The sequence below is a fragment of the Botrytis deweyae genome (genome assembly GCF_014898535.1).
Source record: "Botrytis deweyae strain B1 chromosome Unknown BDEW_002, whole genome shotgun sequence".
In the NCBI taxonomy this organism is placed as follows: domain Eukaryota; kingdom Fungi; phylum Ascomycota; class Leotiomycetes; order Helotiales; family Sclerotiniaceae; genus Botrytis; species Botrytis deweyae.
The window spans coordinates 4,317-70,471 of NW_024066209.1; the positions used below are offsets into that span (position 1 = coordinate 4,317).

Genomic DNA, 66,155 nt, shown 5'->3' on the forward strand with positions numbered 1-66,155 from the left:
GGATGAAGCCTGGTGATATGATGTGATTACATGAATTCTTTTTGACAAAATGGATTTTTGAGAAGATTGGGAAATTGGGATGAGAAGGATGGGGTACGTGATTTGTGTGGGTTGTGTGTGTGTTGTCTTGTGTGTTAATGTTGTGGGTTCGGTGGTGGCATCTTGTAAGATTACATCTTTCGAGGGGTGGATGGGATGGCACGGCGAGACTGTGTAGATATACTAGGTGGGTGGCAGAGAAGACATGACGGGATCAGAGGAATGGGAAAGGGAAGAATAAGAAGAGGTCATGATATATTCATAGGTGTCTGAAAATATACACTTGTGAATACGTGAATGTATAGAATGATAGATGCTCATAGATGATATATATGATATTGTATGCTAAGGTACGGTAGATGACTTGGATTGAATGTATGAGTTTCGCATTGGATTTGGCCATATTTCTGTTTTGTTCTGTTCCCATTCATTCATTCATCCATCCATCCGTCCATTCCAAATCCAAAACATTATCCAAATCGATATCAAGATATTATTTGATCCAAAGTCAACATCCCTACTCTTATCTTCGCTGAACACTCTCCGCCCGCTGAACACTCTCCGCTGATGGAGTATCAAACCCAAGATAAAGATATCCGGCACTCGTATGCAAAAGTCCTCCCTTTCGTAAAGAAACCATTCCCCCCTCTGGTTAACCTCCTCGTGCCAGCAATCCCCCTCGTCATGTATAATGCAATGCTGTCTATGTGATGAATATACCTGGTACCCTCAACCAACGCCCAACAACATGTTTCGTGACTTTTGATTCCCACTCCCTGATGAGTATTTAATCGCGTAATAATGTTGCGACGGGAGCGGAAAGTTTGTCACGTCCTTTCAAGAAATCCAATTCCAAAATAAATAAATATCCCATACAGTGTCCACCGATTTGTTGGACAAGCTTTCCGGCAGCTTGGGCACTTCCTCCTAGAATGAAATATTAGTATATATATTCATATTTATGTTCGTCAAGACCACTCATTCCACAAGCCTGCGTAAATTCTTGTGGATGAGTGATTGATCGATCGATCAGATAAATCTTACCAGTAGCAATGATATCATCTACAACCAAAACCGATTGTCCTGGTTTAATAGCATCCTTCTGAATTTGGAAGTAATCCTGACCATACTCCTTCTCGAAGCTTGCCTCTTCCGTTGGACCCGGCAACTTTCCTCTCTTTCTGACGGGAGCAAATCCAGCCCCTAATCTCAAAGCCAGCGAGGGACCAAACAAGAATCCTCTGGCATCCAAACCCACAACCACATCTGGCTTCTTTCCTCCATCCACCAACAAGACTTGCAATTCGAGGGCGCGGATTAAAGATTCGTGAAGATCGTGGTTGGCAAAGAGCGGCAAGATATCGACGAAATCGATGCCGGGGATGGGAAAGTCGGGGAAGTTTCGCAGGGCCTTGCGTAATTTTAAGGTGACGCTGGAGAGTTCGGTGGAACGGGTGGTGGACTCGGACTCTCGTCTCTGGGAGGCATCGTGGATTTCTTCAGTAGGATGGGCGTTGGGAAGTGGTTGATTTGACTCTGGGGATTGTGGGGAAGTCGACATGGTGAAGAGAGAAGAGAGAAAGCAAAAAAAGGGAAAAGGAAAAAAGAGGATGGTACGTGATGTATTTTGGTTGGGTATAATAGAATAATAATACGGACCTAGGTACCAAGCAAGAAATTGGATTTAACTCGAAAGGAAAAAAAAAAAAAATCAAAAAATCAAAAAATCTTTAATAGGAATATGCGAAAAATGCGAAATGCGGCGACGCTCGGGAAACTACTGGTTAGATTGATTTTTTGGAGGGGTAAGGTTGTGTGTGTGAACTAATCACATAAGACGACTAGGTACGGGAAGGACTAGGACTAGGGCATTTGGTGCAGGGACTAGGACACTCTTCATGCAAAAGATGGTGAAGTGATAGGTGACGGATGGCTGATGGATGGGCGAGGGATAGATGAATGATAGGTAATGGACATACATCTATCTTTCAATGATCCAACGCAATGCGGTAAAAGATGACTTGGTTGTTGGGTGGTTTATTCTGAATTATGTGTGTATACAGATTAGGCGAGCTAGGTTTGTTACATACCGTATATTGTGTATGTAGGTAGGTATATGTATGTATGTGTGTATGTGTGTATGTATATATGTATGTGTGTATATATGTGTATGTACCTATGCATGCTTACTGCAAAGTTATCTAGTCTGTCTGCTTGCTGCATTTATGAAGCGGTGGACGTTTTGATATTGGTATTGATATCGAATTAGAAGAGGGAGGGTCCAGTTTGAATGAGGCATGGGAGAGAATATGATACTACCGGTGGGCCATCGGGAATACTATTGGTGTATCTAGGTGAGAATAAGTGACCAGCTATTCTCGTCTTACTTTGTCTACCTAGGTAGACTTGTATACTTTGATTAACAAATACAATAGAGTGAGAAGAGGGAATCTATAATAGTAAATAAGAACATATAGGACTCGAAAGTTACAAGTTTCTTGGTCTAATTAGCTTAGAGTACATACTATTGTTAATTACTACCTATGTATCATCCATCACACATGAAAGCTTCTTCTTTTCTGTCCTCTCCTCCCCTTTCCTTTTCTCTCTCCAATAGAGCGAAGCGAAGAAGCCTCCACGGCAGTGGCCAAGCGGAGCGTCATGTAAGTACATATGTAGTATGGAGTATATACTTTCTATTCATATATAAAGAGTAACCTTGGAAATCATGTAACGATATACTATTATGCTGCATCTTTACTCACCCGCGCAGTAGGTCTGAGTGTTAGTTTATCATATACAAAACATAACATTCAGATTATATCGTATATGAAAGTATGTATTTGAATTCAAAATGACAATAACTAGGTAGCTATGGGATTACTTTGCTATGGGACTACTTTGAAAGGTCAATCAACCGTATGCATTCATTTGTTCATCCACTGCTCACAATTAACATACATATCATATCGAACTCTCTCCCTCACAAATGATTTTTCAATGATGGAGGGGTAATTTTCCCATATTGGCTGTAAGGTGGGGTGGGGTGGGATGAATAGGATTGAAATGATATCCGTCTCCGATTGGTTCATTCTACTCTTTAGATTACTCATCCAACTCATCCAAACCATCCAAACCATCCATACCTATCATCCATATCATCCATATCATCCACTCGAGCTATCAAATTAAAGGCCATTAGCTATCTGACTAGCTAGGTAGTCATTGACATATTATTAAATTTGACTTTGACTTTGACTTTGACAGCGCACCCCCTTTCGTTTCCTTTTCATCCAGCCAGACCGATACAAAGAGATCATTAGTGAACTTGGTATGGTTACATATCTTTCCCAGTATTTACCTGCATAGTAAGTCACCTTGCTCTATTTATATTTACGAATCAGAGTGGCATACGAAACAAAGCAAGTAGACCGTTGAACTGAAATCACAACAAACCTTTCCCCACGCATTCATTTGACATGATATGGGAGGTGATGTGATGTTACAACTCCCATCGAGATCGGTTGGGATTTGACATTTATCCCCTTCGATTCCGATAGATGGATATCAAGTTAGAGCTATCACATACTATCACATAACCCAGGCATGGCAACCATATTCGGTCTGACTCGAATCACTCGAGAGAATAGAGACTTGTGCCTTTTGCCTATTTTTATCATCAGATCTATCCCCAGGTAGGTAGCGAATGGCTATATGTATCAATCAATGTATTCGGACCTATCATTCATTCATACATGTTATCTCTCTAACCTGATCCGGATTTCTTGAGCCGCTTCATTCACATTCTTCCCTAGGTAGGTATGTAAGAAACCATCCATCATCCATCCATTCATCACCCTTTTCCCTCTCGTTTCCACAAGTCTCCAAGAAAATGACTGTGTTTGTGTTGGGGAAAGATTGGGTACAGAGAAGAGAAATGTATTGGTATTGGGTTTCCATCGCTAACAAAAACTTGATGAGGTGATATTAATACCCAATCATCCACCCAAAAGGAAGAAACTGAATGCACTTCGTCTTGATGTGCAACCATCCCTCAACATTCTCCCCCTCCTTCCCCGTTGTGGCTGAACGGGAAGAAAATATACACTACGCTGTAAGCAATAAGTTGTGGATGTCTTCACATGTTTTGATGATTAACCTTGAAGGGGAGAGAGGAGGCCATTGAAATTTGAAAAGCATTTCGATATGGAACTACCTATCCATGGCAACATCTTTGCTAACCAAAAACACAAACAGGTAAGATTAGAGTACATTATCACTAGTAGAATTTGGCACAACCTTTCAATCTTTCCATCTTGATGCATATGTTACCTAGATCATACATGCATTCTTCCTTCCAATTTGTTATATTTCGTTGTTAGAACCCCCGCATAAATCACAACTGATAATACAGAGAAACGAGTATGTGTCATGAAGTACTTAGTCCAGCAAACGTCTCTATGTCAAAAAATCTCCATACATGCAATCCTATGCTATCCACGTCAGGAAAAGAGTGACGACGTACTCATGATACATGGGTTTCCACAACACCACATGTGAAAGCGCGACATACTCCGGAGTGTGAGTGTGTATCATTTCATTCTCGGCTTAACCTTATCGATAAGATATTCCTCTATCTTTCTTGACCGCTCATATTACGCACTGGCACTGCACTGCACTGCACAAGAAGACTCGATTAATAACGGTTAGCATGTTGTTTTGTTATGTTAGAACTTATTAGCATGTTATCCGGAAGAACACGAACGACTCTTGGAACGAGGGGTACCTTACCTCGAATGAGAAAATTATTTTCACCGGAAATGGTAACGATGAGTCTAGATTGTGAGAACCACACTTTCTTCGGACTCTCAATCGGTCTTTCTTTTCTTTTCCTTTCCTTTAGAATTCAGATTCCACGTGTCTGTCTGTCTGGCTGGCTGGCTGGCTGGCTGGCTGGCTGTTCTTGTAGATGAAGTTTTCCGATGCTTGAAACAACCAGAGATATAATTCAACCATAGAGCAAACCACATCCCCCACCCATTACGCAGTGTCTCGTTTCTTCGGCAAGTCGGGTAATCAAATCACTACACAGAGGACCTACCGCACTTCCATAAATTATCCTCTCGATCTCTATACATAGACCGACAATATGTGTGTGTTAGAACTCTGGAACTCTTGTAACTTGTAAGACTCGAGACACGAAGATGCATGGGCTTCGGAAACCCAAATTCGGACCTTAAAATCCCCGGTTGGTAGATAGACAGGTAGGTAGGTAACCTTAAATTGCAAACCCGTCGAATCACATTCACAAATCAACATCCCATCCCATCACACAACCCCGAACTCGGCAAACGAAAAGTAGATAGCTACAGTACCTGGTACTTGAACGTTGGAATATGAATCGTCCAATAGCGGTGGAGATGAGACGAGACTCGATGCCTTACATACCTACCTACATACCTACATACGAGTAGTACAGTACCTGCAGAGGTGATCACGCTAGTGCTTTTTTTCCTCTGATGATTTGTCGTTATGGGCCCGAAGATGTTGAGTCCATCGTCTGGTGTGTGTGTAGCCAATACCTATCTCTCTATCTACCTCGTTGCAGTACGGAGACGGAAAGGTGCATGGCTTCGAGTGGGCAGTATTCCGAGTGGTTTGGTGTGTATGTCCTGGCGGTGTGAGGGCTTGCTTTGATTAGTGAGTGTGGTCGTGATAGGTCATGATACCTAGGTCATGATATCTGGGAAAGATTATTTGGGGTTGGAGATATTCACACGGTGCGTGAATGTTGAAGATGCAGATGCAGATGGAGATGGAATTGGAGATGATTTTTTGATTTTTGAGAACCGAGATTGATGTTTGCACTATATTCCTTCATATTCAGTCTTCATCATCTTTTCTTTTCGCCTGATTCGAGTGATTCTTCAGAATGAAATTACCTATCATACCAGTCTCCTTCTTTCTCTACGGAAAAGAGACGAAAGCTTAACTACTCATGCCTTGCGGGATAGATCATACTACTTGGGTATATGAAAATTCTCTGACTGTTGACTCCAATTACTTCCCACTCGTTTAATTACAACGACATTTCAATCAAGTGTCTGGATACCATGTACCTAGGTAGCTCTTACTACAAACATTCCATCGGAATAACATCCCACATCGTAATCCGTACTCAAGTACAGAAGTTGTTCGTAGGAACTTAGTATTCAAACATGATATCCTTCTCGCTATTTAATTGGAAACAGCCAGTTCAGGATTTAGCAATGCTCGATTTGGATAGGAGGAATTTTTCAGTAAATGTATAAGGAGTTCACTACTAGGTAGCTATATGGTCGGCGGTATTTTTTCGCAATCATGAGGTTAGATAGAGGAAAGAGAGCGAGGGGTAGGATTAGCTGTTTGTTTGTTTGTTTATACATACATACATATATTCACCAGCGAGCTATAGCTACCTAGCTAGCTAGGTACCTATATATTGATGTGATCTCAAAATATCTGGTTTGGGTTTGTGGTGTGGATCTGGAAATGAGACGGGATGATGATACACAAGTATCTACCTACCTACCTACCTACTCTCGCTAGGTACCTAGTGTCAATCACTGCTTACCTAGCTTAATGTTTTTCTTTTTTTGCATTTGTGTTCTTTTTTGCATTTTGAGATATGGACAAACGGATTGGGTGGGGTGGGTATACTCTTACTTCCACACCTGCTCGAAATGAAAGTTGAAATATCGAGCGTATGATTTCTATACATAGATACCTATATACCTCAAATTTAATTTAATAGTATATCTAGAAGCTGGAGATTTGGTGAAATTTTAATTGGTTTGAGTTGTGAGAAATACTGGGATTTTGAAATTTGAATTTTGGGAATGGGGATGGGAATGGGGATGGGGATGGGGATAAAGATGGGGATAGGGATGGGGATAGAGATAGAGATAGGAATAAGGATAAAAATAAGAATAGAAATAGGAATAAGGATAAGAATAAAAATAGGAATAGAAATAGGGATAGGAATAAAGATAGGAATAGGAATAGGGATAAGAATAAGGATAAAGATGGGAATGGGGATAGGGATAGGGATAGGGATGAGGATAGGAATGGGAATGGGGATGGGGATAGAGATGGGGATGGGGATAGGGATGGGGATAGGGATAGGGATGGGGATGGGGATGAGGATGGGGATGTGGAAGATGTGGTGTGGATTCGGGGGATATTAGATGCTTGTATGTGTTGTGTGTGAGATGGTAAGTTGAGGTGAATAGGAGGGAGTGGGTGGGTGAGTGAGTGAGTGAGTGAGCTTGATGGTGAAAAGAAAGAAAGAAAAAAAGAAAAAAAGAAATAAAAGTTGAAAAATGGAATATGGGAAGAGGAAAGGGGAAAGTGGAAAGTAGAAAGAAACATGTTATGAGATTAGATTAGATTAGATTAGATGGGGATGAGATGGTATGTAGAGGAGAGAATGGAGGATGGAGAATGGAGGATGGAGAATGGAGGATGGAGAATGGAGGATGGAGAATGGAGGATGGAGAATGGAGAATGGAAAGTAGATGGTGGGCGTGGGATGAAGATGCTTTTGGGTTGGGGGTGGTGATGGGTGAGGAGGATTTAGGAAGGATTTATGTAATGGTTTGTATGTCTAGATTGAGTAGATGAGGAGATGAGTGGTGATTGGGTTGGGGGTTTAAAGAGGAGGAGTATGAGTTCTGGGGACTTGGGAGTAAAACACATTATGTACTGTTTAATACGTGCACGAAGTGTTATGAATGAGGGATGTTGACCGGGTTTGGGAGATATATTGAGGTGTATCACAGGGTGGCCGAGTAGAAGATTTTTCTTTCTTTCTTTCTTTTTTCGAGAATATATCTTTCGTTGACTGAGACTGACTAACTTGTCTACTGTACACATCTTCCTATTTTCTACCTAGTTCACGGGATTCGCACAATATTCATTATTGAATCTACATCATGCTAGCATATGAGGGTATAAAATTCATCATTCTCTACTATATAAATGAAAGCCAGAAAGTACAGACAACATATTTCATACGAAAATTCTCCCCCCCTCCGCCCCAAGACGAATTTTCTTCTCCACATTAGTCTTGCATTCGATATTCGGGGGAATCTTTGACGTTAAACAGACGAATCTACTGTGTATAAGATTACGCTTGTGTATGTCTCTTTTTCTCTTTCTTGACCCTTTTCTCCTCGAGAATGGAAAGGAACGAAAACCTCTGCCTCTGAAATGACTGGGGCTTCCACAGGTTCTCCCGGCTTGGGGAGCTCTACTAATTTTCCCCAGTGACAGGAGTTGAAGCTTCGCTTGAGACCACTAGAAAGACGAACCGACTGCAAATACATATCCTGGAATGTTTGCCGGGGTAGGTGCTTTGTTTTTAAAAGCTGGATTGGGAAAAATAGTCAACCTATCATGTGTGTCGTGAATTTATTGTCGAGAAAGTCGGAAAGATGACTTGAAGATTGAATTGGATTGGAGATTCAAGACTTCGAAGTAAGCTGCACCGAAGTAACGATCGATGGTCAAGCCGAGATCAGCACAGACAATTGATCGCAAGTGACATGACGTAGATCGGCGAGTCTGCTGTGATGAGAAAGAAATAGAGTGTAGTCAAGGATCAGAAGAGTTCTGTGGTGTGAATAGCAGAGCACTTTTCTTCCTACTCCTCGTCAACGTCAGGTGGAGGACGGTCTTCATTGTCGTGGTCATCGTGATTCAAAGGAATGCCACGCTCCTCATTTTCATCAGATCGCTCGTTTATTGGGAGCATGTACAGCCTAGCAATTGGGCTGTTTTGCTTCCTGGAGATCGCATTCGCCGTTCTCCTCAGTACTTCATCTCTTCCCTCTTGTTTCACCAGTGGCATCTTCCCCACCTCTAATCTCCCCTCCTGACACTCTCTCTCGACTAGTGAAAGATACGAGATTTTTCTCTCTTGTTATGGATTGTAGGCTGAGAAGGAATGAAGTGCGAGGTGGAGGAATCCATCGACTCGGAACGGTTCATGGAGACCCGGCAATATAGCCTGGTACGGACCAATGGGCCCTGGGGAGCCGCCAACATTGATTCTGTCGGACGTTCTCCTCAGGGTACCCGCTGGAACCGCACCGCAACACGAAAGTTGCTGTTGGATACAGCATACTATAAAGACATTGAAGATGATAATTGAGAGCATATCAGCTCTGATGGGAGAACGGGAGTTGTGAGTTTCCTACCAAACAAGAGTTACAGTACGGCGCTGAAAGAGGATAGAATGAAGAGCATGATCTTGGACAATGTCCAACATAGCATCTAGTTTATCCCCCAGCAGAGTCCCGACTTTGAAAACTGGAAAGCGACCGGACAATATCCGCCTGGGCACTTCCGGCCTCATTCATCAAGGGTCCGAGCATGTTCCAAAGAAACATTGCTTCATGTGATTTGTGAGCAAATCCTTGCGGAATACTACGCAGTCAGGAGAACTGATGACGGACTTGACAAACGCGGATTGCTCGGCGACAAGTTTTTGTCGCTTCTTTGAAGATTTAACGGTTGGTGAAGATCGTGGTTTGAGAGTTCTACGAACGATTAAAAGGCAATTGCGGGAGCGTTTTTCTGCAGCTGGATTCACGAAGGAAGTGAGTTTATTGCATTTAGAACCCGAGGAACAACCATGTTGCTGTTGTTGGCGCAAATGGACTAAGATCGAATAGCAGACAGGACACAGCGAGGTTTCTGTGAGAGAAACCGACACAGACGAACTAGAATCGAATGGCAGACAGAGCAGCACCAGTCCTGCGAGAGCAGTCGACGAGGTGTATGCGGTCTCCAGAAAATCATATGAAGGCGTTGGGAACCTCGGTCAAAGGAGGCACAGCCGTCACCAGTCCTGCGAGAGCAGGTCGACGAGGCTCGCAACTTCGCTTCATTGCTTTGCTATATAGCCGCTCATCGCCGTTGATGAAATGCTTTTCCGCGGTATCCTCGCTATGTTAGAAGCTTGATGAAGGCGTTGGGAACCTGGACGAATAGGAACACAAGGGCCACCAGCTCTGCGAGAGCTGTCGCGAGGTGATTTCGGTAGTTATTAAAGACATTGAAGATGTGTTTTGAGGACCAGCAGGCAGAGCAAACACCTGCGAGAGCTGTCTCGAGGTGAAGTTGACTATCATGGAAACTTTTGGGATGAAGGCGTTGGGAACCTGAGAGAGAAAGCACAGCCACCAGTCCTGCGAGAGCAGTCGGCGAGGTGAGTTCGATAAATATTAAAAACATTGAAGATGTGTTGTGAGGACCAGCAGGCAGAGCACACACCTGCGAGAGCTGTCGCGAGGTGAGTTCGGTAGTTGTTAAAGACATTGAAGATGTGTTGTGAGACCACATGGAAAGTGGTAATCGCACTATCATTTGCATCTTGATGGTGTTTGTGCGAAAAAAAATTGATTCTGGACTCTGACAGGTATGTACCACGTTTCACAGCAGATAATGTAGTAGTATGATGGATCACTATTCATGATTAGTGATATGCCGAACATGGAAAGGGAAGAACAAACTTTGTAGTTCCAACGCATCAATTACGACGACGTGGTGATTCACCAAATTACTTCTTTGTATTGATTGCCTTTGAACTTGGTGCTCCAGACGTAAGTTGATGTTCGCTGCCCGGTGTGTATCTGCTTGCTAAGATTACTATTAGTCATGGTATCCAAAAATTGAAGTTTGTACTTGATTCACTGATGTAGGAAGTGAAGGTTTGATGTTACTTACTTACGACAATCGAACAACTGCTATTGCATCATCACTGAGTGGACACAGAGAGATGTCGCGGTTCTGATTCAGAAGACGACTATTTAATCAGTGATTGAAAGCAAAGAGTTGGAGCTGATTTCATACCATAACCACTGGCATTTCCAGTGTATTGATAAAAGTCGGGTTATGGCGAGCTCGCAATGTATCTTGGTAGACATCTCGAAGCTTTACATGAGAGGATGAAATTGCAGTAAAGGAATGTTCTCCGCAGTAAAATACCATTCGTTAATTATTGATATGCCGCTTTGAACAAAAAATCAGTGGGAGGCAGTTTTCAGTTGGGGTTGATGGGAGGAGGTATTTAGAGGGGGAAGAAAAACGCCAGTCAGGGCTGGCTTTTCTAGATGGAAGTTAAGGAGAAAGCCAAGAGGCCAATTCTTTGAAAGTAAAGAGATTTTAAACTTCAGTAAACAATTAATTAGAATTAGAAGTTTGTGGGATTATTTTGGAACTAATATTTCTGCTTAGTCGGCCATTCGAAGACTCTCACTGGATAAATCTTGTATACCCTCGAGGGTATCCTTAGCTCAGACAGAGTTTTCCTGGAATGATTTAGACCAACTTATTGAATCTTCTTTGAGCTTCTAATACTCTCCTCTTCCAAAAGCAAACTCATCCTCCTTCTTCATAGACACTTATTGTCAAGTCACAGTCTTTGGTAAGACTATTTCTGCCCCTTCCAAGATCTTCCCATCAATACTACTCCATCCCCAATTCGTAACAAAGCCTTCTTTTATAGATTGAGCGAATTTTATTCTAACTTCAGATCGAAATAGAAGCATTCTTTCCAGCACCTGGGCCATGGTCATGCGCCTTTACAAGCTGAAAGTAACTTCACTTGAGGAAATCGCCCTCGGTCTCTAGAACCTGCTCGACGCATTTAACTCCGTAGAGATCGAGGGTGATTGATATGGATTCAAAATTTCCTCATGGTTTTCAAATGTAAGTGCTAGAATTTGTTTTCGTTTTTCGTGCGCCATGGCGACAGTCCAGGTCATCATAAAGGTCATCAACACCCTTCTTCGATCTCGTCCAGGAGATACAATAGAGACACAAATGTATTCTCAAAGCGCCAGTGGACCACATACACCCCAGCTACAATATCTTGGATAAGTTCAAAGTCCATTGCTTCTGTATCTGGCCTTGATACTAGGGCTTCAGTGAAGTGTATTCCAAAGTTTTTGTTTACATATTTGGCCATCTCTCTCTCTTCCGCTCACTGCAGAAACCATGCTAACTTTGCTTTAGAAAATATCACCTACACCGGTGAACGCCATCAGCACATATATCCAAACGGTGAAACCTAGAAGCTACCACGTAAGTGTAAGCAGAAAATCTCGGCTTGAGAACAAACAACTAACAGAAGTATTGCAGATATTCCAGAAGGTCCCCATATTTGTTGCTTTGCGTGCTCTAAAATGTACGTACCCTGCCTCCGCTTTCTCTCTTCATTGCCAGCATAAGATCTTTGCTGTACACGTGCTTACTCCCCCAAGCTCCAAAAGAGATCTTTCCAGCAATTGGGCCAAGCTATGCGGCTTTGGAAGCGGGGATCCAGACTCTGGGTAACACCCAGAGCCTGGAGCTCCAATTACTTCACCATCCCAACAATAACCAGTCCATTCGCAACATGCACTGTTCCTGACCGTGAATGGGTCTCAAACGTTCTGAACGGCTATCTCAACGTTTCAGACGAGTGGATCGTCCATGACGAGGCTTTCACCTTCTCTTGGTCGTCCAGAGAGTGTCAGCAATTTCTCGGCTCTGATCAACCACGATCGTAAGTTTGTTGCTCCTCCTAACCTGCTGTTCAACAATATCTAATTCATTCTTCGCGGCTGCAGCGACGAAAGTATACTGTGGGCCACATGAAGCGGCATACAACGGGATATAAGCCTGCAGTGCCCTTGCTTCCCAACCTCTTTCGCTTTCGAGCCTAATACGCCGCAGACCTCGCAGCCCTGTTTACATCAGCTTGCAGGTGCTGTGCTGTGCTGTGTTGCTGGGTACTGAGAGGTAGCGCGAGAGATAGATATAATGGAAATAGTAGCGGTGGAATTAAGGGCACGAAAACTGAAGAGAGAGCGGGAAGTCTCTTGAGGACGTGCCTGGATTCTTAATCCAAATAAAAAGAAGTCTTTATACTTGCCTTTCGACTGTCAGCCCTCCATCTTTCGACAACTTCAGAGCAAAGGTATGTCTAATAAATCTTGAATCTGCAGAAACTTACTAATTTGTCTGCATAAAGCGAGCTTTCAGCTCCGAAAAGAGAATCTTATTTGATGCTGCCTGCTAGGCAGGATGAAGAAACTGGATTCGCGTCTTTTATTCTTGACACAGAGAACGATGACCTTTCAACCAAGCTTGAAGCATATGCCAAGCGCATGATGCTGCCGATGACAAGGTTTGAAGCCGGTCCCCCAGCGGGCAGAGATTTCTAAAGCGGCGTAGAAAATCACTGGACAAAAGGAACCAGGACTTATTCAGAACGGATGAGCCAAAAAATAACATGGCAACTCTGGATTCGCAATGGCTTGCGCTCAAGGCGCAGTGGCAGCAATGAATATTGGCACGACCAGAAGCAATCAATTGTGACGGAGACTGGTCTGAAGTACTTGTTAGCATAAATACCGAGTAAAGCTCTGAGCTAGACAATGTTGATCTGAGATAGCACAGTACGAAGGCAAAGGCACGAAAGGCTCCGAGACCAGTGAGGGTGGCAATGAATTATATATTAGCAGTATTTTTTAGTTTCTGTATCAATAAACTATGTTTACAGCAGCCGCTTCGGCGCGCCTTCTCGATTTTACCTTTCGTGAAGCTGGTACTGTTGGCACTTGCAGCATTCCATTTTAAAATATGTGAATGGTAACTAACCATTTTTTCCTCAAAATGCAATTCTTTCTCGTTCTCCAGACCACCACAAGAGAGATCGAGCAGACGTCTTTGAATACCTCGCAGTAATGAGTTATCCACTCCTCAATACCAGGAGTATGGCCTTGCTCACTTAAACTCAACTCGTCAACATGTGATCATTCAAAAATCTCACAGCATGCAGCAATGACGCCATCAAACTCCTCAGTAACAACAGAATTGCAACACGACCGAAATGTCAGTAAACTACATCTGGTCCTTGGTCGGCACTACCAACACATTCCTGAGTTCTAATTACTATTAGGATCCCCCAACAGTTTGATAAACAGCAGCTACTTCGCAAGCCTCCGCCATTGCCGAAACTGCTCACTACCACAACCAACCACTTGAAGGGACGTATAGTGATGACCGGAATCAACGAACTGACCTTTTGCATCCAAGCATTGTTCATCCCTTGCAAATGGAAGCTCGATGTGTCACCTTGATTGCACAATTACGAGTGGAGTTTGGAATCCCGTAAGCAAGTCAACGACCTGGATCGAGGACTCGTCTCCTCAACAATGTGAGTTTGTCTCAATCCTTCAAATTTTTCCGTACTGACGATCCTTCAGCGAGGCAATGACAAAGCACCCACCTCAGCAGTCTTCAACGGCTCTTAGCAAAGCTACAGCCCTCAGGCCGGAGCAACTCCTGGTAGATCCCCAGGTATACCTCTGCAATCTGCATTTCGAAGCATATAGGCCGCTTCATTTTTCGTGGTCAGCTTGACCTACATTGAATCCTACGGAAATTATCAAATCACAGGTTCAAATCTCCCAATAAGCATGGAATGGGTCGAAGACCAAAGCGATTGTTACCATTGGTCGCTGTTCTGGCCTCGGATGACACAAAGCTCCAGGTTTCTATCCCCGATCATCTTCAAAAACATCATCGGCGGAGTTATAATATCCTATTTTCACTCACCGTCTGTGAGCACGACGAAGACAGCTAAAACTGCACTGGCAGTGACTAGGCACACTCGATTTTGGTTTGTAATGAGACTAGATATTGGTTTTTTCTTTACGCATATCATGGCTCTTGAGACATTAGAGCAATACAACAGCAGTGTTGCTGCACATCTAAGCAGTATACGAGTGACTCACAGCTAAGCCAATCAGCGCTGACAAAACTCTTGAAAAGAGGGTGGACTCTTCATCGGTAGCTGCACGGAGGCTTTGAGCGACGAAAGTGAACAAGAGAGTCATGACTCCATCAATCACTATGCGCGATGATAATTCTATCACCAATCCTCTCGGTCTTCCGACTTTCAACGGTCGATCACAATCGCAACTTCGATTAGAAGCTCCTCTGTCATTCAACAACTCACGATTCGGTTATCGTAGTCCTCCTATCATACTAGCTATAAAAAGCTCGTGCGAAACGTCTTGCGAACATAATCGGCATTCCAGCTTCTCAAAATAAAATCCAGAAAACTCAAGTTACCAATGTAAGACTCCCTATACTACTTCAATAATTCAGTCGCTCATAATTCTTAGGTAAAAGAGAAGACCAAGGCAAAGAATGGCCAAGAATCAATGCTCCCAAGAAGTTAGCTGGTTCTTCACTGATATCCTCTCAGTAACGCAATTTGGCATACTATCACCCGCGGTGTGATTGCGGGCCACATATCTTGGCAAAATTGATGTGCCCCATCATCTGGTAGCCATGAAGACACTCTCAAAAATCCAACGGTCTATAACAAATACTGTCAGTCGCCATGGAATTCAATGTGCAGCGATCTGTCCATGGCTGGTTCTGCTGCAACCCTGTTGTACCAGGACTGAACGATGTCACCTCACAGATGTTCTCTGCTCGAAGACTTCTTTACATGACCGCTTACACATCTTACCTGCATACAGGTCATGGAAGAAGACTTGCCCTGGATTACCTGCCCTGGCTTGGTTGCAAGCTCCAGCCCAGGAAAAGTCGAAGGTGAGCTTACTGGGCGACGATTACGCTAGCCCATAGCGAGCTCCCACAGAGACTCTTGGGTGCCAACGTACATCCACCAACCCCACTTGGACCTACACCAGGTCGTTTTTCAATGAGAACCACACCACACTAAGTCTCAAAACCTCTTTATATGACCGCTTACATGTCTTATCCCGTAAGTCAAAAAAAATCAAAATCGATACGGATCAAGGTCTCTCAAAGCTTTTCTTTTCCTTTCGATCGCTACCAATACTTTTTTGGGTCTTGAGACTCTGCCCTTTGAATCACACTTTCAAAAGTCGAGCATCGAGCTCGCCAATGGGTCTGCTCGATGGAAGAATGGGCTCGCCAACATTTCTCTGTTCGCAGTCAATCGGTGCAACAACTAAGGATATCCAATCAGTTAGAATTCGCCAGAATGGCTTTATTCGTGATGATGTCGATGTCTTAAACGGCTTTCGAACCACCTTGCGCACCGGAGAGCTTTGTTAGCAAGTTCATGCAAACGGTCCACCAATGCTAACAATTGAAAGCGGGAACTGCTCAGACACCGCAAGCGGGAATGTCAGGTGATAGGAAGCACATTGCGCATCTGGCAAGATCAGAGAAAGCCATGTGATGGCATGTGCCGTATTTTGAACTTTTTCCCCAGATTGCTGTCGAGTTGCAAATAAGACCTGGGCCACGTTCAAAAATCTCCATTGTGAGCTGCCGAGAAGCGATTCGACAATTTTTGCTGCCAGTCTCCGACCTGTGTACAAGAGTGTAAAGCTGACTACAAGTATGCGACTGGTCGCCACAATTGGCAGTACTGTCAAGTATTTGCTGCACTACCTCAGCTCAAGAACTCGCCATTGTAGAGGGTGAAAATCACGAACTGGAATTTCATTTGAATTGTACAAAGTCAGGTCTAAAATCAAGTATGCTAGTGCCTGGTCAAGCAAAGCCCTTCTTGGGTCAACAATTCTTTCCTTAAAGTTTTACAATCGGGGTGGCCGAAGGCAAAAGCCACGAAAGCTCTCCGCTGCCATCTGAAATTGGAGAGCTTCTTTACATGACCGCTTACATATGCAAAGTCTGAGAAGTCGAGAGATTGTCGACGGAAGCCTTGGGGCTCATAGCTATCCATGTACTCAACATCGAACAAGTCAGATGTTGTCGGTGAAGCACATCCAGGCTCATCTTCCGATACCAGATTTGGCGTTTTGGTATCAAGCCAGGATCGAAATGCAGGGCGTGCTGGCAACCCACATCGAGGAGGCTCTGATCGTGGAAGAGGCAATCAGCACTGTGGCAGGCGTAGTGGCCGGAAGCTCTTTTGGACAACATTCCTCTGTGTTCGAAACAAGAGCATTCGATGCATAGAAATGTAGTGCCTGGAAATGAAGGGGAAGTGAAGGCAGTTATAGCACAGAAAAAAGTTAGATATCAGAAATAAAAAACAAATACAAAAATTGATAAGAACTTCCTGTTTTCATAAAGTGGACAATGATGCACTTACACCTGAACCTTCATCTCTAGCTGGGTCTTTTGCTTGATCCGACAGAAAGCTGAGATTGATACTCCCAATCCATTCAAAGATACCATTATTCTCTAGCGGAATTCTTAGATTCTCGCAGACACAAAGCTCTTTGATACCATGAATGAACTTCTTCAAATGGGTAGAACTGACGTAAAAACAAAATATCACAGGTTTGGTTGTGATGTCAAAAGAATAGACAGATCAAAACAAACAAAATTTCGATGGTGAGAGATTGACGCTATTTACCCGAAGCTCCTCCGAACAATGACCCCTGGAGCTTGTACTTGGGTTTAAATATCTATGTTTGTACATCCATTTGAGTGAATCTGTTGCCTTCAAGTGGCTATCTTTTTTATGTTACTGGACTACTAAAGTTTAGTATCCTGAATTCCTTATAACCTCAGAAAAAATCCAACTCGCAAAGAGAGTAAGACTCAAGGGTGGTTTGCAAAATTTTCACCCGATTTCGGATTGGCAACTGCAGACAACAATAAGAGGATTACTGTGTCACGTTCTACAATACTACAAACGCTATAGAGTCTATACCAATCATGAGCGTCAAAACTGAGTAAGCTAGGAATTCTTCTAGTCAAGAACATATAACCAAGAAGATGATTCACCAATTCCATCAGAGATTATGCTCTTCCAACTCGAAGAAACATACTAATCATCCCAGATTCCCTCCCATCCGAGCATGTCTCTTCGACATGGACGGTCTCCTGATAAACACCGAGGACATGTACACCCTATGCGCCAACCATGTTCTCGCCAAATACAACCGTCCTCCCCTCCCTTGGTCTATCAAAGCCAAACTCATGGGCGTCCCCGGCGGATCCACCAGTTCCGTCTTCATAGATTGGGCCCAACTACCTATTTCCAAAGAACAGTACGCGTTAGAGCAACGCGAACAACAAAAGCTCCATTTTCCCTCCTGTAAACCCCTACCTGGCGTTGAAAAGTTGCTCAAGGATTTGAGTACGGCACGTGATGTTGAGGGGAATAAAGTACATATAGCGTTGGCGACGAGTAGTGAGAAATATAACTTTGGATTAAAGACTAGTAAAGAAGAGACTAGGAGGTTACTTGAGGTTTTTGGAGAAGGGAGAAGGGTCTTGGGAGATGATCCGAGAGTAGAGAAGGGGAGGGGAAAGCCGGCACCTGATATTTATTTGTTGGCTTTGAGGTTGATTAATGAAAGTTTGGGGGAGAACGAGAAGCCAATTCAACCAGAGGAGTGTCTAGTATTTGAGGATTCGGTGCCGGGTGTAGAGGCGGGGAGGAGAGCTGGGATGAAGGTTGTTTGGGTTCCTCATGAGGGATTACTTGCAGAGTATAAGGGACACGAGAAAAAAGTTTTGGCTGGGAGAATGGGTATGATGGTTGGGAATGAAGAGCAATTGGGTGAAGTTGATGACGGTTGCGGCCAGTTTCTTCCCAACTTGGAAGATTTTCCTTATGAAACATATGGTATTGTCGTTTCTTAGACTTTACCGTACATCTGGATTTGGAAGCTTGACTCATCGAGCTAGACTTATTATGCGAAGTATCCTCGATGCACAAGAACTTTCATTCCAAACGAGCATTAAAGCTTAGGGAGCTTGAATTGAAAGGTTTGATTGCTGGTAGATTATTCCTTACAGAAAACGGCACTTCCTTAGTTCAAAGCATTGTTCAACATACTGTTGTCTCATGTACAATTACTCAGTGGCCACACGCTCAAAAAATGACTGAGACCAGCGCTTCCTATATCCTAGAGTTGTAAGCAATGGCCATAAGCCTTACCCGTCTCACTCAATACCATACTTCTTTCAGTCAATAAAAACAAGCATCCCATTTTTGGTTCACTCGTAGTTTGCGGCATGCAAAGCTAGCATTCCAATGAAGCGGACCCCGCTAAGCCTACAGCTTTCATCTATCATTCTGATTTATGTAGGGCCTACACTAAGCTAGATCTGGGGATCTACAATGATCTCAGTTGGAAATCGGGTATACCAGTACCGATTTAGAAACAACAGTTGGTTTCCAGCGGAAAGATAACTTGAGCTCGTGGTTTCTCGTGGTTTTTCCACCCCTGCTCGGGGCTTAGATCCCATACATTTGTGCAGGATTGCTGTCCAATTTCCATCTAATGACAAGCGAATATCAGAAGTATCCATGGATATTCATTGGTCACTAGTAAACCCTTGGATCCTCCTTCCAGACAGGAAAAGTCGTAACAGATTTCCCAAGAACTGTTGCACTCTATATAAACCAACTGGACGGACAAAAGGAATTTAGAAATGTCCGACGCTGCAATGTGGGTCCAACCTTCCGGACATGCATTCAAAAACTATCGCGATTATATCCTTCTGCGGACATGATCTTGATCTCCAGCAAGATATTATTAAGCTGATAATTAATCAACAGCTCTAAGTTTAACCCGCTCGTAGTTTAGAAGCTACCTAGGGCCAAGATACCCCCACCACTCTGCGTATCTTTGCGGGGGCTCTCCTTGGTGACCTACCAGTACCTTCCGGTAGGTTGTTATGTACTTTGTGGAGAATCGCATAATGTCCACATGTTTGTGCGCTGAGTTGGTCAGCAATGATCTGAGATAGAGATGAAATCACGGGGAAAATACACAGTATCGGCCCAAAGGGTAGTAAACACAAGTTTGTGATTTCGAAGCAGTTCTTTGGTTCTCATTTTTCTGTGCGTAATGTTCATTGATGCTAGGATACCAGTAATCTTGGGACTGTCCTTGGCTGAAGCGGCAATTTGAGACAATGCTGAACCATATCATCCGAGCTCGCTGGACAACGCATGTGGGTAATGTTGGTCTTAGATGAGATGCATGCTGCCACAAAACTGGTTTGCTAATCACACAAGATGTGATTGAGAGAACGACAACTACCTAGTTAGTCTTCAATCACTATTTAAGGAGTCTTCCTCCCCTCGATATCATATTGTCTAACACAGGTATCATTCTGACTACACTCTTCTATCTACCTGCATTTCTACTTTGACAAGCTATCTATTCAGAGCAAAATCACTTCCTCCCACCTCATCATGGATTCATTCAACTCCAAAATTGAGTCTGCAATCTCTGCAGGTAAAGTTGCAGGTGCCGTCACGGCTGCCAGCAATGCCACAAGATCATTCAATCACGCCTCATCCTACGGACCTCGTTCTCTTCACTCCACCTCATCTACACCCTTGAAACCAGATGCCATCCTTTGGTTGGCCTCCTGCACTAAACACTTAACCTCAATTTCCGCTCTCCAATGTGTTGAGCGCGGCCAATTCACTCTCGATGAAGATGTTTCTCGACTTCTCCCTGAGCTCAAACTCGAGGATCTTGATATCCTCCAGGGTTTTGATTCCGAGGAAAAGCCCAAACTTGTCAAGGCCACGAAGAACATCACGCTCCGCATGCTTCTCACCCATACATCCGGACTAGCATACGATCTCTTCACACCTGACCTGATTCGCTGGAGAGCTACACGCGGTGAAGTCGCCACTCTTGACAAAGGAACCGTGATATCACGTTTTAAAACCCCATTGACATTTGAACCTGGAACTTCTTGGGCCTATTCTTGTGCGTTTCTATTCCTTCCATATCTACATATCTCACAAGCAAAAAAAAGACAGAAAAAGCTAACAAATGCTCACAAATATAGCTGGACTTGATTGGGCCGGTCTAATGATCTCACGAGCCAACAACATGACATTGGAAGAGTACATGCATAAATACATATGCGCACCCCTTGGCATCACAGATTTCACATTCCACATCGATCAAAAGCCTGCTTTGCTTTCACGATTGGTTGATACGACCCTTCGCGTCGGAGGCATGACTCCCTTCGGTACGACTGCCAATCCCACTGGAGCGCTCGTCCATTTCGAGGGCAGGTTTTGGTCACCAGACCAAATCGACGACGTAGGCGGAGCAGGAGCTTACATGAGTATGCCCTCTTACCAAAAGGTCTTGCACAGTATCACAATTTCAGACGAGAAACTTCTCAGCAAAGCGATGAATGATAAGATGTTTGAAGCGCAATTGACAGAGCCGCAATTGGCGACTTTGAATTACATACGTCAGATTCCGGAAATGCGCTATATAATAACCCCCTCAGTTCCAGTCGATACAAAACTTAATCATGGATTAGGAGGAATGATACTTCTGGAAGATCTGGAAGGGAGGAGAAGAAAAGGGGCAATGTATTGGTGCGGTTTGCCAAATTTACTTTGGTGGGCTGATCGAGAAGCAGGTGTTAGTGGAATCTATGGGAGTCAGTTGATACCTACTGCGGATAAGCAAATTATAGAGATGTTTGAAGAGTTTGAGAAGGCTATTTATGCAGAGGTGGGGGCTTGATGGAAGAGTAGACGTCTGGGGTAGTATATATATTTTATTTAGACGATTGATTTGAAATTTTACTTACAGAAGCGAACAATAGGGGTTTTTTTCAATGTATTACTCTGATGACGCTAAAATTGACCTAAGTCTACTCTCGCGTCACTTAGGTTCTATAGTAGCAAGAATCTAATAGCATTTTTGACATTCGAGGTATCAATACATGGAATGCTGCTGTATGGGATTATTACCGTAGAAGGTATTATAAGATTAGAATTTATAATCCTGAAAGCTAGAATTCACAATTGAAAATGAGAAATTATTATTACAAGAATAGAATCTATGATTGAAACGTAGAAAGTATATATAAATTCTGAACATAATAGGCTAGAATCTAAATGATATTACAAGAGTAAAAAGATCTCAGCTTCAACGACACAAAAGTAACATTCTATCCTTCTAGTAGCACGCGAATAACCTACCGTTTTTTCATCCAAAAGCTTGCATCTCCATCTATTTCTCTTTTCTACTACCCACCCATTCTGTCTCCATTCACTTTCCTCCGCATCCAACAATCGAGAAACGGTCATAATCAAATTCCACAACACTTCTCCAATTTCTATCAATACCTATCCGATACACATCAACAAATCTAATCTCACAAATATGCTTTCATCAGCATCAGCGATCTCAGGATTTTTTTACCATCACATCTTCTTACTCTCCACCTCCTCGATTCAATAATCATGTAGAACAATACCCGTCAATCACCCACCAAACATCTAATCTTATAACCCTCCACCAACTTCCATCAACCAATATCAACCTTCCCAACCAAAGACAATCGATCGAATTTCAAGTTCCCATCATATATATATATATATATATAGGTATATGCAGATACCTATGTGTACACACAACCCACCAAACGAAACAAAATGCAACATGGCTGATTAAACGAAATCATATTTTCTAAACACTTCATTCACATGTAAGATTACACCTGTACCGATGCAGAGGATCTCGAGGAGCCGAAATCCCCTATCGAAAGAAAATCAGTTCGCCTGCTTACAAGTCAAGTCCTCTATGCCGTTTGTCTCCATCTAAATACTATCTAATCACAATCAATTTCCAAAGATGAAAGAACGATTGTACTCGGGAGCAACTGCAGGAATTCCTTTTTCAATTGTCTACAACGAATATGTGCTATTTCCCAACCTGGTATCATTCATGCTATTCTACTAATATACCATTCATTGATCAAACCAACCAATTCACCATCAACTTTCTCACCCATTGACATCTTAGTCCCCATCTCGCCTATCTTCCTCATCTCTTCTGCGACTCTATCCCCCGCAAAAAGACCCATCAAACCTATCAAATCATCAAGCACGCCATTCACTAATCTATCCATCCAGCGAACCATCCTATCAAATTCGTATTCATATTCTCATTCCAACCCAATTTTTTCCTTTCCTTCCTCTTCCCACCTCTGATCCACCGCATCAATCACCATGCAAAAACTTGTAATCGCAATGCCCAAAAACGCCACCGCTACACCCAAAAGTCTGATAAATCAAAAACCAAACAATGTATCACGAAGGGATATCTAAAGTCTCCACGTCTTTATCCTCCGCTGCCACATCTTAACTCACGGCTTTGTACAAGAACTGCCTTCTTCGTAACGATCGTCTCATACATGAATAATTCTTCGCTTCTTATGGACCTTGCCTTCCTCGCCTCTCTCGTATCAACTTTGGCTTGTTTTCCTTGTTTTGCACCGACCTTTCGTTAAGATCCGCGTTTAACCAATATCTGCTATGGAACATAGGCTCAACCAAATTGTATTAGTTCCTTCACCCATCTTCATCAACACGAGATTTGTTTATCCGTCAAGACTTCTCATGCCGTCGGTTTACTTCTAGGCGATAACTCTTCATCACCAGGCCTAGCGGCCTTCGCTAACCCATTCAGAGCACGATTCTCGTGAATCCCATCAACCCCATCAGTCAATTGATGACCTTGGTCCTCTCCAGTAGGTGTTTTATCGAGATCATCTAAATACATTTGCGTGACAGATAATCGATGAGGTTCATTTTTAGCCGTTCCATATGGATGAAGAGGAGTCGGTGTAGCTTCTCCAGATAAATGTGATGCTGATGGCGATCGGTTTGGAGGTGAAGGTGAAAAACTACTTTCAACAAAATTTGTCCGTGGCGCTCGATTTGCAGGTGAAGAGGAAGCACTTCGCTCATTTTCATCTATAAACGTGTCCTTTGCGTTTGGGAGAGAAGGAGCCCTTGCACCATTTGTAGTTTTGTCATCTTTCGCCCCTTGAAGGATGTCTCGTGCCACTTTTTTCGCATCTGCATTAAGGTTTGGCAGGGAGAGTGGGGCCTATGTGATATTAGCATTTTCCCTCTCCAAGACTTTTGTGCGACTTACCTGTTGAAGATATTGATCTAATTTCTTCTTCAAAATCCCCGATCGAACAGGTTTGGCCAGATAATCGTTCATACCAGAAGCCAAACACTTTTCCCTGTCTCCTTGAATAGCAGATGCTGTCATCGCAATGACAAGAATGCCTCTGACTGCATCAATTGAATCTTTGCGTAACAACTTGGTGGCTTCATATCCATCAAGAACAGGCATTTGTACATCCATAAGAACAATATGATATGGGTTGCCTTCGCGAGCCTTTTGCCTAATGCCCTCCACGGCTGCCATTCCATTGTCGTAAGCATCAACAATTTTGAATCCCAACTTTTGCATAAATTGGATAGCAATCTTTTGATTGATAGGATTATCCTCGGCAATACAGATTCGCAAAGCGTCTCGACTTATATGAGAGAAATCGTTGAATTCAGTAGGAACTGGTTGTACTCCTGGGGCCTCAATGGGTTTTTGAATAGCTTCACGCGGAGGTTCGTACTGAGTATCTCCTGCAGAAACTTCCGGATTGGCTTTATTGAAAGTTACAGAGAACCAGACAGTCGTGCCTTGGTTTTCGACACTCTCAAGCTCTATTTGTCCACCCATCATCGATTCTATGAGTGACTTACAGATACTGAGTCCGAGACCAGAACCACCGTAGCGACGAGCTGTAGAATTGTCTGCTTGGGAGAAGGGTTTGAACAGTTTGAGCAGTTGCTGTCTTGGTATGCCAATTCCAGTATCCTTGACCCAAAAAGTCAACTTAACGGCATCTTTGGTTTCCCAATCCGTTTTAGCACCGACAGTGATAGAACCATTCTCAGTGAATTTCAAACTATTTCCAATAAGATTACCAAGAACTTGGTGGAGTCTGACCGGATCTCCATAAATCAGAGATTGCGGAAGATTTATATCTTGAATGATTTCCACATTTCGAGAGCTCTTCTTGTCTCTGTTGCTATATGAAACAGATCTGACAACTTCTCGTATCATCTCATCAGCATTGAATGCTACAATAAAAAGCTTCATCTTATCAGCTTCCATCTTAGAGAAGTCTAGAATATCGTTAATGACAGTGAGCAGTAGATCCGCAGAAACACGGATCGAATCAGCCATCTCCGCTTGCTCCTTGCGAAGATCGCTATCACGGAGAAGCTCTGAATTTCCAATGACTCCATTCAATGGAGTGCGTAATTCGTGACTCACGTTTGCCAGGAAGATAGATTTGGCTTTAGCAGCTTCTTCGGCCAATTTGACATTGCGAAGTGCCTCCGCCTTTGCCAAATTAGCGTTTGTCTCAGCCTCCAAAGCTTTAGCTAAAGCTCTTCTCTGCACATCGACCATAGAATTATTGAAAGCCGAAACCTTTTCTACTTCTTTCAAGGTCAAGGCATTGGAATAACTGATGCCGATTTGATTGACCAGCAATTGGAGGACCGTAAGATTTCTATCGGTAAAAGCGTTTGGTTGGCCTTCCAAATAAAGAACTCCAAGTAATGGTTTGATGCCGTGGCATATCGGAATAGCAATGACTGATTTTCCCAGGGGATTGCGGGCAGACCAAGCAGGATTAACATTACTAAACCTTTCATCATTAATGAGATCAGGTAGGAATACAGTCTCGCGAAATCGAGTGCAATAAAGAATGACCCCTTCGGCAACCAGTGCCGTTTCACTCAGAGGCAGCCCAGGTATGTGAGCCACAGCACCTTTCTCTGGGTCACCACTAGCGGCTATGCTCCACCCAATAGGATCTTCTTCTTCAACTACGATTGCAGCGACTGACGCCAGACCTCCACAATTCTGCAGAATAATCTCGCACATCGTTTTGAGCAATTCATCTACCTGGAGAACACTAGAGATGACTTGCGAGCTTTCGAGAATGGACGTTAAATCCAGCATATCTAGAGCTGGAAGCCCAGAACCAGCATCAGGTCTCGCGGAGCCTCCTTGCCAGGCCCCAATTCTATCGCCTTTTGTCTCAGAATCATTGCTATGAGCCCGTTGCCGCTCGTCATTCTCGTCCCCTTCTAGAGTACGATATGGTGTGGGTGCAGAATCGCCAGCAAAATCTGTTTGCGTGCTAGTTTCCATATATCGAAGGCTGCGGGTGGGTCCTTGCAGAAGAAGGCTATGTTCTATCTCAATATGTCTGGCAATTCCTCCTGCTCCAAATTGCCGGTACAACATGATTGTTTCTTGCAAAGCCGCCTTTGCTGGCCTTCGCGAACCGGCGCGTAAGAGAAAGCCGGCAAGTAGAAAATTCCCTAAAGCCTCCTCGAAGACAAATTCATGTGAAGAAGCATGATCCAAAGCTTCTTCGTAATGTCTCAGTGCCCCTCCATGATCATTCTCCATTTCGGATACTTGAGCTGCAAGTAACTTTGACCAAGCCAGATAGTTAACATCTGAAACAACCTGCCAATCTTCAATCTTTTTCTGAAAATAGAAAACTCTTTCCTTGGTATCTTTTAATGCTTTATCAAGATCCCATCTGCTACCTCCCTTGGGGCTTTGAGTCGCCGCTTGAACATAATCTTGTTTTTTGGCCCAAAAATATGCGGCCAAGGAAAGACCGTGAAAGACCATTGTGAAGCGTGTGTTACGAATAGACCATAGAGAATCTACCTGCTCCAGGAACGCCTCACCTAGAGTGATGGCTGCAGAGTAATGGCCGTACAAAAACAGAGGGACAATCTCAAATCCTTCATAAATCATAATCGACCGATCACTATTGGTCAAGGTATTCCTCAGCCATGCTTTGTACAATAAAGAATTATGCGAAGCATCATTGAGACATTCTGTTGGTGAAGTAACTATCGTCTTGCCTTGCAGCGCTCTGCAAACTTGTCTAAGGACGATGAGCATGGTCCCCCCTCTGCTGTCCACCTGCCAATCAGGCACTTCTTCACATCCATAAGTGCAGAATGATTCAAGATCTGCCAGGTTTTCTGAGGCAAAAAACTTGAGTGTGCCTACGAAACCGAAGTTGAGGATCGTCGACATTCTATCGCCGGCCTGAATGGTATACTCTAATGCCCTTTCCAATTGGCCGAGTGATTGAGAAAGCGGCCAGTGAATATGCCCAACGAAGAGAGAGTAAATGGTTCCGCCACGGCCCAAGGTGTAAATGTCTCGCCATCGATCCATGAGTGCCAATGATACATTCCCCATATCGCTTGCAAACTTAATCATATTAAACCGCGTGATTGCTATAGTAGCCAGGTGAAGAAACGCCATTCCAGCTTGAGGAAAACTGCCCCGCTTTAAGTGAGTCTGGACCATGACAATTGTCATTTGGTAGAAAGTTAAAGTATCGGACCAAAAAGCTGCATTGATGGTTTCCACCAAAACGGCGCCGGCAGCAGCAAGATTGGAGTCTTCCATCATTGGCTTGTCAATAACGAGTGTCGCGGCGATCGACTGAATCTCTGATGAGAGACGTTTGAAATCATGGTCACATTTTTCGAAACTAGGATTCCCATCAACCTCGATATCCAAGGCAGCCAAGCATTGTTTCAATGCCTCAAAAGCACTCCTTGAATCGCCTTCTTGTGAAAAAGTGCGACTTTGAAGCACCCAAGCTGGAGATTTATCAACCGGAGTTTTTGCGTTTTGGAAGATAATCGACAAAAGTCTTTTTGTTTCCCGGTATTGTCCCATGTAGAGACAACATTCTGCAGCTCTAGTGTAGAGTTGAAGTGTCTCGTCATAATAGCAATCAGGTTCATCGTCATTCCATGGATTCTTTTGCAATAACTGAAAGCACACAGCATAAAATCTTGCAGCAGTCGGTCGAGCTCCACTCTCTGCAGCGGCCGTGGCGCAATTGAAGAGTAACTTCCTGAATGAATGTCTGTGTAGCACCTGTTCAACAATAACATCAACGCATTCACAAACATGTGAGGCCGTCACATCTTGGGATCGCTCATCAGCACTATGATATTTCATGAGCGTCTGCGCAATGATGAAATGCATTTTGGGGCCATTGCACTCTCGTAGTGATGATGCAGCTTGAATGTAGCGATCATGTGCAAAACGGAAGCGATCATCATCTTGTGTTGCGACAATGATATAAGCTTGAATGGCAGCTTGAAGCCCACCAATGGCATCTTGTTGAGTGTGTGACAAGCAATAATATCGATCCGGCGGACATTCAACCATGTGATTCTCTGAATCAAATTCGCCACTCATAAGTCTTTGGACCAACTCGAATGAGAATGTTGTACCAATGAGGGAAGCCCAGGCAAGAATTGACCTAGAGGCTGGAGGTAATTCATTCAGACGGCTCGTGACGAATTCAGTATTCAATACCTCATCGTAGCTCTTGGTTTCGAAATTCTTGAATATCCTGTCGAGGTCATATTTCCAAACATTCTCCTTGTAATCATACCATATACATTGTTTTCTATGGCAGCTGTCTAACATCTCACGAATATAAAACGGATTGCCTGCCGTTTTAGATTGGATGACAGCGGATAGAGGAATGATTTCATTCTTAGGTCGACAAAGAGTGGCAGAAATGTACTCTAAGATATCGTCTTCAGTCAAGGGATTGAGCACTATTCGAGTAACTCCAATACCATTATGTTTGATGTGCCCTAGATAAAGTTAGCGCTCTTCGTCTTTTCAAAAGTCTGGGCATGCAAACTGATACCCTCAACGCCCGGAGGCTCTAATATTCCCTTGATTTTTTCAGGTAGAGTCTCTTCAGGTCGATAAGTTACAATAATGACCATTTTCATGCGTGCCGATATGATTTGAGCTATCAGATCTAAAGATTCGTCGTCCGCAAACTGTAGATCATCCAAACAAAAACATATGAATTTGTGTTGTGCAAAGACTCGAAGTACATCAAGGAATGTGTTCATCAACCGCACCGATTTGGTTGAAGATCCTGCCCGAAGGAAATCTTGAGAACTCTGGGAGCCCAGCGTGAGATTGTAAAGACTGCCTTGGCTCGAAGGTGAAGAGTCACGGCGTTTGAATTCTGCCCTGAGGCTTTTATTGTACCCCTGCGAAAATTGCCCGGAAGGATTGGTTGACGGCATGGGACCAATCAAAAATTCAGGCAGTCCTAGTACTTTATGAAGTAGCGGCCATGCAGGTCTGACGTATTGCTTCAGAAGCGCGTGAAACGGGGTGTCTGTATTACTTTCAGAGAATACTTGCTTAAACAGACTCGATAAAAGTTTAAGCACTGGTCCGAATGGTGTCTTCTTGGCACTGTCGAATTTCGAGCTTGCAAAGTATCCTCGCCGCCGCGCTTCGATATGGACGGATTGCACCAGACAACTCTTTCCAAGTCCAGCTGCTCCTGCTATACTTATAACCTCACATCTCCCTTTGCGCCGAAATTTAGTGGTGTTCCGCGTACTCATCAGACTTCCTGCACCATCAGAAGATCCCTTTTCCCCGGCTATACTATCTGCAGGACTTTTTGTGTCCAGTGACAATAATGAGTTATTCCTCTCCCAAACCTTTAGATTTGTACCTGAACGGTAAGAGTCATCTACTGAGTTTTCTTGAGAATTTGCGGCGGATCGATATTGACTTGAACTAGTTCTATGAGTTCTGTAATCCGTAGGAAATAGCATGTTGTTAGTGCTAAGCGAATTTGACCTTCCCTCCGCCGAACTTGTGTTCTCTTCGCTGGAGAAGCTTCCCGAAGCCATAGCATCAAAGCCATCGAGACGTCCGTCAGACAAACTGGAACCAGATGATAAACTGTTAATGTCCTGTCTCTGTGAGTTGAGATGACGTCGAGAGACCTTGTCGATAATCTTGACTACCTCGTCATGCTCGTCGGATCGTCCAATCATAATAGAAGGAAGTATAAAAAATGAAGAAACATCTTTTGTAGCAATATTCCAGTGCTTTAGAGCAGTCGAGTCGCCAGCGCCCAGAAGCCTCCGTACTTCTACAAGATCGTGTCGTAGCCCTGAGACGGAATGGTACCTTTCCGTGATGTTTTTGGCCGTCATCTTTTGTATAATTTTACTAATAACGTCTGGAATGTCTAGTCTGATACTTGAGACCGATGGAATACGTCGCCCTAAAACACCTTGTATAATATCCATCGGAGTTTCTCCTTCAAAAGCAGGCTGTTGGGTGAGCATAGTCCAAAACAATATCCCTAATGAGTAAATATCTGTCCGACTATCAGGTTCAGCAGGCATACGACCAGTCTGTTCTGGTGACATATATGTGAGTTTCGTCTTCGCGCCCAACTCTTTCGTTAATGTAGACCATCCCGTACTTGTGAGGCCATGTTCGAAAGTTCGGAGGCCCGAACCAAAATTGATCAATTTGACTCGGCCTGTCTCCACATTCATGTGAAAAGCGTCTCCTCTAATCTCCCCGTGGACGAGACGCTGCCCATGATGCAGAATCTCCAAGCATTCTGTGGCACCCACTGCAAAGTCCAGAAAAGCCTGCAATGGTACCACTTCATTCGGCGAGAAGGAATCATCCCGAAATGCCTCATGCCTATCCCCTACCTTCCTTCCTTTATACCAAGCGGGGCCATAATCCACCATTTTTTGCAGGTAGTTGTATCCCGGATGTTCGAAAATGCAGACCACGATAGGACCTTTATCACCTTGTTGACTTGGTAACCGCACCAGGTCTACTGGCCTTATAATATGGTTGCCATCCGGATCCACGGACCTTATTACATTCTGACATATATGAAATGCTCGTTCCTCTCTCAGGGCGTGAGAAGAAATGCGCGCAATGACTGGTATCCCACTTAAACTACGTGAGCTCTGGACGCTCCCGTGGTCGGAAACATCGTCGTGAAGAATGCCGGAATCACTTCCTCCATGTTCACTATCTGCATTACGCGTCCTACTTGTGCCTCTAGTTCCGGGTCGAGAGGAATTTTGCTCGGATCGCGATGTTGTGTTGCTGTGTCGACTTTGGGTGGAAGTGTGCTTTGTTCCGTTGACCTGCCTATTTGTAAAGAATGTTCGTCAGTATTGTTGTCCCCAAATAACCAGCAGCACAAATCTGCCAGTCTGCTCATCCCTCATCTGCCGGTCTGCGCATCTACTCATCTACGCCATGCCCATGGAGGTTTCCTGGAAGAAGTTTATTCTACTTACCAATTATCATAGCTAGAGTGAAAAGGTTCTTTCGATTCGTCCCAAGTATAGCCAGCGATCTGGGCCAATCTCTCAAATATTCTCGGGGGCGGATCCAAAACACCATCAAATTTGAAATCATCCCCCACGGGCAAAATTCCCTCCATACCTAGCACCGGAAAGCTTTAATTCTGCTCGTATCGCCAACCAAATCCCAAATCCCTTCACCCACTTTCTCTCATTGCCTTATTCGTAAGTTCGAAGATCGTTTTGATCGGATAAGATAAAATTGATGTGACGAAACACAGGGGGAGGGGTTCAGCAACTCGGTAGTAGGTAGCAATCTTCGATTTCGGAGGGGATCGATATTTGGGATTTCGACCTTGGGCGGATATGTCTTCAGAGACGGGCTCGATGTGCTCGATGGCGGGACTGGGGTTGTTGCGTTAATGCGCCTGATTGAAAGTAGCTTAGTAAATGTATCTACGTCACTACTGAGTACAAGACAATATAAAATGGGAAAATCACTGGGTAGGAAGCAAGGTTTAATTTTTTTAATCGAGAAAAGCAGCCAAACGCCTTGACGCCTCACATTGTTGTTGTTGTGATACGAACAGGGCGGACTGTACAGAAACGCATTCAAAACCATCTAGAAGGTTTTGAGATTCTAGAGAGTACTAATAAGGAGTATGTAACTAGGTCGGTCGTGATCTAGTCACGGCATTTCTTCTCTATAGATTGTATCAAAGTTCGAAACTTCCCGTGCCTACCTAGGTAGGTATCCGAATACATATACCAGTAGGTCAGTAGGTCAGTAGGTATATCTACGAAGTAATACTCCTCACAGTACGTAGCTTCTCTCACGACATCGCACGGAGATGATCATCCGGCGGCGAATTGATCATCCATCGAGATACCCCAACCCGGAATATGTACAAGTTCAGATTTTTCTCGAAAACTGGGGCTTTTTATTCATTTTTTATTCATGTTATTCATTTTATTCACCCCTTATCGATATTAGAACGGTAAGGGCGGGGAGTATCGCAATATGTATAATTCCCATTAGGTACTTCAACATATGCATACTGGTATCCATTCTGCATCTGCATCTAGACTTCGGCAAATCTTCCAAGCCCGCCCACCAGTTCGACTTTGAATCGTGAAAGATCTAGATACCTAGGTAGGGCACAGGCTGAGACAGGGTGATGTTGTTAGCAAAACCCTAAATATTTCAAGAGTGGATATACGAGTAATACCTACAAATTTCAACGTCCTCTACTTGTAACTTTCATCTACTTCTCTCATGTTTCAACCACCTATGTCGACTTGAATTGACATTTAGATATCAGAATAAAAGCATTTCATGAATTCTGAAAACTACCTAGATTTATACCTAAATATCCATAGTCCCCACTTCAAACCGACCATATACGAGCTCTTATACACCAATATCAAGCCCTCATGATTCATTCCTTTCTTGTACTCTTCCTCCCCTTAACTTGTCAATCCATAAAAGAACATTCTCGCTTATTACTTCTACCTGCCTCTCCATTCTGTTTAATTACCTCGTACTATTATCTAGGTATCTTACTTCTTCAATACGAAACCTCTTATCCTCATACGTTCTCATCATCATTTCCATCTCTTCTTGCGACCATTTTCATCCTCTCCTAGGCTTGTGAATAGACTATCATTTCAATAATCATATATAACGTTATGATTCTATCTGGAGTTCTCAAATCACTAGGTATACCTATCTCCTCAATTATACACCTAGGTAATATTCATATAAAAATCAAGTGATCAGCTCTCTCCCTCTTACCCGGTTGAAGGGTTTCCATCTGACGATTATGACTTGATAATCAAATCAAAGTTACAATTCTCCATATCTTCTCCCTCAATCTGTTATCCATCCACCTTCTCCAATTGGGGAATCAATACCTAGGTACTCCTATTGGTTTTCCGAAAATTTACATTCTCTCTCTTCTATTATTACTATTCTTCTACTCACCATGATTGACGGTTATTTTCATTCATTTTTATGACCTGCTCCTATACCTTTCTCCCTTTCAAACTCACATTTACTCATATATTTTCGCTTACCCCCTTAGCACTTCCACCTTTTATTCCTTTCATTCCTTTGAAATTATCACTTACTCTTATATCTATATCAATTCATCTCCTTAATTGATGACCACCTCCTCCCCGCCTCTTCATGTCCCTCATTCCATTCATTCCTTCCCCTCCATACCCCAATCTCATCAATTTCCATCTTATCCATCCCAAAAAGTTACCAGTTCCTCCCTCCAATCTCCCTATATCAACATCTCTCCTCCTCAAATTTCCATCAAACCCAACTATCTATACCAAGACATCACACTCCCCTCCAATTTTCCAAAAAGAAAAAAGTTACACTCAAGACCCATACCCAAATCCTTTGAAATACCTCACAGCCATCCATCGATTTTCTCCATTCATCGATCTATTCACAATATTTCTCAAGCAATACATAATTCAGTCATCACTACAACACGATCCCAGAATATGTGCCAGATTTGCGAAAACCAAGCGGTATCCTCGGTTTTTGTTTATATGCTAGTTCATTAGAAACATATCACAATCATTTCATGATATTTCCCTTCTATCAATCTGCTTTGAGAATTTACGGCTAGTAACACATGATCTGAATACCGATACCAAAAATTGTATGATTCAAAATGCAACCTAATCATTCGTTCTTGGTCTCTGTATGAACTAGTATACCTAGGTAGGTACATATATCCTCTCATCTAGACCTCTTGCGTTAAATCTCATTCGATAAGCAGTCAAGAGATCAATTATGTTAGATAGTCATTGTTACCTTTGCTATTAGATTTTAGAGATCAATATCAAGAAATAATTCAGATGAAGTGTTATTTCTCCTTTTTCTCCTTCTTCTCCTTCTTCTCCTTCTTCTCCTTCTTCTCCTTCTTCTCCTTCTTCTCCTTCTTCTCCTTCTTCTCCTTCTTCTCCTTCTTCTCCTTCTTCTCCTTCTTCTCCTTTTTCTCCTTCTTCTCCTTCTTCTCCTTTTCTTTCTATATATCTACATCATTTCCCATCTCTCAAAACCCATCCCATTCCATCCCATTCCGAATCTCAAACCCTCTTTAAATATCAAACTACAGCTACCTAGTCAACCCCCAACCCACATCCCCCATCCCTCAAACCAATCTTTTATTCTTATATTAATATCTATTTTTTCTCAATCTATAAAACATCTGATACTCATACATCCCTTTCCTCCTTCCTACTACCTCAAACCAAATATACAACCAAATATACAAATCCACTCATCTCCTCAACTCAACTCTTCCATCCCTCACCATAAACAAGAAATCTCAACCCCTCAGATTCCCAATCAATCATTCAAAAAAATTTAAAATCCATATCAAAACCAAAACCAAAGCTCAAAGTAATAATAATTTCAACCGATGGATAATGATATGTACAAAATAACTCTCATATACTGAAAATAATAACACCTATCACAAAATATCTCAATCTATCTCATAATAATCAGTCCCATATCATTATATTATCCTTTCCCACCCCATCCCATCCCTTTCTTTCTTTTCTTCATTATCTCCTCCTTTGTTACTCTTTTCTCATACTCATTCTTCTTCATACTTATTTTCGAAATACAAATATCAAAATCACTTCACTTCACAACATACAAAGATAAACAAAAAATTCTCTCACATGACATACATATAACATTCCCTCTCTCATCTCCCTCTCTCATCTCCCTCTCTCATCTCCCTCTCTCATCTCCCTCTCTCATCTCCCTCTCTCATCTCCCTCTCTCATCTCCCTCTCTCATCTCCCTCTCTCATCCCCCTCCTCACGAAACCCCCCCCCGAAACCTCCAAACCCCCAAAGCCACCAAATCCCAACCCCGACACTGCCGCCCAAACCCCAAACCCCAAAGCCATCAGCAGCCTACCCCTACAACATTTTACCCGGCGCACAACCACAGCCTATCGACTACTAGTACATAACGGACCCTTCTCATACGAATCCATACTCAGAGCAATAGACTTAGATTATACTTATACTCATACGCATACTTATACGGTACAGACTCATACTCATATTTATACTTATATTTATACTTATATTCATACTCATATTTATACTTATACTTATATTCATACTCATACTCATACTTATACTTATACTCATACTTATACTCATACTTATACTTATACTTATACTCATACTCATACTCATACTCACACTCATACTCATACTCTCCATTATACCCCCTCTCAAATATCACACCTCTCCAGAGCTCTTATACAATCGTTAAAGAATAAATAAGCAAATAAGTAGACAAATAATATCAATAATCCACATTATATATTTCTAAGTGTATAACAGTATATACTTATACATTTACAACAGTATACATTACTCACTTATTCAGATAAATACACTCATTCAAACATAAAATAAAAGATGCCCTTCTCCTTCCCCTCCCCTCCGATGCTCCCTTACAATTACAATCCAAATTCCTTCCCTCTCTGCCCTCTTCTTTTCTCCCCCTCACTTACCCATCAAAAGAAAAGAAAAAAGACCCCACAAAGAAAATCTAGAGGCAAAGAAACAGTTACCTACCTACTTCCCTACATACCAAAAAAACCAAAAAAACTTCAACTAACCAAACACCCCAACACCAAATTTCTCATATGAAAAATCACATACAATCCAGCAATCTACAATCCAATAATCTTCCTTCCTTCCTGGCATCCACCACCTCACTCCTCCCCTCCCCTCCCCTCCCCTCCCCCCTAAAAACATACTCATTATCATCCCAAATCTTTCTCTACCTCTCTGCCTCTCTGCCTCTCTACCTCTCTACCTCTCACCCTCACCGTCACACTCACCCTCTCACCCCTATATCCCACTGAAAACACAACCAAACCACAACCACAACTACACAATATCCCTCCATCCCTCCATCCCTCCATCCCTCCATCCCTCCATCCCTCCATCCCTCCATCCCCTACACATACTCTCTTCCCTTTTCCCTTTTCCCTCTTCCCTCTTCTCTTGACACTCACATTCATCACCATCTCAAACTCCCCCAACAAAATCCACATTTTCTCTACTCTTTATTCTCTACTCTCTACTCTCTATTCTCTACTCTCTAGTCGCATAAGTAAGTATACACACACATACCTACCTGCGTACATTCATATTTTCAGTTACACAAATTCTATATACTAGATCTAGATTTATACATACACACATACATACACACACATAACAATATAATAAAAATAATCCCGCCTACCTAGTACCTACTACCTACTACCTACTAATCATCACAATCCCAACTCCTCACTCAAACCCCCAACTTCAACAATCAAGCAGGTAAATTCACAATTCATATAGTCTAAATATATATGTATATAACTTTAATTCTATAGTGATCTTCTAACATATTTGCTATTCACACATTGCTATTCACACAATCAACCTAGAAAATCATACACCGTCCCCATTTTATACATGAATGCATGCATATCCGTGCATTCCCCAAACCAGACCATTCATTCGTCTATTAACGATACTATCTTTCATGTCAAACATGATATTGTAAAACATCATGCCCGCTTCTGTAAAAAGAATTATCAAGAAGAAAATTCGTATCAAGTATCGCAAAGAAAATAATAACGCTAGTGCCAGACCGAGCTAACTAAGCTACTTGTATAATGGCATAAGAGCACAATATGCAGGGGCGTCTAGTATGTACTTTTGAAAGACATCTCATGGTTCAATTGATCCAACCCATTGAACCACATCATATGGTATATGGTTTACAATAGAATGATATACCCCAAACTTTTCTTATCCATTACCGAAGCGAAAAGAAATATGCTTCGGCAAGGTGTTTAACAAAGAAACACTTTACGAGCTTCCAACGGCGTTTTTAGCGGCATTAATATATTCGCTTGCGTGGATATCGTATGAGGGTGCAAATCCACCGAGGAGAGTGAAAATGGTGGTAATAATAAGACCAAAGACGATAACTTTGCGGAGAACTGGTCGACGGGAACCGAGATCTGCCCATTGGCGTCCACCTTCTGCAAGATAACCCTTGATCTTTTCAGCGCCAAGCTTGAACCAAACCATTCCACCGAGAGCAATAGTATATCCGAAGCATTGGAGTGGGGTAATGAAAGTTCCCCAGATGATGACGGAAAGACAGACGAGGAGAATATCTTTCAAAACACCGCAGAGAGTGAAGATGAGAACGGACGTTTTGCCAATCTACATATCATGTTAGTAATGAGTTTTGTCTTTACCAAATGTGATTTTCTTACCAAGAATACAACGGAAACGTTCAACATGAATGCGCACATCGCATTGGCCAAAAGAGTCCAGAATCCAACATTGTAGAAATCGCCCATGGTCATGGTTGGAATTTCCCAGAAAAGTGCGACGCAGAAGTTCATGATGGCACAAACTGGAGCGAAATAGTAAAGGGATACCAATGGGTCCATCTTGAACTCGGCAGAGCTGAGAAGTCTTTGAACCATGACAATTCGAATAGCCTCAAAGATGATACCTCCAATTTGGAAAAGAACACCAATGACCACAAAGTCAATTTCTCCAATGGATGCGATGACGACACCGATAACAATGAAGGAGACGTTGAAGAGCGTTTTCATGTTAGGTTCGGCAACTCCCAGAGCCCAACTGGTGAGCAAGACTGCGACAGGAGTAGTAGCCTACAATCGAGCGTTAGCACATTGACATTCCATCTCTAGCTATTCAACATACCTTGAGCATTTGAATGAAAGAAACACTGAGATAGAGATATGTCAAGTTTCCGCAAATCAAACTCAAACTGAAGAAGATTCCAATAGGCACGATAGCTCTCAAGTATACACGACCCGTCATCTTAACCGTCTTTCGTCCATCGAGAAGTTTGGTCGTTCGTGCGAGAATTTGCGTCATCAAAGTCGCGAATCCAAGATGCCATGATGTGAGGAAGATTGGGAAATCTGCAGAACTGTTAATTCATGGTCGCGAGTAAAAATGGTGCCATCGCAGGAAGCGACCCAGCTGGAAAAAACGTACGAAATCCGACGGTCGATAAGATCCATTTGTTGAAGAGAATAACACTGGAACTGAAGAAAATCCATGTCCTTTCGAGAAGACGTCAGCGAATTGTTTGCTTTGATTGATGATGAGATTGTCACTTACATAACATAAAATGCTGGGTGTACAGCAGCCTTTGGAGGTTCTGATTTCTCGGCGGCAGGATTAACTGTAGGAAGGACGGGAGAATCTGCCGACCTGGAGATCTCTCCGGAAACTCGAACCTTTTCTTCAGTCATGATTGCGAGATGTGTTGTTGAAGAATTGGGGCAATGATACTTCAAATGTGTTGGAGATGTTTAATGTGAAAGATCACAATCTAGATGTAAGGGCAGTAATGAGGGTTGGACGCGTTTTCCTGTGTGCCAAGCACTAGATAACGATCGGAAAGGTTAGAATTCCCAATGGAGAACGATTATCGAGTTTTTTTGCGCTATGAGGCGAAATTGAAAGATTGGAAGGATTGGAACTTGGTATTGTTTTACCAAAGAATAAAATAATGAAGAAGAGGTGAAGAAGTAAATTGAGAGGAGAAAAGATTGAAATGACAAGAGAAGAAAGGACTGAAGTGAGTGAGAGAAGTTGGTCCTTATGTCCTTATGTCCTTATGTCCTTGGGTCGTTGTGAATGGATCGGATCTACTGGGGACTCAATAATATAAATACCTCTTTGATTTGAGGCCAAGTTCTCGACGTGATTTCAATGTTACCTCCTAGGTAGGCTCAAGGTTACAGGTACAGATCTCTAGATGGCAGTACTAGGTAATAAGAGGTACATCGTGCATATACCTACCTAATACCTCCTCACTCTAGTTGGAGTCCTCTGTTAATATGGATACTGGGTAGTAACTTAGTAAGGTTCAAAGTGGATATTCATCTACCCGGCTAGAAGACCTCTGGGCCCAGATTAAATTATACATCATACGTAACTCTCTGTCAAGCATCAAGAATGTCAATATGTAATCAAATATATTATCGTACTATCATTGTCATTATCATTATCATTATCATTATCCCTCATGTCCTGGGTCGCTTACCAAGCTAGATAGGTCACGTCTAGTGTGGTTAACCGGAAAAGTATATTTCATTATCATCTCCATCTCCATCTTCATTTCTATTTCTGCACATTCCTAGGTAGATACCACAAATTCATCTCCTCCTTCATTCGTTTTCAAGTTATTTATACATTCGAAGCTTAATTCGAAGCCATCCTCTTCTCGAAGGTTTCAAAGAAGCGAATGGAAAAGCTTTAATCCTTATTTAGATGAAAATGAACATTGTCTAACAGCATTGGGGATAATGAATCTTGTCGTCTATTAGGGAGGTCCCGACAACAAGTCCTACCTACCCGGTATACATCCAGGTAGTCCAGATCGATTTGAGCATACCAATCAAGTCTCTAAACAGAGTAGGTACCGGTATGTATTGGATAGCTGTGGCTTGAGCTTACCAATTAGAGTACGCCGTCCGAAAAAAAAAGGGCCGGTAAACGCGCAATCACTTTTGATCTTCCCCCCTTTTTTTGATTTGAAGGCAATGGCAGGGTTATGACAATGAATGCTATGTATTTGTTAATTATGTATTGGAGTGCAATCCAAAGAATTAGAACGACCATAACTCAATTCGACTAATATTGCATACATACCACGATCAAGTTCAATATCCCGCTACTCTTCATCAAATCATCGTCTGGAATGTTTGAATCGTCCCAGCTAAAGAAAGGGAATTTCTATTTTCATCACAGTTACACAGCCCTCCTTCTGATCATCGAACATGCGATGACTTGTTAGAGATATTGAAACTTTTGGCAGTAGATCTACAACCTCTTGACTCTAAAATGTCCTCAATCTCAGATTCTCAGCCTCGTCATTTAGAAAAGGTGATACCCATACCTTATGTGTCCGTCCCTAAGCCGTTTGTTATGAATCTCTAGCGCCACCCCCTGAATAAAATCTGTTTGCTTTCCTTCCCCTTGTTCGTCTGCGAAGATCAAAAAGTTACACCAAGAGATCTGTCAATGGCATCATCATCATTGGCCTTCTTGGCCCCCTTGTTCCCTCACGATATACTCAAATCTAAATCTAATTAATTGGTCCCATATTGACGTTCTCCAGAGGGGTAACAAAAGGGACCAAAGCTCAGTGTTGTAAATTGGCTACTCCCGTGCTACTGTATGATAATTTGATTGATTTACTTGAGAGATTAGTCGACGGTGCTGATCCGTTTCATGTATTTTTCTGTCAACGTCAATCCTGGTGTCGGCCACTGGATGGCCAGATAAATGTGGACTTTCGCGGATAGTCACCGCAAAAAGGTCGGTCTAGCATATACATCGAACTAACTTTTTCCAAAGTTGTGGAGAAGTTCAACTCGTGAGCTTGTCTCAGAGATGAGATCCGGAAACCCTAATAGACATGCTGATACGATTATTGAGGATATTCCCAGTAATCTCATCCTCGCCTGAAGTTTACTTGCAACCGATTTTCATTTGTATAAGACTTCACACCTTTTTATATCACTCATGATGTTTGGAGATCGGCGGATTATCCATGTTGATATTCATTTGATGAAAGTCTGACTCGAATGCTCTGCCAGAAGATTGCAGTTTATAGAAATGTAGAGGGAACCAAGCTCCCAGGTGATTACAGGAATTTCTCATCACAACGCCGGTAACATGCATGATGCTTCCCGAGGGGTTCTTGCATTGCGGTAAATAAACGGTGAACGGTGAGGGCGCACAACAGACGGGAACCAAGTTGGAGGATAGTTTCTTGTCGATCAAGGAAAGGAACGGGTGCGTACAGTAGGTGTTCAGTAGACTTGGTAAATATGTGTGGTTTGTGAGCGCTCGATGTTGCGATACTCGGCCAAGACGTCCCCAAAGGTTGTGGAGAAGGAGATGATCCATCGTGAAATCAACAACATCCAAATCATAAGATGATCCCATTGACAACCTGCAAGTAGATTAAAGTCTCCCACAATCGTCGGCTCAAAGAAAATACGTATTCCACAGTTTTGCATTCGAAGGAATCTAGGATGATCCAGCTGTTTTGGGGGATTTCTTTTCTATAAGGTTACAATTAAAGTTATTAAAGACACACACATCACTTGTAAGTGAGGGAGAGGCATGAAATACTACCGTTTTCGACGTTTGATACGTTCTCTTCCGATGTTGTAGTCTCATACGTAGATGAAGTTTTATATTCTTTTAATATCCTGTCCCAAGGTTCGAGAATCAACCTTTCAAGGGTGATGCCGAGACCAAGCCAATAGATAAGCTTTTCATGATCCATGCTTCAGATTCCATTTCATTCTTATCCAAATTTGGTTGTAGCGTTTGCCATCATTATCCGTTCCGTCTACCGGTCCAGAAGCGATGTTGTTCAATGTTCACAGATGAGAGAGGACGGGAACATCAACCACCCTCCCTCGAGCCACCCTAGTTCAAATAGGTAATTAATTTGAGTTAAGAGAGTGGTGAGTCGAATTTAATCCTCTTCGAGACTTCGACCCTTTCATCCTTGCTCAAGGTACGTGGGCTATTTCACCCTCATTTTAACAACCCACCGAGATTCTTCAATTGGTGTTCCATAATTTTCCCAGGTGCTGTCATTTCATACATACCAGTTGGCAGAACGAGTATAAGGGAAAAGATCCATTACCATCCATACATCTAGCCACCTTTACTTTCCTCTTCTAATACCTTATTAAGACCTCTCGTCCGCCTCTCTCTGTTCAAGAATTCTCTCCAATTTATATCCAATCATACCCTTCAGACGATACTCTATAGACTTACAAAATGGCCGATATGTATGTATACCCTTCTCACTACCTCGACCTTTGCCCCCTCATCCACCACACCATCATTTGCGCAATGAAATCTCCATTCGTGGCATCCTCAAGCTAATTGGTACGTGTAGCAACGTGGATGTTCTTGTTATTGGAGCTGGACCAACTGGTCTTGGAGCTGCAAAGCGTTTGAATCAACTTGTGAGTGTCTTTCTACCCAGCGATACACACCGCCAACGTGGAAAAACCTTTTTACTGACCACAATCGCAGAATACTGCATCATGGATGATCATTGATTCGAATGAAACTCCTGGTGGACTTGCTTCTACAGATACCACTCCTGAGGGCTTCGTAAGTTATCTCAACATTCAATGACAAATGTGGCAAATGCAATTTTCTAACTTCCAATTTACAGCTCTACGATGTTGGCGGACACGTTATTTTCTCACATTATAAATACTTTGACGACTGCATTGATGAGGCTTTGCCAAAAGAAGATGATTGGTACACACACGAGCGTGTCTCTTATGTCCGCTGCAAGAACCTCTGGGTTCCTTACCCATTCCAAAACAACATTTCCGTTCTGCCAAAGGAGGAACAAGTCAAGTGTGTTGATGGCATGGTTGATGCCGCATTAGCAGCTCGCACTGCTACCACCAAACCCAAGGATTTCGATGAGTGGATCGTTAGAAATATGGGTGAGGGAATCGCAAACTTGTTCATGAGACCATACAATTACAAGGTCTGGGCAGTTCCAACCACTGATGTTTGTATTCCCCTTTCACTCTGTTGCACGAAATCATGCTAATAATACAAAAGATGCAATGTGCATGGCTCGGTGAGCGTGTCGCAGCTCCAGATGTGAAGACTGTCGTCAAGAACGTTATTCTCAATAAGACTGCTGGAAACTGGGGTCCTAACGCCACTTTCCGCTTCCCTGCCCGCGATGGTACCGGTGGTATTTGGATCGCAGTCGCAAAGACTTTGCCAAAGGAGAAGACCTTGTTTGGAAAGGAAGGAGAGGTTAAGAAAGTCAACGCTGATGCACACACTGTCACTCTATCCAGTGGCAAAACCATTGGCTACAAGAAGTTGATTACCACCATGGCTGTTGATCAACTTGTCGAGCAAATGGAAGACAAGGCACTCATTACTTTGAGCAAGGATCTGTTCTACTCAACAACCCACGTTGTTGGTGTTGGAATTAGAGGAGAGCGACCAGCAAACATTGGAGACAAATGCTGGGTAAGTTCCTTTTCCACTTTTTTGTCTCGACATTATTTTCTGCCAAAGCGGTGACCCCTCAAATTTCTTGGCTTAATTCCGAGTATCACCCGTTTTCACGTGCTGACATTTTCCATAGCTCTACTTCCCAGAAGACGACTGCCCATTCTACAGAGCAACCATCTTCTCAAATTACTCCCCATACAACCAACCTGAGAAATCCGTTAAGCTTCCTACCTTATACCACGCAGATGGCAGCAAACCAAAGTCTTCTGAGGCTCAAGAGGGTCCTTACTGGTCCATCATGTTGGAAATCTCCCAATCTACCAAGAAGGCAGTCGATGTTGAGAACATCCTTAGAGATTCCATTCAAGGTCTGATTAACACTGAGATGATAAAATCTACCGATGAGATTGTTTCCACTTATCACAGAGCTTTCGGTAAGCATCTTTCCCGACTTTATCTACACATCAACATAGACTAATCTTTACTACAGACCACGGCTACCCAACCCCATCCCTCGAGAGAGAAGGTGTCTTGACTCAACTCTTGCCAAAACTTCAAGAGAAAGATATCTATTCCAGAGGACGTTTCGGTTCATGGAGATACGAAGTTGGAAACCAAGATCACTCGTTCATGTTGGGTGTTGAGGCAGCTGATCACATTGTGAACGGAGCTGTTGAGCTTACTCTCAACTACCCAGATTTCGTTAACGGTAGAAAGAACACTGAGAGAAGACTCGTTGAAGGAGCTCAGGCTTTCCAAAACAAAGATTTACCTACACGTCTCGCCAACTAGATGTACGTTCAGAAGTTTGGAAGAAGGATAGAGGAGTCGAGAGACCGGGAAGAGTCTACTAAAAATTACTGTATACCTCTTACCCTTATTAAAGTTTGAGAGGATGCATTTTTATGCACCTAGATTTGTCTAAAATCTGCTGGCTGGTGTTTGCTTATTGCGACTTAGATACACACATATGCGATTTGTACTCGTATACTAGTTCTGTTATTGAAAAATAGATAGCGAGAGTTTTATTTTGAAGAGCTTGTTTTTTTGCTAGCTACTTTTTAGAAATAGATTCTAAATAGAAAGAATTTATATTTTATGATTTTAGCCTTCTTGATGCTTTGGTTATTGTGTTCGAAGAACTAGTCTTTCTTGTGATTGTTATGAGTTGATCTCATCGCATACCCCTCCCCTCAGATTGCAGGCGAATGTACTCGAACTGAATTGTATGGATTGGGCACCTAGTATATATACAAACTTTTACGTGGGTTAAGAATAAAGTATATAAATAGAGTGTAGATAGATAGATAGTATGCTACGGGATATAAACCAATGCGAGTTGATCCATCCATCCAAAAAACCCTAATAGGTAGATAAACAGAGAAAAGAAATGAACAGAGTAAACCACCGGAGAACATATCGAATGAACTACAAATAAATATAACCACATCTAATGTGAAGAGAAAACCCATCCACCAATACAATCGATTCCTCCCACGCTATGCTCAATCAAATCGTCCCTCCCCATGCCATGCCATCCCATTTCGTCATCCCAATTGTCAATCCCCACTAACCACTCCACACCCCACTCCACCCCCTCAAATTGTCGGCCCCGACCCCGGAAACGAAGAAAACTGAAACTTCGACTGATCCGGATCCATCAATTGCGGACAGCCTCCAATGGAGCCCAAGATGCCCTCGGTAGTGGACGACAAGATACCCAGCGGCTCGGTGATATCGCTAAAGACGTTTTTCAGAAAATCCGGCGCGGTCAATTGGGCGTTTTGGAGGAGGAAACAGGCGAGATTGTTGCCTTCGAAGAGGGATTCGAGGTTGTACACGCCGCCGGTGAGATCGGAGAAATCGACGCCGGTGAAGGAGTTGACGGTGCCGGTGTTGCCGCCGACGGTGAGGGTGTTGGGGTATTCGGATGCGCTTTTGGGGGGAGGGGGTTAGTTGTGTTGGTTTGTTAGGGGGGAGGAAAGAGAGGGAAGAGAGGGGATGGGATGGGACATACAAATATAATATATCTTCTGTTAAGCTTAAAATACCATATTCGTCACCAATAGCTCGTCGTCCCCAACCAGGTGGGATACGTTCCCATCCATCTTTCTTTTCGAAATATCCAGTCTCTCCAGTGACGCCAAAGAAACTCTTCAGGTTGAATTGGTCTAATATCCCCTCGGGGTGCGCCGCAGTATGATTCGCCATAAATCTATAAATAAAACTCTGCGCCGCATTACTGACCGCCATGCCCACAAACGGACCATAAAAGAAATACGGATTCGTGCGAACGCTTCTCTCGAAAGTGATTTGGCGGAGCTGCGACATGACCCCAATATCGTAATTGGCAGTTTCTTTATCTGGTTGCAGATCAAATAGTTCTTGAAAGTAAGGCATTTGAAGGACCCAGGCGTTGCCGTAGACAAAAAGGTCGCCGCGAGTGGGTGAAGTATCGCCTTCATACTTATTGTGCGAGCCGATTAACCCTTGAGGGGCACCAAGTAGACCAAAGAGGTTGTCGAGAATATTTTGTCCTTGAGTGGGGCTTGCACCAATGCTCCAACCTGGATTAAGAGAGAGAGGATTGCCGTCCATGACAAGGCCGTAGACAGTGAGGAATATAGCCAAATCTGCTCCCTTCGAAAATCTTAGTATCGATCTGCAGTTCTCGAAAGTGTAATCCTTACCATTCCAAATACTCTTTCGTTGGCATCAATTATTTGAGAAATGGTAGCAAATCCATTGTGAGGTATAAAGCCATGGTTCGCTAACGCGTTCAAGCCTGGGCAAGGACCTCGCTAATGGAAGCATTAGAATCGATACTGTTGACTCACTATAGCACAAAAAATGCGGAGGTCTGAAGGATTGAACCCACCATATCTTTGGGGCCGGGGGGCACAAATGCATGCTCCCCGGATACATTTATAATTTGAGCAGCAGCGTTAAACCCAGGTGAGCTGCGTTTTGCACGTCTTTCTTCATATGCAGCTTTGGCTAACGAAGCGATTTTGGAGTTCATAGCAGTTGCCTCGAAAGCTTTAGCGGGGAATGCGAGTATTTGTATGGGTAGTACAGATAAAGCAATGAACGCTAGGAATGTGATGTTAGATACCATTTTGTATGTATAAGAAGGTGTACAAATGATTTTTCAAGGCAAGAGAGGGTTATGTTTGATGGTAGAGAATGGGGGAGAGGAAGGGAGATCTTATACTGCCGCAATCACTTCAATTGAAGACAGTAAAAGTTACATAAATTGCTATTATCTACTCGCTACAGCCTTCACAATCGAAATTTACGGATAAATCGACATGTGGAAACCTACTTGCGTCACCCAATCAGCCAAATGAATAGTTTGTCACCCCAGAGTATAGGTTTGATAGAGATACTTCTCGCCATTACGTTACATCAACGTCGGGCCAGCCTTATCCTTCGCTGGGGCCGATAGAATCGGAAAGATAACTATCCGCTTGAGAAAACATTGTACCAAAGCTCTAGCTATATCGATGATTCGCGATAATGACCTCATAGTCAAAATTGATGACACACCAAACCTCCATCAGTACAGGGGGGATGCATGAAGTAAGAAGACGACGAGCAAAAGTGTACGGATATCGATGTAGTGTTCGAAATATTTGGGAAACCCATAACAATGAAAATAAGTAGTAACGTGATGATGTTACACCTGAAGCTTGCATCGAGCTATGGCGCAAGCCTCTCCTGTCCATGACGAGTGAAAGATAACATACTTGTTTCACCCGAATAACATCACGTAACACAGAAAATGGTGGTAGACCGTCGGTAGACGGAATACAATCGTCGTGACACTTTTCTAACGTTGTCTTGCCGGGGTATTGGAACGTGCAATGGGCCAATATTTCAATGTCTCTCGTTTGTATTCCCATCTAATACTCCATTTCCGAAGAATCATTCACTTCTAGTGCAAAAGGAGATCTCGATGATTTCGGGTTGTATGTATCCGAGTGTTAGTGTTTGATTAATTTGTCCGTCTGCTGTTTATTTGAAATAGGAATTTATGTTGTTAACCCAACAAGCACGATTTGATCACGGCTGTGACGATGGCATTTTCGCCCTCGACATAAACTGTTCTCGTGCCATCGAATCTTGACGTAACCTATATTCGTGCAATCCACCCTTTCGATGCCCAGCCTCAAGGCCCAGATGATCAAATATGTCGAATCGTCCCTTGCGGCCGTCCTTTGCGGCCGGAAGATCGAAGTCAATCTTTCTTGAAGTAGCCCCAGAAAAATTCAGCTTACACTCAAAATTGGTGATGATTCGTCGGTTCCGCATAATTTTCCGTTACTTTCCGACGCAAGTATTGTTTTTGCTACCGTAGAAAGGGCAATGTAATGATAGAACCGCTGCTATCGATACATCGAAGGTTTGGTAAGGAATTCCAACGATGGGTCTGCTCGCGCAAGTAGTGAGCGTATCCTTGAGGATCACTTAGGAGCCTGCAGCATGAATGTCTCGCTTCCCCTGCTTCCTATGTTACCAGATTGAATCGTTGATGACGCAATGCCATTGATTGGATTGTTATCTGTCTGTCCGTGGATCTCTTTCTCTACCCTGTGCACCACATCATCATCAGATTTAAGTTCGCCCACGATACTTCCCCTCCACTGCGGTTCGCGTATATGTGGCACCAAGTTTGCATTCGATTCAATCGCATCAGGAACGGTATTGATGGATAGTACTTTCGTCAAATTATGAGAAAATCTCTGGATTTCCGGCTTTTCGGTCACTTTGGCGAGCAGAAGAGCTGCATATTGACGTTGAGAGTTCGGTGTCTGACTCAATGTCCTCACGAATACATCAAATGGGTCTTGACAAATGCCATATATTTCGTGTGGAATTTGTGATCCATAAGCTTGCATAACGTCTACCATAGAGTTACCAATCTCGAAAATCTTCTCGAAAATACCCATTCCATGGACTTCTATACTTGCGATGGGTACTGAGGATATGACACTCAGGAGAGAGTGAGCGATGCTTAGAGGATATCGAAAAGTCATGCTTTCATCGACGGCAGTGGAAGAGAGCAAGCCTTGACGCATCGAAGATTGCCAAACAATCAAGCGAAGCCATTGCTGGGTAACGAGAATATCAGCTTTCTGTATGGTAGCAAGGGACAAGTGAGAAGGGTGAGGAAGATTTAATTGTTGTTGAAGCGCTGTGTACGTAAGAGTCGAAACTGGCGCATCAGAGGCTTCGTTCCAAGAGTCTACAAAGCTAGAGTCTAGCAGATGGTAAGATTGTACTAGGTGCATAAACCCAGAATGAATTTCCGGGCTTTCATAATCATGTAGAGTTGAGGGCAGAGCCGGTGTCTTCGAAAGGGTGAGAGGCTTGTGACGTAGAATCGCAAAAGACCTAAGGCCGTTTTAGAACCTCACATCTTTAGATGGAGTGGACTTACCTTTCTGTAACATATAGAATCCAAAATGTTCGTCTACGGCACAGTTCTTCAGCAGGTTGAAGACCGGAATATTTATGCTCTTCATGCAACCCTATATCTTGAGCCATTGTCATTGCTTCTCTCAAATAGTACCAAGATTTCCTGGACTGATTCAACTCGAAAAATGCAGTCGATACGAAATATGAAGATATAACAGCAGACAACGATTTATCTTCGATGAAGTCATAAGCCCGTCGAATCATTATACACTCGTCAAGGAAGAATCTTCCAGCAGTTTCCCACGAAGGGGGTCCTGGAGCTAGTATGCTTTTACCCGACATATGAGTTGAAGTGATGGCACATAACGAGTAAAGAAGGTTTTTCTCGTGCATTTCCAATGGCCGATTTATTGAGGCTCGTAGAGTGGGCATATGCACTAGAGGCATAATTGGGTAAATATGCTCAAGAAAAAGATCAAGGCATGTCGGGATTAGATACATGTAGCTCACAGATGTGGGCCTAAATTGATCGGTCGTAAATATACTGTTTGGCTCATCACTGGAAATGGTCGAGATATCCGACATGATTGGATGCCGTGCAGATCTTCCCACATATGTTTGAGCGGCGGAAGAGCTAGCAGTATCCGAAACCCAACGATCTATATCCACTCTATAACACATATCAGCTGGTGGACAATCGCTAATGGGATGGGATAGAGAGAGGTCACAATCCACGTGACATGGTTGAAATTTGAACATTCTCAAACATTCCCTCAACACCTTCTCGAGTTTAACAATCCTCGCCAGCCTGGGACAATAGAACTTGCTTTAGGACTACTTGAAATTACTCACGATCCTGGACCGGTACTGCTTCCACCCGAGCCCGAGTCACGGACTTCTGCAAAGTTTTTGATATCCCCGCCATCTTGAGCTCTCAATTCATTGATCACTCTACCATTTCCACGTTTGGGTCCCCTTCTCTTCGGTATGTGCTCTCTTTTGCATGCTAACGATGCATTCCCGCATTGCTTACATGGGAAATTCCCATCACATCGTATTCCTTTGATTGGTCAATGCTCGGAACTCCTTTACTGCATCAAAAACTGTGGGTATCTGCAAAAAGACTTACTTCTTCTTCGACAATGATCACAAACTTTCCTCAGTGTCGATATACTTGTACACTCTGGAGGCATTCCAACTCTTTACTTTGTATCAAAGTCGCCTTATGGTCATTGAGGGTTATTTGAGCATACAATTTGACGATAAAAGCTCAAAGTTCGGGGTTTGTAAGTTTGTCAGTCCGTTGACGTTTGTAAAAGCGGGGCAGATGAGCTAAGCCTTATATAGACTAGCATGAACTGACCACAAGAGAAGTGGGATTTGTACTACGACGACGATATTGAAAACTCAATTGTCAGAGTGTTTCATCTCACGAGACATCTTGCAAGTACTATGATGTACTTCGCCATTTGAAAAGAGGCTCCGATGCTTATGTGAGAACACGAGGTAGTGCAACATCAACGGTAATCTCCAGTCCAAAGCTTCCGGTTTGTGAAGAGACGTTCAAAGGTGCATATTTGGTGCTATAACTTCAGCAACGAAACCAATGAAAATGAATCAGCTCTCGAGATCATGGCGGTCAAAATTGGTGATTGACAAGTCTTGTTCCGCATAGGCTTAAGGCAAAGGTTGTTGAAGTGCCAGGAGAATGTAGCCAGGCACAACATGTCAAAATCTTCTATGAACGTCATTTCTTGAGCCATCCTGGTGTCCCAAGGCCATGGTTCTCGCTTCGGGAGCCATTAGCTGGCTGTACGACTTGACGACAGAATTCTGGCATGAGTGTGCATGGTGTTGGTAATGTTTTCTGGACGCGATGGACGCAAGGTAAGAGATAATACAGGTAATCCATAGAGTCAGGTGTCGCTCCTACGAGATAGCTCGAAACTAGATACGATAAATCCAATGTGAGATGACTGTAACATTAACTGACTGTTCAATGAAGGTTCGATCATACAGAATTCTTCAAGCCATGATGACGATTCAATCCAAATTTCAAATCGGCAAGTCGGCTTGTATTGAGGCGTCATGAAACACAGTCATAAGGTATCATGAATGAATCAATACCTTCATAATTCTAGTTTACCATGGGTTTGTGAGTGCAAGAATCCCTTTGAAAATTTTGCTTTTCTTAGACATTGGTACATAGATTTACTGGCGAATATCTGAACAAATTCAAATACGACCTTCCCAAGTTAATCTTTCAGACAGAAATAATAGAAGCAAATCAACGTCTGTACTGAACTATCTGTCATATTATTATCAAATCTTTATTCTTTGGCAAACAATCTGCAGCATTGCTTCTCATCATCTCCTTGATATTCTCAAAATCATCGACATCATCCCAACGTCTCCGGAAGACGTCCGAACCATGGAAAAAGCAACCACAAGCAAAGACCACACAGCCAAACCAAAGTTCAGACTATTGCATTTGAAATCTGGAACTGGAAACCAACAACTTTGTGCAACGATCCGTGTCGAGCCCATGGATAGTGCAGCCGCCAACGGTTACACCTGCTTGTCCTATGTCTGGGGTACGGAAATTTCCACAGAGCGCATCAAAGTTGATGATAGCGAAGTTTCTATCCATGCGAGCTTACTTACTTGTCTTCGGCACGTCAGAAACCCGCACCACCCGTTGGTTCTTTGGATTGATGCTCTATGCGTAGACCAAAATGATCCGGATGAGATAGCTAGTCAATTAGCAAACCTAGGAGAAATATATTCGAGATGCTCACTTGCTTACATATGGCTTGGAGCGCCACCCAATCACATTCCTACCATAGGGGATCCGTTTCAATTGATTCGACACTTTTCAGATAACAAGCACTATCATGAGTTAGCTGGGTACTACAAAGCAAACTCTGGACAGATTTGTTTTGAAGAGAACAGTGAATTCAACGATCTCTGGGATAAGTTTCTGCTAGTAGCCAATAGCACCTGGTTCACACGAGTATGGACTGTTCAAGAGGCGGTTTTGTCTCCCGATCCTGTTTTGTGCTATGGGAATTGGCGGTCGACTCTTGAAACGTTGATCTCGGCTCAAAGAAACCGCAAATGTCATACTTTCAATGAAACACAATGCTGCAAGAATAGTCTCGGGGCTTTTCCCAGATTAAAAACCTTAGCTCTCGACCAATTTTTCTTGCAGATTGAATTGATTGAGAGGTTTAGGCAAGATTGTTCGTTGCAAGATCACTCTCTCTATTGTCAGGATACGATACGGGCGTTTCCAGAATTAATACACCGCCCTTTCTATGAAATTGTTCTGACATTCTCAAATCGAGTTTGTATGGAGCCGCGGGATAGAATATTCTCGGTTCTTGCTATGGCTCAGTCGTTGATCATGAAATCGTATCGGCCCAACTACAGCGCCAGATGGATCGATTTATATACAGAAGTGTTCAAACTGATGCTGCAAGAGACTGGTAATGATTATCGATGCATGATAGGACCTGCGTTTGGTTCGGATCATTCAAACCTCCCTTCATGGGTTCCTGATTTTTCAGTTACCATACCGCTCGTGGAGGTCGAAGCCGTGATTCGAAGAATCTCATCATCCACGCTGTGTGAGGCATCTGGTAAAAAATTCGGAGTAATTCAAATTCACGGACCGGAACTCTCAATATCAGGACAGTGGGTAGACACAATTTCGACCGTAGGTTCCTTATTGCCGACTGTTAATATTCCGGCGGAGGCGCTGAAGGATATATTATTGAATTGGAAAAGTTTATGCGAAAAAATAGTAGGAATTTGTAGAGAGACTTCTGTTCGTGTGGCTCTATCCCGTGTCATATGTGCTTCGAAGATAGCTGACGGAGTGTCTCTGCATGGACGTCACCATGGATGGAGACAAATCAAGACAAACGATCTTCCTAGTGTGGAAGAATGGAGCCAATTCTTGGGCGGAGATGTGTGGAATTTGCAAGAAGAATACAGAGGGGCATTTGAGATAGCCAGCACGGGCCGTTGTTTCTACATCACGAAAAACGGAAAGATGGGCCTTTGTTACCCACAGGTAAAGGCTGGCGATCAGGTCTGGGTCTTGAAAAATTCCAACTCGCCGTTCGTATTGAGAAAAGTTGACAGTGAAAGTAGCAATGCTCAGCTGTATAGGTTTATTGGGGATTGTTATCTTGACGGAACTATAGATGAAGAGGTTGTTAGAGCGACGAAGGAAGGAAGCTGTATCACTCTAGTTTGAAAAATTCAAACATTTACTTGATCTTGAAGATGGGTAATTTCCACACCACAGATAGTGAATTGGCAAAATCTGACCAAACATACATTAGAGTTTAACTTTACTCATGCTTCATGATTCATAAACATGACTCTTCAAATATTTCTTCCAGCGGAGTCAGACACATACCAGTATTAATAACCATCTCCGTGAGGGTAATTGAACAAATGAAATCAAGCCCTCCTCCGCATTGGTATCAATCTCATCGAGAACCACACAATCCTCATCTTGAAAGGTCATTTTATCGTCTGCATGTCAGAAAAACAATTTCATATCTCAACTTGCATTCAAAGATCACAACAATTTATTCCCAAAACCAAAATCTTCACCATCTTATCGCAAAATTGTCTTTCAAACCCTCAGAATTTTCTTTGGCAATCATATCATCAAAGCAATCACCGTGTCCTCAAGCCCATCTCACTTCACCGCCAATGAGACGACGCAACAGCCTGCTACGTTCACAACATACCAGACCAGCGCAGATTCCACGAGACAGGAGAAACCATATCATTCGAAACCGAGAAAAGAAGACACGATTTTCGAATGTAAGATTCAGGGTGGACATACGCTTGAAGAGTGTATCAAGGGGCTGAAAAATGGGGCAAACATGGTCGTTCTATATAAGCCCGCCAAGCAGTAGCAGAATTAGAAGATGACTGGAGAGGTATGAAAAGGAATGGGACGCGTGAAGATGAGGTGGTGTAGATGTTGTTTATGGGTGGATGTTTGGGAGTTTCAGCAACTACACTGGGAAAAGACATCACTGCTCCTTTTCAAAAACAAGCAGGAAGAACTGTGACTGAGATATAGAATTTGCTGGAAATCAATCATCATGGCGTTGAAAGTAATATCCTGTGGTATTCAGGGCTACGTATCTTCAAAATATATGCAAACATCGTATAAATCAGTGTAAGCTTCATGCTGAGATTCAAGTGAATTATGTTTGATCTGTTTGTAAGGTGATACAGTTGATATGTTACAAAATTGAGCGGCACGGCTTATGACCGAAGACCTCTTTTGACTATGATAGACTTGTCTCTCTCGGTACTCCTTGACATTCAGCAGTTGAAAGCCGGACCGACTTCCTCGCATTCATTTAACAATCAAATTTGCAGTTGTTTTTGTCTATCCGCGAGTATTTATTTATTGCCAGAACTTGAATTGAACTTCCATTTGTCATCCGAAATAAGCACAGCACACTCGTACCATTCGCAGGTAATATACTGATCACACAACGAGATTAAGCAGAGATAGAGCCGGCCAAATTTCTTCTCGAGCCAAATTTCATATATAATACACCAAAATCGGATTCAGATTCACAGAAAAACCCCCTCTCTAGACATAATGGCATCGAAAGTGGGGTTTTCAAATGAACTCATGCCAAATGTGTCACAATTGTTCATTGCGCAAGGGAAGATCACCAGGAATTTACCTACAGAATGTTCTATCTCGTATCTACAATATACAGATCAACTTCACATCTCTCTTTCCACGCCGTCGCAAAATAATTTCTCCGCCTCTCTCATCCCAAAAAATCAAGGGACCAAAACCTAGACTCACCAGTTCGTGTTCGCGACCCACTGATTTACTTCGTTTACCTACAATGTGGAGTCGTCGTCTCGGTACTTACGACGTTTCGTAAATATGAAACGCTTACACCTCCAAATCAGATCCACTGATCTACGCACATTTAAATCTCAATGAGAATTTGAGACAATAAGGGCAAATCAGCCTTGTTTGATGACATGCTCATCTACCGGTATACGTAGGGTTTTCGGAGAGATTGAGAGACATATTTTTCTACCCTATATGTGATGACTTGGCGTAGATCTGATCTCATGGGTATCTGGAAGCTTTGTGGTACAGGGCGCGCGTCTGTGGAGAAGAAGGTTTGAGATAGAAGATTTGGGGTTCCAGAAGATTTAGAAAAGTATGTTTGATGAGCGAATGTTTCCAATCTAGTAATTCGAGGAGATCATTCGAGACTGAGGTCTTATTTCTGACACATTCGTCATTTGAACCTTCCGAATAGAATTAGACTGTTTCCGGATACAACATTTATTTTGGCAGCTGAAGACTATTTAATGTGAGCGGGAGTGAAAGGGGCCTCGCTTAATTGAGCAGGAAATCCATTCCCCACGACCTACCGTTCTTGGAGAATATCAATGCTGTAATACGATTTGACGCTTTGGAATACACGTGTTTTGCATGGTGTTTTCATGCTGCGAGCTACGATGTACAAGTCTCATGTTGTGTACATACAAAGCGGAAGTTTGGAGATTCGTGTCATTTTTCCGTCGGGAGATTGTCGCCGAAGAAAGGCACGTCGCCGTCCGGGATTGAACCTGCAGTAAGTAGTACTGGAAGTACACAAAACAGTTGATGATGAAAGGGTAACATGGGCATGTTGTCGGATCAACACCGACAAGAACTTTTAGATGTCGTAATTGCAACGTGCCTATCCTATAAATAGCTATCCCAAAATTTACGGGTAGATGTAGGTCAAATTGTACCTAGGCTTATTAGCATACCTGCAATCTGTATGATGTATGATGTATCTCAACTGCCTACCTATGGACAATGCTTTTGTGACGGGTAAGATTTGGTCGCCAAGACTTGTCTCTCGTCCCGACATGTATGCAGCTATTTTCCGTTTCGAGTGTTACCGAAAGGGCCGAAATATCTTCCCGTTCGAGAATGCATCCTCCCATTTCTACTTAAATCCACATGTAGTTGAAATCCCTTTCAAAAATCCATCACCTCATTTCAGCTCTAGATTTCCTTGGATATGTGCAATCCAGTAGCATTCGCATACACGATCAAATTTCCTTTTCCAAACCGTACCTGCAGTTATTCACAGAATGCAATCAAAAAACATATTAAACAACGATATGAATTCACCACAATTTACCGCTTTGAGATGAACCATCACTTAATTCGAAACACGATCTCCACTAGACCCCACGCACAAATCGGGTAATCTCTCACAATCTAATCTAACAAACCTTGTGCCAGACAAGGATCTGCAGCCCTGCCGAACACGTCCATTGCCCAATCTCTCGGATCATCTCCGTTCGAGAAGCGCCAGACCTAAAAGGGGGTAAAGAGCGATAAAAGCGATCTTGTTTTGATTTCGTGGTTTTTGAGGAACGCCTGGAATTGGATATAGGAAATCATTTGGGTAGCTTGTGGCTTGAACTTAGGTAAATTTCAATCTATATGCTACAAGACCTTGTACTAATTGGGATGTTTATTCCAATTAGGTTGTTTGTTATAGTGCTTTGCTTACCTTTTTAAAATTATATAAATTGAATATAACACGGCTGGTAATATGTGATGAAGAAAGAAAGTTTCCCGTCAATAGGAGCATGAGTGATAATGTACAGATCCTTGAGTAGCCATGAGGAAAAGACGAGAGATCCATGCTCTTGCGCCACCGTGGTATTCACACTGTAGCAAAACACGTTGACAGATCGACTTTGAAGCGGATTTCCTGATGAGGATATGATACATCCATGGTAACATCCCGAATGTGAACGTTCCACGATGCACGAAATTGCGGAACCCTGTTAATAAGGCTAATTCGAGCCAGGAGACCTTTGTATTTGACAGTGCAGGTCGAGACCATGGTCGAAGATTGGCAGATTGCAAGCTTGGCAAAGTTCCGTTCTTATCGTCTTACCCCTCCTCTAATCCATCGCTAGGTAAGGAGAAAGTAATGGGATGATCTGTATCGACTCTAAATCGTACGAAGCTTAATACATTAGAATATGCACTGTACCTGGCCTGTAGCCACCCCTTTTCCTTTTTCCTGTACGCATGATACCGAAGGATATCTGTACGCGCCCATTAATGTATAAACTACTGCACAACCATGTTGCTTTCCAACTATGTGAAGATTGTAATTACATACACTTTAGCTCAAGAAAGGTTAATATATAAGCCGTGCGAGCCCCTGCTTACCATTTCCGCGCTGACCACGGTTCGGTTTCCTGCGCGCTGAAACACGCATAATCATATTCGTTATTTCTCAACTGTTTAACTCCAGCCTGCCATTTAATACTTGCGGCTCTTATTAAACATGGGCATTAACGACCATTTCCTTTTCCAGGTCCAGACCAGGATGAAAGTACGCGTTTTTGGTTGAAGTGGCTGACTGAGGAAAAAGTAAGTTTTTCCTGCCTTCATTAGGCTCCATGACGCACTTGGCACGATTCTTGATGCCTGAACACTTTGGATTAGGAAACTTGGAACGAAGGATTCTTGAGAAATTGCTTATTTGAATTTGATTTCTCATCTGGGGCGATTTGCCTATGTCAAAGATATTTGACACAGTATGCAGGCTGACCCCGTAGGTCCTTTTTTGGCACCTGACTACCTATGATTGATTTCCCACGCACCTCAATCTCCCGACTCGAGACCTAAACCTTTATATATACCTGCCCAAATTGGAATATACATCCACCACAAGATTAAGAATAGAAACAAGTATGTGCATGTAATTTGAACCAGCCCTGTGAATTCCAGTGCCGGGATTGAAGAGAAATAGTGCAGCTGAGGCACAGAACAAAAAGTTTAAAGATAAAAAAAGAAGACAAGAAGGGATCAGTGATACAAGAATTGAATTCCCTGTCAACAGGCAATAAAAATGATATACAGAATGTGAGAAAATGCTCTAGAAAAGAGTTCGGTGCGCAGAAGGTAAAGTGTAAAGCAAAAGTCAAAGTTAAAAGGCGCGCAAAGTAATGGGTATCTTCTAAACAATCAATATCGAAGCGAAGAATAGAAGAGAAATTGAACATCTGTATATGGACAAAGCATATTCGATGATAGATGAATCGAAAAAGTTATAAAATCTTGTGGCTTTGGGAAAATTCGTTGGCGAAAAGTCTTTCCCTCTAAGTAAATGATCGGCAAGTCTCTGAAACGTGTTTAATTTCTTCCATCGTTTCGCTTGCCAGAACGTCGTGCCTCGTCCCCCTCTATGATCCTTTCATCGCGTCCAATCTCCGATATTCCAGAGTAGTGACGTTCTCGGTCTCGCTGAGACTGGCTTTGTTGGCTTTGGGTTTGAGAGTGCGCGCGTGGTCTAGAATCGCTTTGTTCGAGCAAAGATGACACAGTGTTCGAGCCGCCTGAATGTCTGCGTGACTCTGCAGGCCTCGAAGCTTGTTCTTGGTTCTGTGAGTGAACTGGTGAAGTTAGGCTTTGAGTACTGTAACCACTTTCAGTGTGTCTATGCCGACTCGAAGGGCGGCCGTATGAATCAGCTCCACGGGCTGAAACGTCACTTCGGTTCCTTGAATGCCCACGGCGTCTGCTTGATGGCGTACCCGACACCGAAGATCCTGTCTGTGAGAACGAAGGGGAAGTATACTGTGACAGTGATGTTGGATGCGGGGCTGGTTGTTGCGGCCCTGTCGCTTTTCGTTTCTTTGGTGAAGAAACATGGTCTAGTCAAAAAATTAATACAATGAATTAAAGAAGATTTATGAAAGCTTGCCTGAGGGTGCCGGAGGCTGATGGGTGCTGCTCGTACCTGCTTGTGATGTGGGTGGTTGCCAATGATGAAAGTAAATTGAGGGCGAAGATTGAGGCTCTTGTTGCTGCTGAGCGCTTTGCGATTGTGCTAATGGATGACCAGATTGTCCTGGTAATATTTGCATGTTAGAAGCTGCTGGAGGTGGCTGGATGAGCATTTCTCCTGTATTTAATCTTGGGAGTTGAGAATTTGCAGTCGCTCTAGCTAGGGATCCTGCAGTCTGCCTAGATCTTGAAGCTGGGGACATTTGATAATTGGGAAGAAATCCTGGGCCCGTAGGTCCTATAGGTGTTGAGGGTAAAGTGACAGGCACTGGATGTTGACTTCCAAATACCGGCCGAGAGTCTCCACGCTGCAATTGTTCTGGTGAAGTATGCTGACTTTGCCCAGGCACTAGTTGCTGTTGGACTTGATGCTGTTGCAGTTGATGTGCTTGAGCCATGTAGTGTTGGGCCCATTCTAAGCTAGCGTTAGGTAAATTTCCACCACCCATTCCGGCAAACACCATGGGAATCATATACGGAGGAATTCCTCCCGTCAGGGACGTTCGGAGCATGTCTTGCTCGATTTTTCTTTGCTCCAACCTCAGTGATTCTTGCCTCGTTTTCTCTTCTTCTTGCTTCCGTTTATCCTCTTCGGCCTTTGCTTGAAGCCAATTCCTCATTGACTCTTCAGCGCCTTGCCATTGTTGAGGTGGAGCTGGTAACTGTAAAGGGCCCGTTGGCTGATTTAATGCCTGGACTGCTTGCTGCGGGGGTTGTGGTGGTTGTGGCAGTGTCATAGGGGGTAATCCACGATGAGGAGTGGACATGTTTGTTGATTTTGTAAGTGCTAAAGAAGGAAGAGATTGTGATGGTGTTGGTAAAGAGACTGAAGAGCTAGTAGTTGTCACCGCCGGGGGGAAACGAGAGCTAGATGGTGGTGTTGGTGGAGAATAGTCATGAAAAGACTTGTAGCCGTGATGGACTGGCTGTTTAATCGTGAGTAACATGTCGGGAAGTAGGCATTCACTGAAGCCAAAAGAAGGGAATAAAAATGTGTGTGAAAGAAAAAGCACCTTTAAAGTGATAACGGCGAGGTGCAAATAGGCAGATGCTGGCAAATGGACCAGTCGAACTTTTATGTAGAACCAGAATCACCCCCCACACTTCTCACCCATAATTGTCAACTCGTACGTTGTAATTGAATGTCTAGGTTCAGCCGTGAGTATCAAGTACTCCAGGTGAATCCGGGATTCGGGATGCTAGTAATCTGTGGGACTGTGGAGCTTGATCTGGGTTCGCGAATCACAGGGCTACGAGTATTGACTCTAGATCTGGAAATTGACAGAAAGGTTCTTTGACTGCAGGGACGATCGTCAGGGAAAAAGTTGGTGTGTACACAAAAGTCGCGTGCTTGTCAAAAAGAAGTACAAGATCGACTGGTTGTGAGCCAGAAGAACGGAGCGGAGAGGCAAGCGTTGAAGAATGATCCCACTAAACGCTCGGTACGGATAGTGATAACAACCTTGGAATAGGCAAGTGAAATTGCCGTTGAGCTCGAGATTGTTTGTATAGTGCGGAATAAAAAATACGCAGGGGTAGGTCGAGGTCCGATATTACAAACAACGAGGATGGTGGGGCAAGTGGAAACCTCGCTTTTCGAGTTTACTGTTTTGACTTTCCATGTCTGTAAAGGGTAATAAGAAGGCTTTAAAATGTACTAAATGAACAAGATCCCGATCTTTTTTATGATGTGGATGGAATGACGCCTTGTCCGAAATGGCAGTGGCAGACCATAGAGATGTGCGTGTGAGAGGAAGGTGCTTGTGTTGCTGGTTCACCAAGGCATCTTGGAATACAAAGTGTAATGTGCCAATGGTCGAATACCAGCTAGGTTCTGGATCCCGAGGCCTGGGGCTGAGATTGGGGTGGAGACGAAGTAGCGGAGTATCTTTGTGAACTGGGGAGGTTGTCCATAGGGCCACAGAAGAAGCAGTCGAATGCATCAATGGAAGCTTATGCCTGCCAAGGCTAGGGTCTTGAATGGTCAGAGCCCATTTCGGGTGCTCGAGGGAATGTGTTCCTGATGAGGGAATTGAGTAATCACAGCATTATCGATATATGTAAGCTAAAAGTTGGTAAGGAGGAAATTTCCTCGCATTTTAGAGTGATCACCCACTCACCCAATGCGGTATGCGTATGACTAGGCTGCGTGTTCGCTGGTTGAAGGAGGGGCTATCCAAAGCGCGATCACCTACCTCAAGGTTCGCAGGGATAAAGGGTTGTGGGAGGTGGGAGGTGCATGGCCTGTCATCCATTTGGAGTGCGCGATCATATCCAGGATGAAGGTTCTTCACATCACTGGCATTTCAAAACGTAGTTGGTTGGTCTAAATCTTTTAGTGCCCATATGTCAGGTCGCCCCATACTCGATACAATTGCGAGACTGACTTAGCTCCCACATCAATCTCTTACCTTGTATGATTTACAGCTTTAGGGTCCCTTATAATCAAGCTTTGATTGGTTGTCTTGAAAGATCTGTATTGATCGTTCATCGGTGGTCGTTGAATCCTGTCTCTTTGAAACACAAGGCAGATCATCAAATTCGACCGGGCCGGGTCTGGACCAACCAAATAGGGTCTCGCTTCAAATAAGCATCAAATTTTCGCTAAGCTCCGTTATGAAAGGACCACTTCATCTCCCAGATAATCAAATCTAACCTGATAATGATGATGGCGATGGAATATCATTTTGTCACTTTGTGCTCATTTCAGGATTTGCGAAGAGATTAACTAACCTTACTGTAGTAGGCGAAACCTTATTACCTCGGTATTTACCAACTTTGTCTAGAGCTTGTCACCTAATACTTGATTAGGAGTTAGGAGCTACAAGCCATGTTAGGTTAGTATGTAGTTGGACATCAGAGAAGAGACTTCTAATTACCAAAATATGGAGAATTCTTATTTTCCGACAATGCACTGTTCTGTTTTGTGATATGCCAGAACTGTAGGTTCTTGAGTCTCCATTGATTGGCAATCTCCTTATAGTGAAATGGTCAGAGCTTGTTAGTTGGGGGATACCGCGTCAACAGTGAACACATAGCAAAAGACTGGTGAGTATCAAAGCTTCGATGCTCGTGTTACTTGATTTCAAGATTTTGTTTTCCATTCTAGTATATCTGGATACCTGGTACCTGGTAAGTTCCTGTCGAATCTTCTCTAATAGGCACGGTTGAGCTCCCGAGGTCGGCGTTAGGTTCAGCTGATTACATGAAGTAGGGATTTTTAGGCTTCTATTGTTTCCTTTTTGTTTCTAATAGTAATCATCATTGGCAGGGAAACAACAGCGCGTGGGATTGTTGCATATGATTGCATGCTTATTCCTCCATTGTAGAACAGAATAATTGCGAAATACAGTAACCAACCCGAATCTCCTCGATGCAATCAATTTCTCCGAACGGACAGCATCTCAAAGCATTTTTCAATTTTAGAAGATCACGGGTGCCGTGGCTTGGCGCCTGCCAACTTTGTAAGAGATGAAGGGGCGTCGGGTAATTTTTGGTGCTGAAGCTTGATGCAACACCCCCGAAATGCTACGTAGGTACTGGCTAGCTTACTAGCTTTGTGATGCCGTCTATATCTTTGCCTTCAAGATTTTTCATGTGTGCATACGTTGATATTAAATCAATCAAATTAATTTCTACACCGTTGGTTCAAGAGAGACATGAATGGAAAAGGGGTGAGGCGGTGTGTAGTTGTGGAAAAACAGATTTGTTCTCGAAAAAAAGAGCAGAGCCATACGATTACAAAACATTGAATCCCATCCAAGTACAATAAAACAATTCATTCTATCGATATTGAATGTTCGAGAATATTCTTCTCATGACGCATTTCGGGGGGCTAATCTCAAACATTACCAAAATATTTCGAATATGTAAAATGAATGACCGAAACCTCGGAAGTTACCGAAACCAGAACCAAGTTGAAGTTTTAATGAGCTCTGTTATTAATGAAGCATTAAAGTTTGAAGTCTATCAAATTGCTTCAAGTTTTAGGAAGATGTTCAAATTGAGACATTAGAGGTTCTCAAACACCCGTTCAATACCTTGCATCCCATGAACCTGGTTGACGCTTTCCTCGTTCCTTTTAGTCCTTGCTATCCTTTCTTTCTTCTGTGCTTATGAGATTGCTACTGCAAAGGGACGATTATGCATAGAACTCGAGCCTCTGAAAGGTCAAAGTGCCAGTCTAATTGAAGCAATCTCAGCCTTTCCGATCGTGTATAAAACCGTGCCGTTGACGAATAGGTCTGTCGGACTTTTTCTCTATTTTTTGAATTCTTGATTACATCTTTACGCTCACACATTGCTATCGCATTGATCTTGAATGCATCATACACTGACATAGTCCTCGGATTTGTATTCCAAAAAGTCCAAGCTGTAATGCCCGAATTCGGAGGTGTAGAATTTCCTTACTACTCGACTTCAAGTAAGCTTGAGCGAATCATACCAAGTTTGCCTCTATCGACATCCAGTTGAGCACTCTTCTAGCGGGGTTCGATATACAGACTACTTTGACCAAACCTCTTTGATGCTGTCAGTCCGCTCCGTCACGTGTAAAAGATGATCTAGATTGAGAAATTCTACTTTTCGAATCAAATGTTGTAGATCTCGTTAAAATCATACGATTCTAGACAATGTAGATCTTCTTGAATCATACGATTTCTCTGCCTTTTATATTAAAAATCGGGACAAAAACCCACAATGAGAAAGTTTTTACTCAATACCTAGGTATTTCATACTTGCTGTTATTACTGCCCAAAAGAAACACATTTGGAACGGGGAACAAGGTGTTCGGAGATCTGCAAGTTTGCAACTCTAGGCGAAAGCCCGTGCCCGATTTATCACAACCGACACCATTTGACAGGCCATCCGATAAGAATCTGCGCATCCTCGCCAAATAGCATTGTGTCGATCATTCTCTCGCCTTGCACTCGTAACGTTTTAACTTTGAGTTTGAAGATCCTTAACAGTGGCGAATCAACAACCCATCTTTGGAGTTTTGGGGTCGATCAGATACCAAATAGATTCTAGCTGTAATTCAGAAAGGGCTAAAGACGTCTTCCATAGACCAATGCGATCTTGATACGACACACGTCCTCGACCAAATCTCTGCCTCACTCGGTCCATCTCCTCATTTGGAAACCCCGCTTCGATTGACATAAAATGGGGCACCTGGAACGATTGACACCCCTCCAACTGCCAAAAGGAAAAGAGAGCTGGTGTGCCTGAGGACTTGAAATGCTGATTTGTTGGCCTGATATTTCCACATTAATAGGCGGATGTGTCTAGTCAGTAAACACGAATACCTGTTGAACCACCAACGTTCATAAACAATTCCGCGCCAACATGAGACCATACCTTCAGGTAACCTCAAAAACACACCATCAGCCTTGAACAGTGATGATCATCTTACCACTTCCAGAACGAGCGATGTCGTCGTCTAATGATGCCTTGCATCTTAGTCACAAATTATTTATGCGCCACTCAATACCGGTCAAGAAAGCCTCTAGGGAAGAGTGCGAACGGACGTTGCCCCGGAAAATTTCCAAGTGACCGGTGCCCTAAGCTGCCATGACGCCGCTTCGAGTCAGCCATGTGCTCGGAAAGCGCCTGGAGCCTAGTGGTTCAGTGACTACATAGCTCTGAGATCGACACTGCCATCCATTCTAATGACACCAGTTTCCACGTTCAAAAAGCCTCAATAGCTGAGCCACAAAAGATTGCGTCTGCCACTTCTAGTCGTACCCACATCCTCCCTCTCCTAAATTTTGAAGTCGGTGTTTTGAGAACATTAAGTACTGTCTCGAATCGAAGCTCGATTCATATTCTCCATCTTTCCAACAACGTCTTGGCTCTGATGCGCTTATATCTGTATTGATGAAAAAAAGGCTAGGGCAAAAAATAGCACAAAGTCAATCGAAACTACGGCCATTTACTTCTGATGCTCAGTCACAACAAAGTTCTCAATTGTAGCTGAAATACGAGTACGGTATGATTGACATCATCACTATACAAGCACACCATATTCTAAAAACTTGGGACTGCTAGAATCTTGTGAGTAGTATATCTAGCGGAGACGAGGTCTTCAAATGTTCAGTCTTCTTGTGTTTCAAGATATTATGCATTCCCGCACTGAATCCTAAAGCGTTCTGTAGACGGCGAGGAGGGTAAAATTGCTAGTCCACCTTATGTTTTAGTCTAGCTAGCTGATTAAATACGGGCAAAAGGCTTTTCTCTTCTACTGTCTCAAAAAAGCCTGCTTACAAGCACAAAATCCATGTGGGTAATGTCCATCTCCGAAGTTTTGTCTGCCACACTCAGCGCAAATTCCACGACCAGGAAGGATTGATGGGCTAGAGACAGGTAATTTGATATAATCTGTTCCAGGAGCATTCGTACAAATTGCTTTCAATTTCTGCTAACTTCATACACGCATTTCTACCCACTCAAATCCCGTTTGCATTGCATTTTCATTTCCACTTTCCATTCCCATAGAAAGATCAGCCACATCCTCATACCTCAATGTACATCCACAAAACCAATTCAAAAGTCTAGTCATGATTCGGGCCAAGAATTATACAGCAACCATCTACTCAAACATTGGAGGAGTATTTGCCAAGAATAACAAATCATAAGAATGTAGTGCATCTTCAGGTTCCCCGTTTTTCAATTTCTGATCGATTGGTGCCATGAATGCTACACATGGCAGTCACCGAAATAATTTTACAGTAGGAATACACTCGCCAATATCACAAGTAGCTCGATATTGTTCCATGATTTCTTCTGCGTACTATAATGTAGGTATGATTTCTGATTGGACAACAGAAATCCATCATACCGATACTCACAATAAAATTCAAAAAAAATACCCCCTTGCCCCATCATTCATACTCCATAGTGCTCATCCCACGACAAAGAAAAGATTTCAACCTTCTTTTCCTCTATTTTTCTACTACAATAACAGCATCACATACCTTTCCTTATGCAGGTTTACTTAATTACTCTGATTATCTCCATTTGACTTGTCACCTGCTACAATTATGATCTCCCACAAACTATATCCTCGAATAGCATTTTGGATAGATGTCGAGTCTACTCGTAACATTTCTTTCCACAATCTCTAAGAGCTCAAAGACTTCCATTGAGATTGATGACCGAAATTTAGACAGATCGCGCATAGATTCCTACACAAGCAACCCGGAAATGTAGCCCCAAGCTATATTTCCCGTTGCATCTAGAAGAACACTTATGTATGTTGGCAAGTGATTTACGTTTCTTTTGTTCGAAAGTGGATAAGGCGAGGTATCATGAATGTCCCTTAAATATATAATATGTTCTTCCCAGCGGAATTTGATCGAATGACGGGATTCTAATTACATTCATTTAGTGATAATTTCAATACTTAATACAACCGCTCTTGCGGTGCGTATATACATAAATACACACGTTCGAAATCCGTAGAATCTGCTGTGAAGACATTTTCCACCTATTCACAAGCGACTCATGAGTATGAGATACTCTCTGTGGAAATTAGAAATGGATCAAGATGTTCGATCAGTAATCTTGTATCACATAAGACGGTATCCTTCATCATCTTCTCTCCACTGCAAG

The 66,155-nt window shown here is 43.0% G+C and overlaps 12 protein-coding genes across 12 annotated transcripts; 5 read left to right on the top strand and 7 right to left on the bottom strand.

Moving 5' to 3' along the window:
* Positions 1-826: 826 nt before the first annotated feature.
* On the bottom strand, positions 827-1,600 carry EAE98_000729 (uncharacterized protein; the record flags this gene model as incomplete). Its single annotated transcript, XM_038948347.1, has 2 exons — positions 827-966; positions 1,084-1,600. The coding sequence occupies 2 exons, from the start codon at positions 1,598-1,600 to the stop codon at positions 827-829; spliced, it is 657 nt and encodes a 218-aa protein (XP_038814613.1).
* Positions 1,601-8,177: 6,577 nt separating this feature from the next.
* On the bottom strand, positions 8,178-8,405 carry EAE98_000730 (uncharacterized protein; the record flags this gene model as incomplete). Its single annotated transcript, XM_038948348.1, has 1 exon — positions 8,178-8,405. One exon carries the CDS (start codon positions 8,403-8,405, stop codon positions 8,178-8,180), a length of 228 nt encoding a protein of 75 aa, XP_038814614.1.
* Positions 8,406-11,829: 3,424 nt separating this feature from the next.
* EAE98_000731 (uncharacterized protein) lies at positions 11,830-13,292 on the top strand (the record flags this gene model as incomplete). The annotated part of the gene is made up of 5 exons (XM_038948349.1): positions 11,830-11,838; positions 12,100-12,168; positions 12,226-12,416; positions 12,470-12,631; positions 13,100-13,292. The coding sequence occupies 5 exons, from the start codon at positions 11,830-11,832 to the stop codon at positions 13,290-13,292; spliced, it is 624 nt and encodes a 207-aa protein (XP_038814615.1).
* Positions 13,293-17,769: 4,477 nt separating this feature from the next.
* Positions 17,770-18,702, top strand: EAE98_000732 (uncharacterized protein; the record flags this gene model as incomplete). Its single annotated transcript, XM_038948350.1, has 2 exons — positions 17,770-17,786; positions 17,895-18,702. 2 exons carry the CDS (start codon positions 17,770-17,772, stop codon positions 18,700-18,702), a joined length of 825 nt encoding a protein of 274 aa, XP_038814616.1.
* A 1,564-nt stretch (positions 18,703-20,266) lies between these two features.
* Positions 20,267-21,575, top strand: EAE98_000733 (uncharacterized protein; the record flags this gene model as incomplete). Its single annotated transcript, XM_038948351.1, has 2 exons — positions 20,267-20,795; positions 20,878-21,575. The coding sequence occupies 2 exons, from the start codon at positions 20,267-20,269 to the stop codon at positions 21,573-21,575; spliced, it is 1,227 nt and encodes a 408-aa protein (XP_038814617.1).
* Positions 21,576-23,456: 1,881 nt separating this feature from the next.
* EAE98_000734 (uncharacterized protein) lies at positions 23,457-31,239 on the bottom strand (the record flags this gene model as incomplete). The annotated part of the gene is made up of 4 exons (XM_038948352.1): positions 23,457-23,951; positions 24,000-28,588; positions 28,645-30,941; positions 31,094-31,239. The coding sequence occupies 4 exons, from the start codon at positions 31,237-31,239 to the stop codon at positions 23,457-23,459; spliced, it is 7,527 nt and encodes a 2,508-aa protein (XP_038814618.1).
* A 5,275-nt stretch (positions 31,240-36,514) lies between these two features.
* Positions 36,515-38,939, bottom strand: EAE98_000735 (uncharacterized protein). Its single transcript, XM_038948353.1, has 5 exons — positions 38,327-38,939; positions 38,201-38,268; positions 37,901-38,124; positions 37,441-37,848; positions 36,515-37,387 (listed from the first exon to the last, which is right to left on the bottom strand). Exons 1-5 carry the CDS (start codon positions 38,458-38,460, stop codon positions 37,025-37,027), a joined length of 1,197 nt encoding a protein of 398 aa, XP_038814619.1. The 5' UTR covers positions 38,461-38,939; the 3' UTR covers positions 36,515-37,024.
* Positions 38,940-42,019: 3,080 nt separating this feature from the next.
* EAE98_000736 (uncharacterized protein) lies at positions 42,020-44,032 on the top strand (the record flags this gene model as incomplete). Its single annotated transcript, XM_038948354.1, has 7 exons — positions 42,020-42,030; positions 42,141-42,210; positions 42,281-42,361; positions 42,426-42,776; positions 42,830-43,255; positions 43,374-43,674; positions 43,731-44,032. 7 exons carry the CDS (start codon positions 42,020-42,022, stop codon positions 44,030-44,032), a joined length of 1,542 nt encoding a protein of 513 aa, XP_038814620.1.
* Positions 44,033-44,817: 785 nt separating this feature from the next.
* Positions 44,818-46,358, bottom strand: EAE98_000737 (uncharacterized protein; the record flags this gene model as incomplete). Its single annotated transcript, XM_038948355.1, has 4 exons — positions 44,818-45,175; positions 45,258-45,880; positions 45,931-46,041; positions 46,119-46,358. 4 exons carry the CDS (start codon positions 46,356-46,358, stop codon positions 44,839-44,841), a joined length of 1,311 nt encoding a protein of 436 aa, XP_038814621.1. The 3' UTR covers positions 44,818-44,838.
* Positions 46,359-47,706: 1,348 nt separating this feature from the next.
* Positions 47,707-49,854, bottom strand: EAE98_000738 (uncharacterized protein; the record flags this gene model as incomplete). Its single annotated transcript, XM_038948356.1, has 4 exons — positions 47,707-48,637; positions 48,684-49,331; positions 49,514-49,721; positions 49,791-49,854. The coding sequence occupies 4 exons, from the start codon at positions 49,852-49,854 to the stop codon at positions 47,707-47,709; spliced, it is 1,851 nt and encodes a 616-aa protein (XP_038814622.1).
* A 1,238-nt stretch (positions 49,855-51,092) lies between these two features.
* Positions 51,093-52,925, top strand: EAE98_000739 (uncharacterized protein; the record flags this gene model as incomplete). The annotated part of the gene is made up of 1 exon (XM_038948357.1): positions 51,093-52,925. One exon carries the CDS (start codon positions 51,093-51,095, stop codon positions 52,923-52,925), a length of 1,833 nt encoding a protein of 610 aa, XP_038814623.1.
* A 4,968-nt stretch (positions 52,926-57,893) lies between these two features.
* Positions 57,894-59,494, bottom strand: EAE98_000740 (uncharacterized protein; the record flags this gene model as incomplete). Its single annotated transcript, XM_038948358.1, has 2 exons — positions 57,894-58,414; positions 58,465-59,494. 2 exons carry the CDS (start codon positions 59,492-59,494, stop codon positions 57,894-57,896), a joined length of 1,551 nt encoding a protein of 516 aa, XP_038814624.1.
* Between the last annotated feature and the right edge of the window lie 6,661 nt (positions 59,495-66,155).

What these genes read in the sequence shown, in the direction of transcription:
- EAE98_000735 (XM_038948353.1), bottom strand. Translation starts at nt 38,460, where the DNA reads ATGACTGAAGAAAAGGTTCGAGTTTCCGGAGAGATCTCCAGGTCGGCA. An exon ending in CACCCAGCATTTTATGTTAT is followed by an intron (nt 38,269 to 38,326) that starts GTAAGTGACAAT and finishes TCTTCTCGAAAG; the next exon opens with GACATGGATTTTCTTCAGTT. An exon ending in ACGTTTCCGTTGTATTCTTG is followed by an intron (nt 37,388 to 37,440) that starts GTAAGAAAATCA and finishes CATGATATGTAG; the next exon opens with ATTGGCAAAACGTCCGTTCT.